Genomic DNA, 69,983 nt, shown 5'->3' on the forward strand with positions numbered 1-69,983 from the left:
CGTGATTGAGCCTGTAAGAGTAGGATTCTTCAAAGTCTGGCAGTCTATAGCTAGCTAGGTTTATTAATAAAAATAAGTGTCTAGCGAGTGGTTTTTGTGTTGCTTTTGGAACTTTGATTGTACGCTTTTTAATGAGTGCATGTATGAATAGTACGCAATATTCTGTTGAAGGCAAATGCCTATGCCTATGCTTTCGACGAAGCAAGATGAATAAATTAATGCTTGATCTTTATTTTGTGTGTTCCAAATGGGATAAAGACTTATCCAACAAGCTCTCAGATAATAGGTGGTAAATTCTACAGAAGGAGACCATCAATTCATCATTTATATATGTGGAATTGCATTTTAAATTATCCACCATCAAATTCGATAACCTTATCAACTATTTTGTGTGGTATAAAGTTCTTGATGGGTCACGTGTGCCAAGACTAGAGTCATTCTCTTGTACCTTTTTATTTAGAGTTGAGCAGAGACAAAAGCCTATCACGATTAATTTAATCACATTGTCACAACCCAATCTACTCTAAACTCTTTCAAGGTATCCCCATTAGGAGCATGTCGACATCAACAGACAACCCAACTGGTCCACATGAATAAAGTCAGTGGCAGCTCCACACCTAAGCTTCACCACCTGACTTGCAAAAAAATCTATATTTATATTTGCTAAAAAATTAAATTAAATGCTAAACTAATTTATTGTGATCACCCTAATAAAAATGTTAAATATCTTGACTTGAAAATCAAAAGAATTTGGGTTAAATAAAAATAAGAGTAATATTACTTCCACAACAATTTTACAATAATTTCACAAGAAATCATATGTAATAAGTTGTTACTAATTCTAATTTAGGCTCAATATTAACATCACTTTTACAATAATTTCACAAGAAATACTATGTAATAAGTTGTTACTAATTCAATAACATCACTTTTAAATCTACCAATAATAACTTGTTGCATAAGATTTGTTGGGAAAATGTAACATTACTTCAAAAATAATTCTAGCCTCCCAAACATAATCCTTAACCCCTTAAAAAAAACTTAACTAATAACAACAAAAATTAACCAAAATAACAACAAAAATAACCCAAACAAAAACAAGACTAAACTAAATAACAAGTGTACAATTATTCAACAAAAAACCTATTAAGAAACTTGTAGGGACTAGGGCCCAAAATAGTGTATTGGGTCTTAGATCTTGTCCGAGGATATTGATAAGTCCGAGGAGGAGCAAGTAATTGTTAAACGTTCCCAATTAAAGTCTTAAAGATGGGGAACAAGTGGGAGGTAATCCGAGGAGGAAATCCTCCTCGGATATGATGAAAATAGTTCACAATATATACTCCATCTGTCAGCCTAATCCTCTAGAAAGCTCCAATAAAAGAGACATATTTCATGAACATACGAGAAGGAAGGAAACCCAAAAATATCCAAAGGGAAAGTTGCCACCACCGCATTAAATGCACTATAGCTACTTTTCTGGACGCATTTATGTAGAGAAAACCTCTGAACAGTACTATCTTGGCTACCACAACTCACAAAAAACTAGAGAGTGTGTCTGATAGGATAGTTACTCAAGTAAGGGTTCGGATGATCAACAAGTGGAGGGTGAAGATGAACGAAAGGAGGATATATAAGGTGAAAGACTCTTCATGGAGGGAGATAGAAAAAAGAAAAACAGAACACTGTAGTAATCAAAATTGTCTTTGTATTTAATTGTGATCAATATACATGATTATAGCCTCCTCGGGCCAAAAGTCTGTTGATGTCAATACATTTCGTTTGTGCCTAATTGTCATTTAATTTCATATTAGCAGTTGTTCAATTTATTAGGGCCTAGTTCTTTGACTCACTCTCTACAAATTTATTGTATTAGGCTCATTGGGCCGAAATCCCCTATACTTTGGGTTTGGGCCACAAATCGAGACCCCCACAATTGGCGTCGTCTATGGGAAAGAACTTGTGCGATAGAGAAAGTAACGGTCAACTATGGCAAATTTAGGCTCACATCAGGCAGAATCCATAGCATCTCAACATGAAAATCCTTTCACCAACCTTGAGCGTATGGGAGACCGGGAGGGCAGCGTGCATGTTACGCACACAAGCAAAAGCCATTCTCAAGTTGGGAGCCACGTCTCTCAAGAACAACACAATAAAGCCATGCAAAGGGAAATCGGCCAGCTGAAGAGGAAGTTACGCCATGCACAATGAAAACGAACTCCTACCCCGTCTAATTCCTCCTCCGATGATGAGAAAGATAGCGGCTATCGACGTAGATCAAGGACTCCTCCTAGCGAATCCTTTTCATATGAAGAGGAGAATCGTAGTGAACGCCAATGCAAAAGCCCCATACACAAAGGACTAGGAAATGATGTGATGAGCAAAGCTTTGAACCAGATTGCCAAGTTGTCATTACTCGCAGGATTGAGAGGGTAGCTCTTCCTCGGCGTTTCCACCAGCCAACATTCACCATCTACAATGGGCAAACAGACCCGATGGAGCATGTGAGCCATTTCAATCAGAGAATGGCAGTCTATTTCAAAGAGGAAGCCTTGATGTGCAAGGTGTTCTCATCCAGCTTAGGACCCGTAGGGATGAGATGGTTTGACGGCTTGAGGATGGGTTCAATAAATTCCTTCAAGGAACTTACTCAGGCGTTCAACTCTTGCTTTATCACGTGTACCAGGATCCCTCGGCCCTTAAACTCTCTACTCTCTCTGTCCATGTGAGAAGGGGAGACCTTGAAAACGTATTCAGACTGATATTGGGAGATATACAATGAGATAAAGGGTGACTTTGAGGACATCACCATCAGTTCCTTCAAGAATGGCCTCCCAGCCAAGCATAGTTTAAGGAAGTCCCTGACAGGAAAACCAGTCACCAGCCTGTACCAGCTTATGGATCGTATTGACAAGTATAAAAGGGTTAAGAAAGATCAACAACTGGGTAAAGGAAAGACTAAAGTTATCCCTCATGTGAGGTGAGATTTCAGGTCGGACTGATTCAATAACAACTAGCCTTGAAGAGATTATGCTGGCCAATCAGGGTCTACCAACACCCAGACCGTTAATGTAGTATTTCAAGAACCGGTGCATCAGGTCCTAGAGAAGATTAAGAATGAGCCATTCTTCAAATGGCCGAACAAGATGGCCGGAAACCCTTTAAGACGCAACCAGAGCCTTTATTGCCAATATCATCAAGACCAGGGACATATTATGGAAGACTGTAGGAATCTGTGGGACCATTTGGACCAACTGGTCCGAGAAGGGAAATTGAAGCAGCTGCTGCACCATTCTAGTGGCCAAGTGGGGCAGATTGGTTCGATCCACGAAGGGATTCTTCTTCAAGACCTCCTCTGAGAACGATCAATGTCATCTTCGCTGCCCCCGGTAGGACTGGTTCCTGCCTTTCCAGAGTGATGTTTGTGGCTTGGTTACCGACAGAAGACAGCAATTCAGAACCAAAAAGAGCCAGACTAGAGGCTCCACTAATCTTGGGCTTCTCGACCGATGATAAGATCGGAACCATCCAACCCCATGACAATGCTTTGGTGGTCACACTTAGGATAGGCGGTTACGATGTGAAAAGACTGTTGGTAGATCAGGGAAGCGCTGTCGAGATAATGTACCCTGACATGTGCAAGGGAATGAATTTGAAACCCAAGGACCTAACAGCAAATGATTCCCACTAGTAAGCTTTGAGGGGAAGACAGTTACTCCAAGAGGTTAGGTTATTGCCCATACAAACCGGTTCCGATGTGGTGGAAGTGGACTTCATCGTGGTGGATGCTTATTCACCTTATACGGCTATTGTGGCCAGGCCTTGGCTTCATGCTTTAGAAGCCATTTCTTCTACCCTTCACCAGAAGGTGAAGTATCCATCGAACGGTCAAGTTAAAGAGATTGTAGGGAATCAATCTATGGCTAGGCAGTGCATGGTGGCTGCCATCTTGCATAGGCCCAGTGCGGAGTCCTCGGCCCCTGCTGAAACGAATTCATAGCAATCAAGAACCCCGGTGCTATCCAACATTGAAACAACTGAGGAAGCGAAATGCGAAGATTTGGAAAAGGTTGTTGGTAGTGATTCAGAGAAATTCTTTCAAGTTGGCTCTTAGCTTCCTCCCCAAGAGAGACAAAAGCTAATCGAATTCCTGAGAAAAAACGTAGATGTATTCATGTGGGATGCTTATGAAGCCCCAGGGGTGGACCCAAGTTTCATTTATCATCATTTGAATGTCAATCCATCTGTTACCCCCAAAAAGCAACCCCCTTAGCGCTCATCTAGAGAACATTCTGATGCTGTCAAAGATGAGGAGACAAAGCTTAAACAAGCGGGGGCTATCAAAGAGGTTTTCTATCTTGAATGGCTAGCCAATACTGTGGTAGTAAGGAAAAAGAGCAGAAAATGATGAGTATGTGTGGATTTCACGGATTTAAACATGGCTTGTCTGAAAGATCCCTTTCCTATGCCTCAGATAGACCAACTGGTGGATACTACGGTAGGCCATCCTTGGATGAGTTTTTTAGATGCATTTCAAGGATACCATCAGATATTGCTAGCGCTAGAGGACTAAGAAAAAACAATTTTTGTTACTCCCACTAGAAAATACTACTACAAGGTAATGCCCTTCGACCTAAAAAATGCAGGATCCACCTATCAAAGGATGATGACTAAGATGTTTGAACCTCAGTTGGGCAAGAATATTGAAGTCTATATAGACGACATGGTAGTGAAGAACAAAGTGGTGTCCGAGCATGTGGGAGACCTCGGAAGCATTTTTGAAATTCCTAGAAGACGCGCCTTAATGCATCCAAATGTTCTTTTAGTGTGGGATCAGGAAAATTCTTGAGCTACATGGTAACCCACTGTGGGATTGATGTTAATCCCGATCAGATTAAGGTGATAAACTAATTACAACCACCTCGAAATCCTAAAGAAGTTTAGAAATTAACTGGAATGACTGCTGCTTTAAACCAGTTTATTTCTTGATCCGTCGATAGACGCAGACCTTTCTTCCTATTTATGAATAAATGGAAAGGATTTGAGTGGACCGAAGAATGTGCTTTGGCATTTCAGCAACTTAAACAATACCTATCTCAGCCGCCTATTATATCCAGTCCTAAGACGGACGAAGTTTTGTTTTCTTATATCACGGTGGCCCCCCACGCTGTGAGTTTGGTATTGATACGGGTCGATAATGAAGTACAACGACCATTTTATTATGTGAGCAGATCGCTGCATAAGGCCAAAATTCGCTATCTACCGCTAGAGAAGGCCATCTTGGCAGTGGTTTACGGTACAAGAAAACTTCCCCATTATTTCCAAACACATATAGTCGTCATCCTAACTCAATTTCCACTCAAGGCCATACTTTGAAGTGTTGATTACATGGGGAGGATTGCAAAGTAAGGCACAGTTCTAGGGGCCTTTGATATTAAATACATGCCCTGTACATCTGTCAAGGGTCAGGTACTAGCAGACCTCGTGGCCGAGTTCACTAAACCCCCATTGGAAGAAATATCAACAACACAGAACATGGATGGAAAATCGATTGGCACAGTGTCCCTGCAAGAACCTTCATGCTGAAAGGTATATGTTGATGGAACGGCAAACCAAAGGGGCTTTGGAGTGGGGCTAGTTTTGATCTCGCCCGAGATGCTCACCATAGAAAAGTCACTAAGATTGGGATTCTCGGCCACGAATAATGAAGCTGAATACGAAGCCTTGCTGGAGGGGGAAGATTGGAGGGAACTTAGAACTTAGGGGCTACCTTCGATGTTGACTCCTTGCCCCTGGCAACCATGAGCTCCCTTAAACTCTTATTGCCCTTGTTCAAAGCCATACTATCCTCCTTTTCGTCGGAGGAGTTGTTCGGGCGGGCGATTACAAGAATAGGAGTTCGAACACCGAAATTCCTATTTGACTCACCCTCGGCATCTGAGATGTTGATTAAAGGAGCCCTCAGATTATTTTCGTCTTTGAAATGGAATTTGTCTATCTCCTCCTCTAATGATAGATGAGATGAGGCAATCTCCTCTTTAGGAAATGCTGCTACTTCAGGAAGATTTTGTGGAAGCGATGGTGCAGTTGGTTGAAGGTTTTGTGGAATTGGCAAGGCAACTGGGGGAAGATCCCTTCGAGCCAAAAATCCTGACTTGGAAACGTCAATCCGAGCTAACCTTGAACTTCCGGCCCTTATTGCTTGGCCTATGTCTTGGAAGATGCGGGACAGGGGCTCTAATCCAAGATTAGGTGGGCGGCTCGCAATTGTCCGTTCTCGCTCACAAAAATCTTTGACCTCAGAAGGTAATTGAAAGCCTGAACATTAGTAAAACTGAGCCTTGAAGCAACATGATTTTTATCTGCAAAAAACATCCAAGAAGAAGATCATGGTCAAATCGCCAAAAAAGAATATTTTTCACCAAAAGAAGATAAAGTGTCAAGTAAAAAGAGTAAAGCTAAAAAGGCTAAGTCCCCTTCCAAGGGGACTGATCCTAAAGGTACCACACCTGGATCTCCTGCCCAAGTTGGACAATGAAGACCATCATTCCACTTCCCTAAGACAATCAAGTAGTCATCCTTCATACCTTTATTGGACTTAGGGAGACAGGATATCAGCCTGACGACCTCGGACTGGGATTTGAGGTAGTATCCCGCATCGGCGAGCTTGTGGCACTTGTATATATGAACCACATCGTGTCACGTGAGACCTAAGCCCAGCTGCTTGTTCAGGACATCTACGCAGCCCAATACCCTAAATAGGTTAGGGGTGCACAAGTTGGGGGTCAATCTATGGTTAATCAAATAGTCTCTAGTTATCCTACCCATGAGAAGCGTCATTCCTCCCTTTATGAAAGCAATCATGGGAATGACGACTTGACCCACGTCCCTATCAATCAGTACTCAGTCTGAGGGACAATATTCTAAAACCACCCCCTGTGAGATACGGTACCTAGCCCTAAAACCCTCCATACCGGCCGGTGTGTCTATTAAGTGCTTAAACCTACCCATCTAGATAAACTGAGAGGCCGAGGAGAAAGGTTGAGAGGAAAAAGGGCAATATAAAGAAATAAAGGCTTACGGGAACTTGTATGTTAAACTCTAAAACTTTCATAGATTTTTCGAAAACTTTTTATAGGAAATAGCTATGGAGACTTAAGAGTTTAGTACGTTTTGTGGAGATTGGGCGCTGGAATTCTCTGAAGTTCTTGAAGATTTGTGAAGAAAAGAGGAAAAGGGGTTCCCTCAAGGCTTTATATAGAAGGAGAAGATGGGTGGGAGTACTCCCGCTCAAAATATTAGGAGAAATGTCAGCCATTGGATTGGCATTTCACCGTTGGTTGCGGGGGACATAAAGCCACTTGGAGTAATTAATAATGCCTCGTAGATTACGAAGTGTTAGTAACAATTATGAGTTATGTAAAACCGCATTCTCACACGTGTAAATCAAAAAATCAATTGATCTTATCTCTTAAAAATCAAAATCCCACTTTTTCTCCTCGGATGAGAGGGAAAAAATCGGAGTTTTGAGGTGCTATTGAAGGGACTAGGACCCAAAATTATGTATTGAGCCTTGAGCCTTGTCCGAGAATATTGATAAGTTCGAGGAGGAGCAAGTAATTGTTAAACATTCCCAATTAAAGTCTTAAAGATGGGGAACAAGTGGGAGGTAATCCGAGGAGGAAATCCTCCTCGATTATGATGAAAATAGTTCACAATATGTACTCCATCTGTCAGCCTAATCCTCCATAAAGCTCCAATAAAAGAGACATATTTCATGAACATACAAGAAGGAAGGAAACCCAAAAATATATCCAAAGGGAAAGCTGCTACCACTGCATTAAATGCACTACAGCTAATTTTCTGGATCCATTTATGTGGAGAAGACTTCTAAACAATACTATCTTGGCTACCATAATTCACAGAAAACCAGAGAGGGTGTCTAATGGGACAAGTACTTAAGTAAGGGTTCGAATGATCAACAAGTGGAGGGTGAAGATGATCCAAAAAAGGATATATAAGGTGAAAGACTCTTCATGGAGGGGAGATCGAAAAAAGAAAAACAGAACACTGTAGTAATCAAAATTGTCTCTGTATTTAACTGTGATCAATATACATGATTATAGCCTCCTTGGACCAAAAGTCTGTTGATGTCAATACATTTCGTTTGCACCTGATTGTCATTTAATTCCATATTAGCTATTGTTCAATTCATTAGAGCTTAGTTCTTTGACCTACTTTCTACAAATTTATTGTATTGGGCTCATTGGGCTGAGATCCCCTATACTTTGGATTTAGGCCACAAATCGGGACCCCACAAAACCAAAAAAAAAAACTTTAATCATTCAAATTTGTAATTCATTCAACTCATTACATAAATTAAAAAAAAAAAATCTCTAATTTCATTGTTTTTTTCCTTAAAAAATGGTACCAAGAGAAATAATGCCCCTACAACAAACAAGACCTATGGTGACGAATACTTTTCATCATTAAATACCCTTATTTCGTCACCTACAACATATGGTGATGAAATGTAATTCGTCACGTAATCTCGGTCACAGAAAGTCGTGGTGACGAAAATTTTTGTCACTAAATTGTTTTAATTTTTTTAATAAAAAGAATTATAGGTGACAAAAAAAATTGCCACCTAATATTTTCCTCACTAAACATTATATTTAGAGACAAAATAAGTTCGTCACAAATTATTTTTAATTTTTAATTCTTTTTATTTCACCACTAATTGTATTTTTGTATTTTTTATTTTCCAGTTTTAATGGATTTGGTGACGACTTATTTCTTCACCAATTTTTGTGCATACTCAGAGTTCAACTTGTTAGTGACAAAACTTCTTGTCACCAATTACATTAACCTGTTCTTTCCATTAAATTGCCATTACATTATACATTAACCTATTTATTTCCAATCACATTCATAAAGAACTCATTCATACAATCTTTTCCAATCACATTCAGAAACAAATCATCCATACAGTCTAAAAAGTAAATAAAAAAAAGCGTTATACTATTAAACCCATTAAAGTAAGTAGTTTACAAAATAATTACAACAATATATATAAATGAGATATGTCTCCCATACGTTACAAAAACAAAAATGGGTTCAAGTAGCACCACAAAAAAATGTATTCTTGCCACCAATCTTTATTTGCGCAAATATGAAGCACATAACTGGAAGTTGAAGAGTCGTGTCGGGTTGTTAGTTTCGCGAGTGTCTTGCGGGTAAGGCCTTCCTGCGAGTTAGTTGAGAAACATTCTGCCTAGAGGATTTTTAAGTGTGACTTTCTTACCCTTCACCCATATTATATATACCCTCATTACCTATAGAAATGGTAAGAAGGCCATTCAGTGAGAAAAACCCTAGATAAGTTTTCAACAACACACACCCATCTTTTAGAGAGAAAGCTACTCATCCTTAGTGAGAAATTATTCTAACCTCTTCTCCTTCCTCTCCCATTGTCATACCTTGAGAGGAGATTTGTACCCAAACATAACTCACACCTATTCAGAGTGTAGAGAGTATTTTGGAGCTTGGGAAGCTTTGGGGATTTGCCAAAAGAAGCTGGTGAGGCTTGGTGGATGCGATTGGGCGTATTGCAAGATCCAAAAAGTTAGACAAGACACAGTTCCTAGAAGTCTTGTTGGAGTAGGAGCTTGGAGGGCTTAGGTATATTGGGTAGATTAGGCTTGAAGGGTCTCTTGCTATTCGTGTATCCCAACTTATTGTCTAGTGGATCGATTTACTGCTTGGAGGGCGGTGGAGAGGTTTTTCGTCGAGTTCTTTGGTTTCCTCTTCGATAACACATCAATGATTTATCTTGTGTTTGCATTTTTCTTCCCTTGCTCTTGTGCTTTACTTTTATTAGTTGTTGTTCACGTTTATGCACTAGAGTAGTATTGGTTCATTGTGCACATTTACTTTTATTTCTGCACTTTGATTAAGTAAGAGTAAAAGCAATCTAGCCGTAGTTTTAATTGGGAGTCTAAAAAAGATCTTGTGTTTTAACACATAATCGAGCTTTCATTGTTGTGGCTATTTTCTGCCTAGTTCAACCTTTTTATTGTGCTTAGGTTTTTTTTTTTTTTTGGTAATATTATTATTTTTAGTTTTGTGAGCCTTCACGTGACTAGCCTGACTAGTATTTGAAAGCAAAGCTTTAATTTAGCTTTTTATGTTGACTTGTTAGCCCCCCGCTCTCCTCCACTCCACATTGTCATCTAGCTTTTTATAAAAATAAATTTCAGCTTTTATTTTTTATCTTTCATTATTTATATACATTTTATTTTATAATATTCTAAAAAATTGTTAACATTAGTTTATCTAGGAAGCTGAAAAAGGGAAAAACTAAAAAAGTAGTCAATAGGAAGCTTCTTGGAAGCTCACTTGTGGACAATTACCCAAAATGTGAGTTTTATTCACAAAAAAAAAAAAAAAACCATAAATAAATATCTTTTCAAAATAATAATCCCACTTTTTTTAATAGAAAACTATATTAAATTCATTATTTTATATAATAGTAATAATAATATATAAATATAAATAAATAAATATATATATTTTAGCTGTAATTCCGAAATGGTTTCAGAAATTGATTGATACCGAAATATTTCATTCCAAAGAACAAACCAAAACGGGTTCCAAAATGGTATTCATAATATTGGTATTTTCTAAATATGGAGACTGAGAGAATAAGCATAAAATGAGTAATGGTGTAGTAAGTGTATGGAATGGTGTCTCTTAGGTTTTAGCTTGATCCTCTTTATATAGAGTCAAGTCTGAAATTAAATCAGTTCAGCTGAAGGAAAGACCAACAAAAAATGAAAGGATTTTAGCAAGAAAAATATAGTTTCTTTGGTTGGTTTTGGTTTTTAGCCAAATAAGGAAATTCTATAATGTTAAGGCTATTGACTCAACTGTCACATTTGTTCTGAAATAGCTGTCACAACTGTCATAAGATAGTTGTTGCTTGGAATTGAAGTAGATGAGGTTAGTTGGATGATGTTAGGTTGCTGGAGAGAATATTCAAAATTTTTTTCTTGGATTTAGCTGAAAATGGTAAGATCTCTTTTAAGGATATCTTGATGTTTTGGGTATAGCAGCTGGCTATTGGTATGAGCATTAAGGCTTTGTTTGAGAGTTCATAAGGGAATGAAATGGTGGGTATAGCAGCTGGCTATTGGTATTGAGCATTAAGGCTTTGTTTGAGAGTTCATAAGGGAATGAAATGGAATTGGATGTAATGATCATAAGGGAATGAAAAGAAATGAAATGTATTTAAGCAAGGGAAATGAATGGAATAGAATTAAGTAACCTTAATTAGATGTTTTAAAATAAAAGAATGGAAATGATGGAAATGAAAAAAAATGAATGAAACCTTATTCTTTTTATTTCATTGAATTCCCTCATGGCAAGGGAATATTTGGTATGATTATGGTAGATGGCAGCTGGATATTAAAGATATTATGAATATTTTATATTTCAAGATTAAAGATAGCCAATCAAATTTAACCATGTGTTTGAGTTGGATTTTAGCTGAAGATAGTATTATAGTTTATGTTGAATAATATGATTAGGTTTCCAAATCCGTATAGTAATAGCTAGAGATAAAAAATGAATAGTTATTTTGTCAGCATTTATATGGCTGGAGTTTTTGAGTATTTGTTATATGAAGAGTATTACATTTTAGTCAAAGAGCAATGAGGAGTTTTATCATTTTAAGGTTTTATGTGATAAGAGAGGCTTACCAAATGTTACTTGTTACACACTGACTCGTTAGAGTTTAAGGAGTTGGAGAAGACATGCTAAGTAGCATGTTTTTTTTATCAACTTTAAATTACTAGAGCTTTACTAAACACACTTCTTGGCCTTCTAAACCACGACTCCTAAAGTTTTCCCAAAGAGACTTATGAATTTGGATCATGAGTTGAATATGAGATGATGTACCTTGGGCTATGTTGTTATTTTGTGTAAATCTGGGTTTTTGTTGGAGAAACTGCCTTCCATGAATATGAGAGAGGTAATATGGGCTATGAGCTTTGATTTATTGTTTGAGCTCGATCCATATGTTGATGTTGATGATGTCGTGGGTTACGATCCCAATTGATGAAGAGAAAATGTAGACCACGAATTCACCTCCTGAAGTAAGGATTTTGTGGGCCATGTGAGCCCAATCCATGTAGTTGGATAAGATATAAGCTTATTTTAGGCTTTAAAGGAGATTTACCCAAAATTCAATAATACGTTGATGTGGTGTGAGTTGCCAATGAAGTAATGTCATGTGGCGTGAAAAAAGAGTCCTCAACAGTTGTTTAATGATATGGCATAAGAAATTCGCGTGGTGTTATTGTATTTACCAACCATAAACATATGGCAAGCTAATATGTCACTTAACAGACACATTATCATATTTTTAGCGGTGGGGCTAACAATGTAAACAAAATATAATTTTAGAGGGTAAAATTTAAATTCTGAAACTTTTAGTTATAAAATTCAAAGACTCAAACTTTAAGGGTACAATTTGCATTTTAGTCATTATTTTTAGAGAAATACTATGTTCATAATATTTTCACAACAAATCCTAAATGGTAGGTTGTTTTTAGTTGTTATGAGTAGGTAAAAAATAATTTAAATTATTGATTAAAATTAGAACCAATAATTACTTAAACACTTATGATTTGTTTTGAAATTGTTGTGTAAATGTTATGAATGTAGCACCTCTTTTTTTTATAGAATATTTTTAATTTTTTTTATCTACTACTACTATTCTTAATTTTTTTTTTTGAGAAGACTACTACTACTATTTGATTGCGAAGAGCCGATATAAAAAGGCAAAGTTGTAAAATTCAAACCAAAACCAAAGAAAAATTCAAAATTAATACAAAAAAGTTATCAGCGTCCCGCGCTGAGCCCAGCTAGCGTAACAGCGGGTACCGCCTAATTTCCCATAGGCGCTTACCACGTCACAATCCATCTGGATCTCACCTATAATAATATGTAAAATAGAACATCCTCATTTTGTGTGCCTCCATCAAGTCAGAGAAGAAAGAGCTCTGTGATTGTTCTAGGGTTTAACAAAAAGAGACAAAGGCCATTGGCGCTCATTCTATGGTTTTACTTTTACAAACGCCTCTGTTGGACTTGGAGCTCTGATTCTATACCAAAACTATGGCTTTCTGGGGTAAGTTCCCCAAAAAAAGGAACTCTCTTTTTTAGAAAATCATTTGGTTAATAGTCTGGAAAGTTAACTACTTGTCACTTTTTGCAATTTATTCTCAATCCACATGTGTTATGTATATATATTTTCAGGAGTTGAAGTAAAACCCGGGAATCCTTTCAAACATGAACATGATGACACGAAAGGACGCCTTCACTTATCAATGGTACTGTTCACAAGGCTGAGCTTGCCAATTTCTATTTAATCCTATGAATTGGTTTTGTATTCTGAATAGATTTTGAGGAAAAAGCTCCGGTTTTGATGTTTTTTTTGTTGGTATTGGCTGCTTTCTGTAAAGAGTTTGAGTTTTATTTGAACTGGGTTTTGAAAATTTTGTTCATTTCGATTCATAAAAAAGGTATGGGATGTGTTTGATTTAAATCTTCTGTGCCGTGTGAGTTTTGAAGAGATTTTGAGGTTTCCTGAACTGGGTTTTGACTGTTATTGTGAATGATGATGTTTATTTGGGTTTACTCAGGCAACACTGGGGCTTGGTACTGCCGAAGGAAGAAGTATACTTCAGTGCAATATAGGAAACAAGAGTCCTGTTTTTCTTTGCACTTTATATCCTGTGAATTCTGAGTCGCTGCAAGTGAATTTGGAATTCGAGGAGGCTGATGATGTCGTTTTCTCAGTGCTTGGTCCTCGGAGTATTTTCCTTTCTGGTTATTATGTGAGCACTAGCCAGCAGTATCCTTTTTTTGGTTAGGACTTTGGTATTGATTATGACGAGACATTATGCTATTTTAACTTTTGTTATTAGTTAAAAAGTCTATGCACTTAATACCTGTTTGGTCATTGGGGAAAAGTAGGGAAAAAAAAGAATTTAGAATTACGGTTTGCTGTTTTATCCCCTAATTTGGAGCTGTTCATTTAATTATGCTTGGTAAGTTTGGATCAGTTTAGATGAGCTTTCCATCTTTTGGAGATAAAATCAACATAAAACATTAGGCTTGAAATCTGTGATTGAAACCCCACTTCCCACTTCCCTCTTCTCCACTATCTACTCATCTCCAAAAAAAAAAAAAGTTACATAAATTCTCACCTTACTAGCAACCAATTTGGTGGTAGAAAGAGTTTATCGACTAATTGCTTGAGAATTTGGTTTAGGGGTTTCCTTTACTTTTCCTTTACTGAAATGGCAAGAGAACCCTGTGGAGAAGATATTGCTGACACAGAAACAGATTTATCCGAGAATAGTGATGAAGACGAGTACGAGAATAGTTTTATTGACGATGATGAGCCAGAAGTCTATCCACCTTCTCCCATTTCCAATGATGAAAGTATGTTAAAAAAACACTTTCTGAGGTTCATTTTTTTTCCTCATGAGTTTTTCTTGTACGATGTTAAAATTTAGCCTATAACATTAGTTCTAATTTTTTGTCATTGGTGTAGATCACACCAGATGGAGGGGACTATGTATGTGTCATCTTTGATGTGGTATTTTCTACATTATCATTTTGATTGAAGTACTCATATCCCAAGTGCGAACAATTATTTGTTCTGCTAATACATGCATTGTGCATTTGTGCTGCATGAGAGAATTGGTTTTATAGTGGACTTCGGTTAGTTCCAATATTGAACCTTTTTCTTTAATGGTAGTTACAAACTTACAATTATCAAACTTGTTTGTGAATGGAATTTGATCATAGTCAAAGTTAACAATAAATATGATAGTGTGGTTGGACTGGTCATGTTGATAAGAGCTGCGTACTTTGCAACCATCAGATTATTGAATCACTTCTGATCAATTATTACTAAATCAAATAATATATATATATATATATATATCAACCTAATCTCCTCACATTCCTTGTTGTTCTCATGCATATGCTCTACTTATGTTCTTCAACATTTTCCATATATTCGAATTCAGGGTTATGCTGCTCATTTCCTTGTTTAGCTAACCTCATCGTTCTCTTTCTGTTCCTGCTGAATACCTGTCTCATGTGTTTCCATTGTCCAGTTAAGATATACCCACTCAGTAGTACATGTTTGTAAATATTTATGGAATATATGCTCTGAATTTTTGCTCTATGTTTTTTGGTGCTTACAGAGGAAATGTTGTATAATGAGAAACCCAAGAATGGGAAGGGCAGCTGTAGATGGCTTAGGAAGAGCTACCAAATGAGTGACTCTGATGATGGGGGATGTTCTCAACCAAAAAATATAGTCAATGGTAGTAGCGGTGAGCCAGTATTACAAAGTGAAGATAAGGACAGCTTCCCCATTGTAGTTCTCTACAAGAGCAAAACCACCACAAAGAAATCTACTGAGGAAGTAAAAAGCAAAGCTGACAAGGGAACAGGTGGAACCAGTGACAAGAAGACAGAAGATGATGTTAATCATGCCATTGAACCAAAAATAATAGCTGACAATGTGATTGTAGATGCTCAGCCAAAAATGTGAGTACTGCATGGCTGGTGTGGCAATTTATCTTGTTTAGAGTCTACTTGGTTTATAATTTTTTTTTGGTCACACCAAAACAATCAGATGTGTTTTCTCAAATGTTTAAGTTTAAGAAAGGTTTCTTTTATTCCTTTACTGCTTATGTCGATGGTAATTGTGTTGAGCAACATTGGGGAAAGTGTTCATTCTGTTTTCCATGCTTGGTGCAGGCAATCTGACCCGCCAATCAATTCAATGCCATCTGCTTCTGAAGTAAGCCCCGAAAATGGTGCAAAGCCAAAGAGGAAAAGAAAAGAGCGGTTTAAGGAGGAGAAACCTCTCAAGGCTGATAATGCTAACTGTAGTAATATTCTTAAAGAGGATAAAGCCCCTAAAGATGAGGCAAGGGTTGATAATATGGGGCAAGATATGTGTATGAAAAATGGACAGGAGTGGGAGGCAGCCAATGGCAAGTTAGTGATTTTGTGATCTGTGGTTTGAATTTTTAATGTCGGTTAAATTGCATATATGGTCCTCAGCCTTTGACCTTTCTTTCAAAATCTTTCTGATGCTTTAAATTGTTTCAAAAAGGTCCTTATTCTTATTTGAGCGATGGAGAATGTTGACGTAGCTAATGGAATTTATGAAATAAAGGTCACTTTGAGGATGTGGCATGAATTCTATTTGCCATGTCAGAATTTTCTATCCATCAGATGATGATAAGGAAATATTTAAAACAATTTTGAAATTGTAGTGACTAACGTAAAACATTTTAGATTATAAGGATGATTTTGAAACAAAGGTTAAAGGTTGATGACCAAATATGCTAGAATTCTTAATTCTTATCAGTGTGCAACTGTGCATACATATAAAATTCTTAATCAGAAGGTTTTTACTGACAACTCTGTTTGTCGATCCTTGTGCTTATGTGAATTTACTTGTGCAGGGGAGTTGAACTGCCAGATACTGTTTCACTGCCTTCCACTGAAGTGAGCCCTGAAGATGTTGAAAGGCCAAAGAAGAGAAAGAAAAGTCTAACAAAGGAAGGGAAGAAATATGAAGCTGAGCATAAGCATAGCACTGTTGTTGAAGACAATAACACCCAACAAAATGACAAGTGAGTATTTCTGTGATTTGAGATTCAAATATATAAAAAGAAGAATATATATAACATACTCATATACATACATTCAAGTTAGAGGCATTAGCCACATCTATGCTATACCCCAAAAGGACTAGTCTAGTTACAATTGAGTCTCCTTGTAAACACAAAGCCTAGATCAACCTAGAACATGCCTGATGTGGAACTCAGTTTTTAACTACACAATACAGTAACTTATTCAATATCAATCTGGGGCATCACAATCTGCTCCATTGAAATCTCTGATGTCCTTGTTGGGGCCCTCATTGTGGGGCAGTGTCTCCGAGAGATACACGGGGTTACTTGGTTGGCACTAATACCAAGAAAAAGTGTTAGTCACATCTGCACCCTACCTCAAAAGGACTACTTTAGTCACAATTAAGATTTATTATAGTTGTTTATAAAACCCAAATCAACCTGGTACATGCCCGATGTGGAATTCACTCAGTTCACACTCGCCTAACACACACTCAACTAATTGGGACATCACATATTCCTCTTATTGAGAGTTTTTACAAAGGCTTTAGTTTGTTCATACTTTGTCTTATTTTTACTTGAGTAGGGAAGCTGAACTGCCTGAAAATCTTTTGCTGCCTTCCGCTGAAGTTGGCTCTGAACCTGGTGAAAGGCTTAAAAAGAAAAGCAAACAACGTGCAAGGGATGTGAAAGCTTCTAAATCTGACAGTAATCATGAAAATGTTGTCAGAGAGGATGGAGCTCAGCAAAACAGGGCAAAGGCTGAAGACATTGTCCTTGGTCTGCCTGTGACATTCAAACAAAATCCAAATCCAGCCAATTGCAAGTTAGTATTCTTTTAGATTCAATTCTACAAATAATAGAAACACATATAAAAGTTGCATGAACTCCCTGTCCCCCTCCCTTCCAACCTAGTCCAAATACAGGAGAGAGAGAGAGAGAGAGTCAAAATCACTAAGGCACATGCTTAATTCATTCTCATTTTATTGTTCGCTTGTGAGAAGGATGCAATTATGTAGATAATGCTCTTGGCCATCTAGATCTTCTGAATGCTAAGCTGAGTGCAAGGCGAATTGTTCTTTGGGTGACGCTTTCAGTCTTTGTTTGCTGTATGCTTTATGCTTTCTGTTTATATCATTCTTCTATTTGTACAGGAGTCTTGACAGCAATTCTCATGTATTTGCTGATGAAAATCATTCTTCGGGCAAAAATATTAAGAAGAAGAAAAAGAATAAAACCCAGGAGAATGGGAAAGATTTGAACATGAATACATCCCTTCTGTCAGTGGACAAGAAAGCTGATGACAAGTCATCTCAAGTTTGGACCTTGTCTAATGGATTAATCCTTGAGGTGCTAGAAATGGGGAAACCAGACAGCAAAGTAGCTGTGTCAGGGAAAAAGGCAAGTCACTTCAAATGATATTAATTAAAGGCTTCTTTGTTGCATGCAATCTTTGATCCAAATAATGAAAAGATAGAGTAATTTGATTTATTCTTCTTCTGGGTCATCTGAGCTTGAGGGGTAGCTTACCAAAAATGATATTCTCATCTTGTACATGTTCTACTAGAGCAAACCAAAGACATGTATGTTAGAAAAATGCTGATATGAATTTTGTTTGGTTCCAGATCAGTGTCAATTACAATGGAAAGTTGAAAAATAATGGAGAATCAGTTGACTCGAATGATGGTGATGCTCCCTTTAAGTTTCGCCTAGGTATTACCATACTATATAGAATCATGGTTTTGCCAAATAAGATTTATTAGTTTAATATGATGTTTAACATATATGGCTTCTTGCAGGTGTGGGAAAAGTTATGGAGGGTTGGGACATTGGTATTAATGGTAATGACTGAGATATTTGTCCTGACTGAACTTTTATTGCACGTTAGTTATTGTTTAGTATTCATTGGCTGATATTTATGCATGATTCTTAGGTATGCGAGTTGGTGAAAAGAGAAGACTTATCATCCCACCATCAATGGGGTATGTGATTGAATTCTGACTGTATATTGCAGCACATTTCTTTTTGCTTCTTTCTTTGGGTTCTTAGCTGAAGTATCATGTTTGTGTTGCAGATACGGGAGTAAAGGGCATGGTGAAAATGTACCACCGGATTCATGGCTGGTGTATGATGTTGAATTGGTTAAAGTACACTGATTGACTTGCTTCATTGCTTGTGGTGCTGTCTGATCTCTCAGTTTATTTTACTTTGATAATGTTGTTTTTTGTTAAAAGTACAAAAATATGGGGGTACCTAAACAAATTGCTTGCTGGCGTTTTGTTTTCTGTTCATAGCTTTTTAGGATGAAATTAGCCAGCTGTTGTATCTCCTTTATAGTTGCTCTAGCATGACCAATTTTGTACATGGTACTTTAACTTCGTGACCTATTGGAAAAAAGTTGCTTGGTCATGGTTTGCAAAAGAAACGAAGGCTTGATATTGGTGCAGCCAAGTCCAAAATAAATTATGACAAACATTTCAACTTTCTTATTGCATTTACAAAGTCTCTTAAGACTCATTAATAGCCCAATATGATTGTAAAATATCGAAACAATCCAGCTTATGGAAGGATTTGGGGAAGTGACCGGGCATAATGTCCAAATTTAACTAGATTTGTTGATGTGTTCTAGAGTATGGAGAAATTCGTTGCAATAGAGGAGGGGGCTCTCTCATGAGACTATGCTTTGATAGCATGTGTTATGTTACTTATCTAACAAAGAGAATATCAAAACATTTCTATCCTTCCTTTGGATAGGAAATCAACAAAAGTTGGAAGAGCATATCATAGCATGTGTTGAGTCTGGTTGATGTATAATTCATGGCTTGCTAGGAATACCTAAAAAAAAAAAAAAAAAAAAAAAAAAAAGGTGGATATGCATTTTTTGTCTTTACATTTTGGCTTGATTCTCATTTTGGTCTTTATATTTTATTTTTACCATATTTAGTTCTTATTTAGAAAAATGCCATCCGTTTTAGTTTTTACCGTCAGTGTCCTAATAAAATATCATGTGGCAAACGACGGATTTAAATATTATTTTCTCTCCCTTACGTGTCACTACTTGTTGACATCCCATTTTGCAACTCGTATTTAACCTTACATAGAGGGTAAAAGGGTAATTTCACCTTGAGCATATGCATCTTGATTCTAGTCATTAGATCCTTAATTCCATTTCACCAAAATGATCTTGATGTTGTAACGATCAAATTGACTGGTCATAAGCCCTAATCGGACCATCAGATTGAAAGTTATCATCAAATAAAGTTCTAATGGCCGAGATGCATTATCACAAATTGAGTCCGATTATATGTGATTATGAACAATTGATTTCAATTGGTTATAAGTATAATCAATTTGATAACGATGATGTGTCATAATTTGATTGGTTATGACTACATTTTATAGTAGGGTTGCACACACTTAATTAACTAGATAGTTAAATATTAATTATTCAATGAGTAATTTGTGCAATTATCTTTTAATTAGGATAAATTTGGAGCCAATTAAATCTGAAATGGGAGTGATTGGAGCCATTTAATGTTAATTGGGAGCTAATTCGGGACTTATTAATGTTAATTGTGTTGAAACCATTTTCTAACAAATGATCTCTGTTCACCATTTCATCGATATCTCTCAGAATATTTTGAATCTGTGAATGAGGTTAATTTTTTAGAAACTAGACATCCATGGCTTCAATTTGAGCACAAGAATGAGACAATTCCGATCAGAATTGAGTCAGATATGATTTTTCAAAGTTGGCTCTACAGGCTGTTACAGTAGATACGGGAAAACCGAACTTTACTTGCTCCTCACTCTCATTAATTTAATGCACCAAATTTCCCCAAAGGCTAAAATGAGGTCTAGGTTCATGATTCTTTGTAAACCCTCATTAAATGACATTCCATTCATATTTCCTCCACCACTACTATATAAACCCCTCATCTCCTTCATTTCAAAAGACACAAAAAACCTCCTCTCTTCCCCTCTCTTGAGTTCTAGTGAAGTTGAGTAGTCTTGTCATATTTTGGTCTTCTTGAGACTCAAAGTATTGAGTGATACTTACTCTTCCTCTCTTAACTCTTCTTTTCCTTTTTCTTAGGAGCTCTACCAAGAGTCTCCTCCTCTACCATATGGATCTTGCATGAAGGTATAATCCATTTCCCTAACTTGTTTTTTGTATTGTCATGATGAGAACTTAGGATTAAAGTATGATAGTAACTATTTAAATTCTCTTGAATATGTTTGAATGTTTTTAAATGTTTTTATGTGTTCTTAGTTGTTCATCACATGTTCATGCATAACACTAATTTCGATCTTAAATCCACATCAAAAAACATGAAAAAGATTTTTGTTTAATAATTCTTTTAAATTCTTGAATCTAGGATATCACCATCCACACACATTCACTAGAGTTTATTTTTCAATCCAGATGTCATACTTAATAAATTGAATTAGAGTTTATCACATGCACACACATTAAATTCAACATGCAAATTGATTGATGACATATTGGATGATATGATATGAATGTTGGCTACCATAGTCTAGAAGAGCGGTTTTACCGGGCAAGGTAGGTGCTTAACACCTTCCCACCTTGTAACATAGCTTTTGAACTTAGATCAAGGGTTAGTAGATCAAATACTTATCCATGTAATTTTTGATTTTTAGATTGTAACTAGGAAATAAAGTCATGTACTTTATCTTAGATTGTATCTAGGACCAAAACCATGTAATTTCCTATGATCAATGTAAATTCAATTTCAAATAAATAAAATGAGGAATTTTTCAATTTTGGTTTTCTTATTTATTCTAATAATTAAATAAGTGGCGACTCTATTATAAAACCCTTAATCTAGAGGGGAAAATATAATTAGTCGAACCTCCATTTTGAGAGGCAATAACACGACTCCACCCATTCACTTGGATTTGGCCCAACATCCTATAAAAGGGGCCGGGGGCACGGTCTCTCATACTACTCTTGCCAAATCACCTTCCTGCCTTAATTTCTTGCATGTGAGCCTCATGTGACACACTCACGTGTCTGTCACTCCCTTCCTTTTAAACCACCACCTCCAACAAAATAATAATCCCTAAATTCCATTTTTCACGATCTAAGCTCCTTTGACCTAAATTTGTTGCTCATCTCCTTTCATACATCTGAGCTCTTCTGCTTCTGCCCTTACCTCGAAATCACATACCATGGAATCAAGCTCTATATCAACTGGTGGAAGCTTGAGGAGAAGAGGTCCAACGAGATGCTTCTATGGCGAGAAACCAGTGGTAGTGGTGTTGTGGATAGCGAATAACCCTGGTAGAAGGTTTTACGGTTGTCCAAATTAATGGGTAATGTCTAATATTAAAGAAATTTTAATTTTTCCTAGTATTTTGCTGCGATTTTGGTAAGCATACATATGGGTTCAATCTTTGATTTCAATTTTAGGTTAGATGCAAGTGTAGATTTTTCGAATGGCGTGATGATGAAATATGTCAACGTGCAAAGTGCTTATCCTAGAGCAGAGGCAAAGAATTATCACACTTGAGGCTTAGATTGCAAGCTGCAAGAGGAGAGAAAAGTCTCTGGTAGGAATGTTGGCATTGTCTTTGGCGATTTGTGGGATTTGCCTGTGTGTGATTATGTCTTTGGTTGGTTAGATAGGTGGGTGGCCTCCAGGTTAGATAAGTCCTTTTAGTTATGGAAGGTTTGTAGTTTGATTAGATAGGTGGGGTTAGTTTTTGCAATTTGGTTAGTGAAACTTTTTGGTTGTTGTTGGGAGTTTTTGTGATATTAAGCTTCAAATCAGCAATTTCCCACCTGTTGCTCTACTTGTAATTGGAAATAGTTATCAATGGAACAAAAAAATTTCATTAATTTGGATAGATGCTTGGTGTATTTGGACAGATGCTTGAACATATGCTTGGTGTATTTGATGTTATGATATTCAATTGTCAAGGCAGATGCTTGGTGTAATTAGGCCTTGCTCTTATGTCTAATATACTGATATAATGAAATGGCATGACCTAATATGGTATGCTACTTCTCATACTTCCTAAACTATCACAAAATGGCAACAAGGAAAATTGTCAATTTGCAATTGAAATTCAAATACCTACTTCTCAATATACAAAATGCTATTGAAAAATTGTTAATACATAATGCTACTTCTCATACTTCCCAAACTATCACAAAATGGCAACAAGTAAATTACAACATTGTCAATTTGCTATTTCAATTCAGATATACACTGCTGTTGCAAATAAAGTTTTGGTGTACCAAAATAATTACCAAAAAGAGGCCATTGTTTAGCCATTAAATTATTATACCAAAATAAGGCCAATTGTTTAGCCAGTACAATAAGAAAGCCAAAAAGGCTTGAACATAACAACAAAAAAACAACATCTTGAGTCAAAAGCCATTGTCAAGTTGCTTATCTTCTTAGACCATGCACATAAAATTGGCTCTCAGCAAACCTCATTGCCTCCATGTACCTTGATGCATTACCAATTGCATTGAGAGTCTCAAATGTGACTGTCCTACTCTTCTTCTGCCTTTTCTGGCTTGAATTGGATGTGGTATCACTTGAGTGTGGAGGTGCACTTCTGAGATTAGAAGTGTTGGAGATTTTTGATGTTGGAGGTTGGAGGTTGGAGGTGCACTTTTGTTGTTGGCCTACAAACAATCTGAGGTTAGTACAATTATCATAAAAAATATAAATATTCTACTTCTGTTAAAAGGCAAGAGTTTAAACATTTTACCTGCTTAGTCCTCCTGTTGGTTTGCTTGACATTCCCTGGTAGGGAAGAGTTTCCCCCAACTTCTCCCTTGTAGCTTCTTCTATTGTGCCCTAGTGTGCCACAAGACTTGCACTACTTGGAGAAGCCTACTCCCCTTCGTTTCCTTCCACTTCTTGGTTCATCAGGCTCCTTAGCTCTTTTCTTCTTAAGCCTACTAGAAGGTTTTCTCTTGATAGGAGGCTGTACAGGTGGAAGGCCATTGCGTCTTCTCATATTATGCACATTAATTGGATTTATAAGTGGTTCATAGCAAGCCTGGTAAGTAGTCACTTTGTAACAGTCATGCACATACTTTTTAGCCTCCTTTTTGTTGAAAAATATGCAGGAAATTGCATGGGCACATGGTATACCTGTTATGTCTCATTTCCTACAGCTACACTTGGATTCAGCCAGGTCCATAGTGAAACTTTCTAACATATTTTTTACTTCAAACTTGATTTGACCAACCCAACATGCTAGCCACCTACTGCTGTCCATCTTCTCTTTATATAATCTCTTCCTAATCTTAGGACACAATACTGACTTTACCTTCAAAATCATCTCCCTATTTGCTTGAAATCTTCCCATTAAATACAACTTAATGCACTCAAGTTGCAAGCACATACAAATAGACAATGAATGTATCATTCAAAACACATATAACTACGGAAATAAAAACACATACAAATATAACTCATACCATGCTGATTATTGGCTTGCTTCTAAACTTAAGAATCTTGTTGTTGAAGCTTTCACACATGTTGTTAAGCACTGTGTCACTTTGTCCATCCCTACTGAACATATGCCTAGCCTAGATAGTTGTTGAATAGGCATTAAGCCAATTATATGCATCTTCATCAACTTCTTTCAGTTCATTCATTGTCCTCTTAAACTCTTGTTTATATGTTGCCTTGGCTGCTTTTCATAACAAGTCTCTAATGAGCACACCAGGATGATTCTTTCTCAAATTATTGTATAGATGCATGCAACAAATCTTGTGCTCATATTGTGGCCAATTGTCAACAAAGGCTTGGACCAATCCCCGCCAAGAACAACTCATTACAGTGAATATAGAGCATATTCATATCATATTTTGAAAACTAAGTAGTTCACATTCAATACATACCTTTTACTGTTCTGAAATGAAACTCCATCTTTTGCCATCACCTATGTCAGCAAGCAACAAATTCAGAAACCTAATCCAGGAATCCTTTCTTTCAACCTCTACCACTGCAAAAGCAAAAGGGAAGCACTCATCATTGGGGTTTCTACCAATTGCACTAACCAATTGGCCTCCTTTCTTTGTCTTCAAATGGCATGCATCCAGTGTAATGATTGGCCTGCATCCAGCCAAAAAACCCCTCTTGCAACCCTCTAGGCATATATATAATCTTTCAAAATAGGGCACAACAACTGTCAAGCCCATCTTAGCTACTAAATCACCCTCATTAAAGTAATGGACCTCTATCAACACTGTGCTGCTAGGATTGCACCTCCTCAACTCTTCACAATACTTCCACAACTGGTTATATTGTTGTATATAAGCCCCATCAACACAATCTTGAGCCTTCTTTCTAGCCCTGCTTGCTTTGCCTACACTTATATTCACTATGTATTTCTTATGGACAGCATCTTGAATATCTTTCAATTTAATGTCTGGCTGCCTCCTAACCTTCTTTAGCAACTTTTTTCCAATATATGTAGAAGTACACCTTGGATTTTTATAACTTTTGGTGCATGTGTGTTTAGGTATCAGTGTTTTTAATTGATGGCTCCTTTCCCTTGTCACCTTTGTCAGGAATGCTTCAAATTTGCATCCAGGTTGGCAACAAGCTCTAACTCTCTGTAGGTCATTTTTTACAAACCTTACACGCCAACCTCCATTAACTGCATAATTAGTAATAGCATCCTTAAATTGCCTAGGTGAAGTAAAAATCATATCCTTCTTAAACATAATATGCTCAGCCTTATCTACTGGCTTAAACATTGGAAACTTCCTTCTCCTGACAGAGTTGTTTACCTCATCAGTAGCAGGATGGTTATCATCACTGTCATCCTCACCCTAAGTAGTGTTAGATGATGATTCATCAAGACTATGCAGCTCCTCACTCTCATAATCTAAATTCATTACCCTAGCACCCATTTGGACTAGTTCATCATGAACATTTTCCCTGTTGTCCTAACTATCACTACTGTTATCATCAAAACTCCTTCTAGTAGGTGTAAGTCTGGCTCCTCTTCTAGGCCACTTTCCCTAGTGTCAGCACTATCCTCTACAGCTTCATTAACTAGCTCCTCTTATTGCTCCTCAATGATTGGTTCTTTACCAACCCTCCTAGAATAGAATTGTTCAGCATCTACCTCAATAGGATCATCATGGTTATCATTGTCATACTCCTTATAATCATGCCAAACAAACTTACCACTATCATGTCTATAGTCATTATTTTGGCCATACTAATTATTATTATCATGAAAATCAAAATTATAATGATAATCATCTTCTTAAGTAGCTTGATTATAATAATGATCACTAACATCACATTCAGAATCAACCTCATCTTCATAATAGCTAGCACGATCATTATAATCTACTAAGTCATCAACTTTAACAACTTTAGGGTCTACAACTTCTAATGCCTGATCATTTCTAACTTTTGCTCCTAAGGGCTCAACACTAGGTTCTTCACCAGGTTGTAATACCTCTAATGGCTCAATATCCTCAACTTCTAACTCCTTAGGCTCATCTACTAGATGATCAACGTATATGTGAATCTCTTCATGACCTTGTACTAAGTCTATCATGAATATTGCAGCATCATCATTAACAACCTGGTGAAAATTTGCATGCTCTGGGTTCACACCAGGCATTTAAAACCATAGAGTACTTATTGCATTGTGCCCAAAATCCCTACATATACCCTCAATCTCTACCTTTGACCACCTATCAAGATCACAATTATCCACAACACTAACTGTCACTCCCACATACTGTTGGGGGTCCTAAGTAAAATGCCCACCATGGTGAACATAAAGAGTAAATAACTCATCCATCCTACATATAATATATAACCAAACACTTTTCAACTGATAAACTAATGTTTAAATTAATAAACTAATATAACCAACCACGAGAACAGGAGAACACATGGGAGCAAGGGAAGGGAACATATGGGAATAGGGGAACACATGGACCACGGAAAGGAATCATCAGAAACACAAAAAGCAACAAACAAAAAAGACAAACAATATTATATAAATTCCAAAACAAAACAGTCAAACTTATTTTATCATTGTGGTCCACTTACAGCTATAAATAGATCGAGAGAGAGAACATACCTTTAGGATAAAGGGTCTTTTTTCACGTTTGTCTTTAGATTAATGTGGGTATTTCGCTTCTTTTGGGTATTTTGCTTCAATGTGGGTCGATATGGGTTTTCAGAGGAACAATTTCTTTATCAATGTAAGGTTCGATCTAAGGTTTCATCAAATTTGAGTAAGGAGTGTGGCTGAGGATGACAGTGATAGTGAGTGTATTTTATGAAATTAGGATTTAACACTAGAACATTTGGGGTTTTGTTTGTCACACGCGTGGGTTGCATGTGTGATTGTGTCACGTGAGGCTCACATGCAAGAAATTAAGGCAGGAAGGTGATTTGGCAGGAGGAGTAGTGACATGTAAGAGAGAGAAATAATATTTTAATCCGCCATTTGCCACATATGATATTTCCATTAGGGCACTGACTGTTGGGACTTAAACAGATGACGTTTTTCTAAATAGGGACTAAATGTGGTAAACATAAAATGTCAGGACAAAAATGGGAATCGGGCCAAAATGTAGGGACGAAAAGCGCACACTACAACAAAATGTATTTTTAGTGACGAAAAAATTCCCTAAATTTTTTCTGCAAAAAAAAAAAAAAAAATGAAGTAAAATATTATTTATGTTCCTAAATTTTTTCATCACTAAATTTTAAAAAAGTTTATTTTTTGTGCCTAAATTATTGAAAAGTTTATTTTTAGTTCCTAAACTATTCAAATGTTTTACTCCATGTGCTTAAGATTTATTAAAAGTTATTTTTTAGTACTTTCATCTTTAAACTACTAAAAAAGGTTCTTTTTTTAATCCTTAATTTTGTTTATAAATTATTTAATTTTTTTTTTACAAATTTTAAGGATGAAAAAAGAATTTTTTTAAAATTTAGAGAGGTAAAACAAATATTTGATAAACTTTAAGATCAAAATAGTATTTATAAAAAAAAAAAAAAGGAAAAAAAAATTGTAGCTTTTTTGTGCCTCTGTCAGTAATAATATAATAAATTAATCTCATACATGTGCAGGGACAATTTACTCGTATAAGCTTGAATAAATTAATCTCATACATGTGCGATGACAATTTCGGAGTTTCCTCGTACAAGTAACTAGCTTAAATACTAGCATGAAGTAGCATCGTAGGTGTATTGTCTTAAGCCTTAATACCAGCAGCCTGTCAACTTGTTGACTTTTTCTTCTTCTTCAATCTTCATCAGATCCATTCAGTTTCCGGTTATGGATTCTACAGGCGCCGAACCAACCACTGTCCTCCACGTGGTGGCGATGCCTTTCCCATGCCAAGGCCACATCAACGCCCTGATGAGCTTGTGCAAGTTATTATCTTCAAGAAAACACGACCTTCTCATCACCTTCGTTGTCACTGAAGAGTGGCTACGCTGCATCGGCTCCGAGCCTAAGCCAGACAACATCCGCTTCGCTTCTATCCCTACAGTCATCGAGCGTGCAAAAACTGTTGACTTTGGTGGCTTCAACGAAGTTGTCAAGACCAAGATGGAAGCTCCCTTTGAGCAGCTCCTTGATCGGCTTGAGCCGCCGGTGGCTAGAATCATTGCTGACTTTGAGCTGCAGTGGTCATTCGGGGTCGGAATTCGAAGGAATATTCCGTTGGCCTCGCTTTGGACCATGTCCGCTTCTTTTTTCTCGTCCCTACATCATTATCATGTTTTCGCACAAGCTCAACCACAACTTTTGCCACTTCACTTAACAGGTTTGCGCACTAGTACTAGTGTTGCTTGCTATGCTATAATTTTCATGCTAACATATTTATGTCTTTTTCTCATAAAATAATTATTAATGTTGAATTAGTAGAAGTTAGGAGACAATTTTTGTATCAAAATTTTTATCTTAATTCTGATGTGGTCAATTAAAAATAATGGAGAAAAAGTATTAAGAATTAAGATTATATGAAAGTGATAGTCTATTACATACAATTGCCCTATTTAATAATTTATGACATCCACCTTTTCTGTCCAAAAAAAAAAAAAAAAATTTTATGACAAAAGTTGTTGCAATTGTGATCGTATATAGAATATTTTTTTATAAAAAAAAAAAATAAAAACAAAAGAAAGCATAAAGGATAGAGTTGTTGACTTTCCTAAGAGCAAGGAATAAACTGAGGCATCATAAGTTGAGTCTTAAGAATAATCAACTGGTAAAGTATTTGATGGTTGTATAAGAGATCTGGGGTTCAATCTCCGCCTATACTAAAAACTGATTGGTGTCTTGGTCTGATGATAAAGAGCTATCATCAGGAGCGAACGCAATAAGTTGAAACTATCTCAAAAAAAAAAAAAAAAAAATTTCATTTAATACTCACATGATAATGATATACTATAAATACATATGACTACTCGAAAATGATTAAAATTCAATGTGAACTATATTAAATTACTAACGGTAGAATAGATCTACACCTTATTGAATATATTATTATTATTATTATTTTTATATACAACTGAATATATTATTAATGCTTCTGTTACAATGACATTTGAGCTTGTCTTATCTTTTTGTTTTTGGTGTTCTTCTTTATTTGGATATTTTTTTTATATGTTCTTTGAATATCAAATTTGTTCCTAGACACGATTTGACAGCCTCATGGTCTGCTACGTGTAATATATATCTATGGAACCTTCCTCATCTGTCCATCCTTCCCTCTTTGGTTCTGTTTGTGGTGGAAATGGAACCTCGTTACAAAACTAAAAAACCAAAAACAAAATGCAAAACAAATAAATTTTAATTCATCAGTGTGCAATGGAATTCTCTCACAATTTAATTTAGTACCAAATGCCCCTAAAATTGAAGGTGGGTGATGAAGTGCAGATTCGTCAGTCATTGTAAGTGCGTCCAAATGGAGCCGAGTCTTCGTTTGTGTCATCGTGAAAATGGTAAGATAGCTCCCTTAAGGTGGTCACCGGTATGATGCTTGCCACAACGTCTCCGATGCCAAAGTTAGTATAAAAAAGCTTTTAGGAAATAACAGAGTGTTAGAATAACTAGTAGTGCTTTTAGGTGTGTTTATGTACCTTGTATTGCTGCTATGAGGGCTTTATATATGTTTCCACAGCCCCTAGCCGTTGTGGTTGTTAATGTGGTTTTAATGTCTCTCTTGGTAACGCCTCATTCTCAATAATGTGGGCCTTAATAAGGCTTCCAACGGTCTATATAGCTGGTCTTGTAACCGCTCGGGACATTATTGGCTGCATTGAATGGCTTCGTTACTCTCATCAGAGATATGGACATGTGGTTAGCTTGTCTCAGAGGATGGCCTCATTGGTCTTGATGAGATCGTTCAGTTGAGTTCGTTAGTCCCATCAGCTGCCCCTAAAATTCTGTGGTCGTCGTGACGTGTCATGACGATCATAGAAGATGAAAGGTCCTTGGGCTGTACATGACTCTTGGGATTTCGTTCCGCATTAAATGCGTAGTGGCGGTGCCACACGTGTTGTGGCCACGTGGCATGTTTTGATCAGTGGAGTTAATGCTCCAATTTGTATGACTCTTGGATTTCCCGCTAAATTTCAGTTTTTTGAGCCTTGGTTTTTAAACTTCTCATTTTCTCACTTTCCCTTTCACTTTTCCCAAACTCCCAATCATTGCTCTAAGTATATTCTTCTCCAACCTTTCTCTGCAATTCTTCTCCAAGCTGGTGCGTGGCGTGGTTGAGCTTCCTACATTTCCCTTTTAGAGGTACGCTTTTCTCCCTCTTTCTTGCTTCTTTTCTTTTCTGTTGTGATAAACTTTTGATTTTTTCTTTCTCTTCTTTTTTGGCGTTTGTTCTTGGTTTTTTGGGGATTTAGCATTCATCTCTTTCCCTCTTTGTGTTTTTTCTGGTTTTCATGGTTAGTAGTTCTGAGGTTAGGGTAGTGTGCCCCTCAGTTTCCTTTTTGTTTGCTTGTTTGGGGTCTTCCTTAGATACTTCCCGTGCTTTTCTACCTTCGGTTGGGAATTTTGTTTTTGAGGGTTGTGGGTTAGGTGTTGTATTGGGTGAGTTGTTCCTTGTGCTTAGCCAATCAAGTCAATTGGTTTGGGGGTTTGGTAGTAGAGGAGAAGAAGAGAATGTTTGAAGTAAGATCTAGTGAGCTCGAGACTGGGTTGTCTTCTAATGATGACCCAGTGGGGGGAGATACCGTTGTCTCTACACCTTGAGAGGTTAGGGCTTTTCACGCCCTTGAGGAGGTGTTTGGGCTAGACGGTGAGACACTTGGTAGGTTTAAGGCTAGGTTCTAGTTCTTGGATAGGGTTAGGGTTCGTCTACCCAGTGAGGAGGAATGGGCTTGCCATTTCTTTCCTGAGGAGGTATGCTTTTACGAGGCTGCCTTCTTATGTGGGTTGAGGTTCCCTGTCCATCCATTTCTTATGGAGTTGTTAGATCGCTTTGGTATTGCTCCTGGGCAACTTATGCCCTATTCATGGAGGATAGTGGTCAGTTGTATGGGGATATGGCTGGTCGCTACAGATGGGGACATGATTAAGGTAGATGAGCTCATCTACTTATACCGTTTGAAGGAGTCCAAGGAGCACGGGTATTATGAGTTGGTGCCTTGGGAGAGGAGGACTAGGATCGTCAGAGGTCTACCTTCGTCCTTTAGGTATTGGAAGTCTCGGTTCTTTTTTGTATCCGGGGATTACTTTGAGACCCCCTCCAACAAGGTTTGGGGTGATCTCCTAAGGTTGCTCCGTTGGTGGGGAACCCCATGCTTAGGTGTGTCATTATTTCTTTTCGTCCATTGATTTTTGTTGTGTTTATTTTATCGTCACTAACTCTTTTGCTCATTGTTTTGCGCAGTTAAGAGAAGACCTAAGCTTAAAAGCAGGCACAAGGAATGCGTTGAGAAGGCAATTGAATACGCAAAGATGATTGAGGATTGGGACGATCTTGTGGACCCACGGACTCTAGCCTTCTATTGCCTCGGTCCCAACCCGTCTGCCTTCGTTCTACGTAACATTGAGATTGAGGAGAAAAAGAGTAAGTGCTAAGCTCGTCTGTGTTGATCTTCTTGCATACACACACACACACACACACACACACACACACACATATATATATATATATATATTACAAGTGTTCTCCTCTTACAGGAATGACGACTAAGTTTAACTGAGACATGTACGCGAAAATGAGGACGAAAAAGAATGAGCCACTGTCCACTCTCGGGAAGAGGACAGTGCGCGTTACAGGGAAGGGCCCCGTTGCTCCAGGTGTCTAAATGGCTCTAATTGTCCTTGGTACTGAGACGGTGAGGACAGCCTCTCTAGCCACTTCGGTTGAAGAGATTCCTACTCCTATCTCTAAGAGGCCATGCATGGCTGACAAAAAGAAGGAGAAGGCTAGTTCCCGTTCGTCCAGTGTTTGGGATGATGTTGAACTTGTAGTGGAAAGGGCGCACGAGGTCGTCACTACTGAGGACCTGAAGATTTTCTCGGGTGTGCCTTCTAATGAGGTTGTGACTCGGCATGTCCACAAACTCGTTTAGGTAACATGCTTGTGCAACTTTAGTCTTTTCTTTTTCTTTTCTTTGTCATGAAGGCTTCAATTTTCTTTTCAGGTGCTGGGGGAGAGTCTTCACATCATTGTGGAGTACCTCACTCAGGAAGCCAAGGTCGCGTCTCTGATGTCCAGGATGGAGGCTTTGGAGGCGAAGAACTCCAAGCTGAAGAAGGACCTGATTGTTGCTATGGACGAGGCCAACACCTCTAAGGAAAAAGCCAAGACCTTAAGCAACAACCTCAGAGCCGAGCGGCAGCTAACTCTGGAAAAAGATGAACAACTTTTGGCTGCTAAGGCCATTGAGGCTTTCTAGTAGACTGACGAGTACAACAAAGTGCTTTTCAGTTGGTATTTCAAGGGTTTGAGCTTCTGAGAAGGTACTTCGACAAGCATCCTATTGGGGTAGATCTATAAAATTTGGATTTGGAAGAGGTGGATAAAGAGATGGCAATTGACAAAGCCTCCCAGTCCTCGGCTCCTAAGGATGATGCTCCTGAGAGTGCTCCTATCGGTGGTGACACTACTGCCAATACCTAAACCTGTTATTTTTCCTTTGTAATCTTTCTTTCTCTTTTTTTTAGTGCCCAGTGTGTTTTGGGCTTTTTAATTCTATTTTGAGAACAATATTCTAATTTGAGAACAACCTCACCTAGTGTTTATGGGTTTATAATGATAACACAATGCTGGTTGCCCGTTGTCTTTAGGCCTTTACTTACGTTTGTGATTCTTCATTCACTTGTTTACATTCTCGTCTCTGTTTTCTTTGCTTCTTCTTCGTTGGTAGTTTGCACTGTTGGTACTTGGTTAAAATTTTTGTTGAGGCTTGTACTCGTCGAAGGAATATCGTCTCGTTGGTAACTCACATTTGTTTGGGTGGAGTTTTACTTAGCCAATTTTATGACTTACACCCATTCGTCATTTTTGGCTGTGTCAGTAACTTACATCCATCTATGTGGAATCTTATTACTTAGCCAATTTTATGTTTGACTTGCACTCATTTAAGGGATCTTGTCATTTTTTGGCTTCGTCAGTAACTTACATCCGCTTGGGTGAGATCTTGTTACTTAGCTAATTTTATGTTTGACTTGCACCCATTTAATGGATCTTGTCATTTTTGGCTTTGTCAGTAACTTACATTTGTCTAGGCGGAATCTTGTCACCTAGCCAATATTATGTTTGACTTACACCCATTTAAGGGATCTTGTCATTTTTGGCTTCGTCAGTAACTTACATCCGTCTAGGCGAAATCTTGTTACTTAGCCAATTTTATGTTTGACTTACACCCATTTAAGGGATCTTGTCATTTTTGGTTTCATCAGTAACTTACATTCGTCAAGGCGGAATCTTGTCACTTAGCCAATTTTATATTTGTTCGCATTAAAACATAGGTTGAATAGTTCTTTTATTGCTTTCAAGAATGAGTACAATCGTCTGTTACATCTATTAGTGGTACTTCTTCAAGTGCTCAATGTTCCATGGTCATGGAAGTCTCTATTCGTCTATGGTCTCTAGGTGATAGCTGCTTTGCCGGGAGTAATGGACGACCCGGTAGGGTCCTTCCCATGTGGGGTCGAGTTTTCCTTAGGCAGGGTTCTTGGTTGCTGGGGTGACTTTGCGCAGGACGAGATCCCCTATGTCGAGTTGTCTGAGCTTCACCCTCTTGTTGTAGTACTCGGCCATCTTCTGCTGGTATTTTGTCGTCTTGTTAGAAGCTTTCTCTTTGACTTCGTCCAGACAGTCTAGGTTTATTCGTAGCTGATTGTTGTTACTCTCCTTGTGGAACATCTCTTGCCTGATGCTGGTTATTTCCACCTCGACCGGGATTACTGCCTCAGTGCCATAGGTGAGTCTGAAGGGGGTTTCTCTCGTTGGGGTTCTTGTCGTAGTCTTGTATGCCCACAAGACATTGGGCAATTCTTCTAGCCAGGTCCCTTTTGCGTCGTCCAATTTGGCTTTAATAATCTTGAGTAGCATCCGGTTAGTCACCTACATTTGTCCGTTTGCCTGTGGATGTCTCGGGGATGAGAACTAGTTTTTGATCTCTAGACTTGAACAGAAGTCCCTGAAGATTTAGCTGTCGAACTGCCGCCCATTATCTGATATGATCGTCCGTGGGATCCAGAACCTGTAAATTATGTTCTTCCACACGAAGCTCTGGATTCTTACTTCGGTGATGGTTGCTAGTGCCTTTGCTTTGACCTATTTTATGAAGTAGTCAATAGCTACTAGCAGGAACTTTACCTGTCCTTTTCCTTAGGGCAATGGGTCGACGATGTCGATTCCCCATTGTGCAAACGGCCAAGGGGAGGCTATCGTCGTCAAACTCTCGGTCGGAAGGCGTTGGACATTCCCAAATCTCTGGCACTTGTCACACCTCTTGATGAGTTCCATTGTGTCCACCTGCATGGTAGGCCAAAAGTAACCTGTTTTGATAACCTTACTTACCAAGGATCTGGGGCCTGCATGGTTATCACAAACCCCTTCATGGATCTCTTCTAGGATATACTTGGCTTCCTCTACGTCGATGCATTTCAAGTAAGGCATGGAAAAGCCTCTCTTGTACAGGGTGTCATTTAGGATCGTGAATCTGGCTATTCTCTTCCTAACCTTCCTGGCCTCCTCGACGTCCTGTGGAAGGCGTCCGTCTTGAAGGAAGGATATGATCGGTGTCATCCAGCTATTTGTGCTCTGGATTGCAAATGTAGAGACTTCCTCGATGCTAGGGTGTTTCTGGATTTCCATGTCTAAGCCCATACTCGTTGATCTTTCTTCTAACGAGGCTAGTTTTGCGATCTTGTCTACTATCATGTTCTGGCTTATTGGGATCTTCTCAAACTCCACCCTATCGAACCCTTATGTTAAGTACTTCGTCAGCCTGAGGTATTTTTGCATTCTTTCCTCTTTCGCTTCATATTCCTCCTTTATTTGCCCTATTACCAACTTCGAATAACTCTGGAGGAGCAGGTTTTTAGCTCCCAGTGCTTTCCCAACTCTTAGCCTCGTCAGTATTCCTTCGTACTCGGCCTCATTATTAGTGGTCGGGAATTTTAGTTAAACTCTGTATTTAAGCATTTCTCCATCTAGGATGGTGATGATGACCCCTACTCCCTTTCTTTTTTGGGTTGACGAACCATCGGTCTGTATCGTCCTCTATTCCATCTCGTCAGTGAGGCTATCTTCGTCTGGAAGGGTGAACTCTGCGATGAAGTCCGCCAGAGCCTGTGCCTTAATGGCAGTCCTGGGGTGGCACTCGATGTCGAATTGGCTAAGCTCGATTGCCCATTGGACCATTCTTCCAGCTGCCTCGGGCTTGTTCATGGACTTCTTGGTGGGTTGGTCCGTCATTACCAGGATGGGGTTCACCTGAAAGTACGGTTGTAGCTTGCGCGAAGCTACTATTAGTGGAAATGCAATCTTTTCGATCCTGGGATACCTGGCTTCTATTCCTTGGAAAGCTTGACTAACGTAGTAAACTGGGAGTTGTTTCTTGTCCTCTTTTTGAAACAAGGCTGCACTCATGGCTGTGGCTGATACTACCAGATACAAATATAGGTTTTCTCCTTCCTTGGACAGACTTAAGAGGGGTGGATTGCTTAGGTAGCGCTTGAGTTCTTGAAACGCTGCCTCGCATTCGTCAGTCCAGGCAAAAGCTTGCTTTAGTGTCTTGAAGAAGGGCAAGCATTTGTCCGTTACTTTAGAGACGAACCTGTTGAGTGCTACTATCCTTCCTGTGAGCTTTTGGACTTCTTTGATGGTTTTGGGTGATGCCATATCGAGTATGGCTCGTATCTTCTTCGGGTTTGCTTCTATCCCCCCTTTGGGAGACCATGAATCCTAGGAACTTCCTCGAGGCTACTCCAAAGGCGCACTTGCTAGGGTTTAACTTCATCTAGTACTATCTGAGTGTGGCAAATGTTTCGTTGAGGTCGTCTAGATGGGCAGACTCCTCCTTGCTCTAGATGAGCATGTCATCCATGTACACTTCCATATTTCTCCCGATCTGCTTGCTGAACATTTTGTTCACTAACCTCTGGTAGGTTGCTCCTGCATTTTTTAGTCCGAAGGGCATTACCTTATAGCAATAGAGCTTCTGACTCGTGATGAAAGCGGTTTTCTCCTAATCCTTTTTAGCCATTTTAATCTGTTTGTATCTTGAAAAGGCATCCATGAACGTCACTAACCTATGCTCGGCTATAGAATCCACCAGTTGGTCTATCATTGGCAGAGGGAAACTATCTTTTGGGCAAGCTTTGTTTAGGTCCGTGAAGTCCACGCATATTCTCCATTTCCCATCTGCGTTCTTCACTAGGACCACGTTAGCAAGCCAATTTGGATAGTAAACCTCCCGAATAAAGCCTACCGATAACAACTTGTTAACCTTGTCCGTGACTGCTTGGTTTCGTTTTGGAGTGAAGACTCGTCGTTTTTGCTGGACAGGCTTCATCTCTGGGTCCACACTTAGCTTATGTTGGATGACTTTTGGGGATATACCCGGCATGTCCTCGTGACTCCATGCAAAGACGTCCAAGTTCTCTTTAAGGAACTGGACGAGTCTCGTCCTCATCTTGGGACTTAGTGTCGTCCTTATTCTGGTCATCTTTGCTATCTCACCTTCGACCAGCTTCACTGTCTCCAGGGCTTCCATTTTATCTTCCTCCTTCTCCTCAATCATCCATGTATGGTTTTCTTTTGCAGCTAACACGGCCTGGTAGCATTCCCTGGCCAGGACTTGATCTCCTCTTACTTCGCCAACATCATTCTCCGTTGGGAATTTTACCTTCAGGCAATAAGTGGACGTGGCTGATTTCCAATAGTTGAGTGTGGGCCTCCCGATAATCACATTGTAAGACGAGGGGCAGTCTACTACCAAGAAGTCTAACTAATAGGTTAGTTGCCTCGGGTAAGTTCCTACTGTTACCGTCAATGTCACTATGCCCTTGGGATATACCCTGTCTCCACTGAAGCTGACGAGGGGGGAGTTAAATGGTCGCAGCCTTCTCGGATCTAGCTTTAACTACTAGAAAGCAGACAGGTAGATGATGTCTGCGAAGCTGCCATTGTCTATGAGGATTCTTCTGGTATTGAATCCTTCTATTGTGAGCATTATGATTAGGGGGTCGTCATGAGGCTGCTTTACTTCTCTAGCATCTTCTTTTGAGAAATACATGTCTCGGTCTGTCTATCTTTGCTTAAATGGGGGCATCCTGTGGACATTGTTTACCTGTCTCTGGCACGCCTTCCTAAGGGACTTGAACAACCCACCTGTGGATGGGCCACCTGCGATCGTCTTTATCTCCCCGATCACACTTGACAGACGTTGTGATGTGTGATCCTTGTCCCTAGGCGAAGATTCGCATTGGTTCTTGTTGTCGTCCCTAAATCTATTGGATTCCCCTGTTTTCACATATTTTTGCAGTTTCCCCTTTTGTGTAAGTTCCTCTATCTGCTCCTTTAGGTCCCTGCAATCCTCGATATTGTGGCCGTGATCTTTGTGAAATCGGTAGTATTTCTTTTTGTCATGCATGTGTGGTGACAAATGTAATGGCCTTGGCCATTTGAGGTAGTGCTCATCCTTGATCTACGCTAAAATTTTGTCAACAGGCATAAATAATGGAGTGAACCTTACCGTTCGTGGTGTTTTTTCGTCTTTCCTTTTACTCCTGTCACTAGTCTGACAATCTGGACGCTAACTTTTTCGTCCTCTACGATCGTCCTCCCTCTTTCCCTTGTCTCCTGTCTTCTCCGCGTCTTTTATGGCGGCTAGTGCATCCTCAGCATTCATGTACTTTTATGCTTTTAGGAGCATTTTTGCCATCGTCTTAGGAGGATTCTTTGCAAGTGAAACCACGAACTCTCTGGATTTCAATCCAGCTTTAAAGGTCGTTAACTGTACCTTATCGTCAGCTTCGTCTACCTCTAGAGTTTCCCGAGTGAAGCGTTTCCCGAGTGAAGCATTTCACGTACAACTTCAGGGTTTCTTTCTCCCCTTGCTTGATGGTGAGCAGGTAGTCTGTTGGTCTCTTCGGGCGTTGTCCTCCGACGAAGTGGTGCAGAAAGGCGTTACTCAACTGCTCGAAGCTGTTGATGGATGATGTGGGTAACTTCGTGGGCCTTAATGAGGCTTCCAACGGTTTGTACAGCTGGTCTTGTAACCGCTCGGGACATTATTAGCTGGATTGAATGGCTTCGTTACTCTCGTCAAAGATATGGACATGTGGTTAGCTTGTCTCAAAGGACGGCCTCGTTGGTCTTGATGAGATCGTTTAGTTGAGTTCATCAGTCCCATCAGTGGGGGATATTGACTTGATGAGATCGTTCAGTTGAGTTCATTAGTCCCATCAGTGGGGGATATTGAATGCAGTTCTATAATCTATTATACGCATGTGAAAATGGAAGTACTAAAAATATGTATCCTTCGAATTTCATTTGTTGGTAAAATAAAGCCTTGAAAGTATAACTATCAAAAATCAGGGTTCGCTACTAGACTAACAGTAAGCTAGTTTACACCCTCCATTGAGTTATTAAATTGATTTTACCAGCACTCTATAAACATACAAACATTTGGTAAATTAGAATATATGTATAATGTAGATTAGCAAAAAAAAAAAAAAAAAAAAAAAAAAAGAATATATGTATAATGTATATATTGTTGAGCACAGTCCTGTGTATGTGAAGAAGAAGCCCAAGCCCACTGTGTCTGTGTGAAGAAGAAGCCCAAACATGAAGAAGAAGAATAGTAAACGCGCCGTTTCATTTATCCAAACGCAACGTTTTGGTTTATTGAGGCTTGTTTTTGTTTTAAGTAAAACGGTGCGTTTGGTTCTGTTTAAAGGGATGTTAGATTAGGCGCAATTTTCTAGATTCATCTTTTCTCTCTCTTCTTCTTCATTTGACTTTCTGTCCCTTTCTCACGCTTTCTCTCAGTTTCTTAGATATTTTCTTTTCCGTGTGTTGCCGTGATTGTTGACTTGTATTCAATGTTACTCAGTCTTGTGTAGCCGTGATTGTTGACTTGTATTCACTATTACTCAGTCTGTGATACTGAGTTTTTCGTCATATATAAATATGCAATTGGGAGCAACCTCAATTCTATTTCAAGTTTTTGTGACTAACCACTCTTTGTTTTTTCACTAAGCCAACCTATATATATGAAGTGCAAACAATTGATTTGCTATTGGTGCATATTTGCTTAATTTGGTGTGATAGATCAAGGAGAAGAGCATGTGGATAACATTTTGGGAATTTCTTCAAACCATCTAGAAGACTTACGAACAGTGTTTCATGAAAACGACCCACGGGGAATGGAAATGGTCATGGAATCAATTTCAAAGGGGTCCGAAGCACAGTATCTTCTAATCAATTCTGTTTATGAGCTTGAACCTCAAGCCTTCGACACTTTGAAAGCAATATTTCATTTCCCTGTGTACCCTATTGGCCCTGCCATACGTTACATGGAATTTGAACTTGAACATGGTTCCCTTATAACTACAACTAGTGACAACAACCGTGACTATCTAAAATGGTTGGATTCCCAGTCTGCAGGCTCTATCTTGTATATTTCATTGGGAAGTTTCTTTGTGCTCACAGACACCCAAATGGATGAATTTGCAGCTGCGCTTCGTAATAGTGGTGTTCGGTTCTTCTGGGTGGCTCGTGGAGAAGCTTCTCGGCTGAAAGAGAGTTGTGGTGATACAGGGTTAGTAGTGCCTTGGTGTGACCAATTGAGAGTGTTGTGCCATCCTTCTATAGGGGGGTTTTGGTCCCATTGCGGATGGAATTCTACTCAAGAAGCTGTTTATGCAGGCATTCCTATACTTTCTTTCCCCTTATTTTTGGATCAAGTTCCTAACAGTAGGCAAATTGTGGAAGACTGGAAGATTGGGTGGAGGGTGAAGAGAGCACAGGTGGGAAGTGAAATATTGGTGACAAAAGAAGATATATTAGAACTCGTACAAAGGTTTATGGAGCTTGAAAACTGCGAGAGAAAAAAGACTTCGAAAAGAGCAAGAGAACTAAAAAATATGTGCCATCAAGCGATTACTGAAGGTGGATCTTCTCATTCTCACTTGGATGCATTTGTTAGTGACTTTTTAGAAGTCAAAAACCATTAAGAAGTTTGTTCTGAATGACTAGGCAAATTGTAGCCACTGAACACTTTTTCTTAACTTAATTATAATAATTTGGCCACTTGAACATTTGGACTTTGATTTTTGCTATTTGAACAATGGATTAGAATGCATATTTATAAAACCATGTAAATTTAATTAATGTGTCGAAAGGTTTGTTTGTTGATCCAGTCAATTTAATGTAATTGATGACCTTAAGTTGCTTAATTAAGGTGACCAATAGCATCATCATAGCAGGAGAACTAAAAGATATTTGTCATCAAGTGATTACTGAAGGTAGATCATTTGATTCTCACTTGGATTTATTTGTTAACGACTTTTTAGAAGACAATAACCATTTAAAAGTTTCCTTATTTGTTGTCAGTAACTAGACTGAGTTGTAGTCATTGAACAATTGTTCTTAAATGATGTTCATTAATGTCAGTTTGAAAATTCGAAAAAAAAAAAAATTATGAAATTTTTGCTACTTGAATAAGTGGATTTATTTTATTTTATTTTTTAAAGTGAAGTTGAAGCTATGGGAATTTAATCAATATATGTGTAGAAAAATTTGTTGCAAGTCGTTGAACCAGTCAATTTAATGCATTGATGACCCTATGTTGGTTAAGTAGATCAATGGCATCATCATAATTTTGTAATTTTAAGCTTCTTATAGATGGAGACGAATGTGAGATGAGACATAGAAAGCCACATCCTGTTTGCAAGGCTTGAACGTGTTAGACAAGTAGATAGAAAATTTCTCACTCTCCTCATTCAGTCAATATCTGTTGGAAAATCCACATAGTCGCCTCCTTGATTGATGATGCTTATTCCTTTAGAGCAACTGTATCAGTCTAACCAAAATTTTCCATTTATTTTACAATAAGAACTTATTTTTTCTATTTTACACTACCACTTTTTCAAAGCACTCACATTAATTCATCTATTTTACAATCTATTCTATTTAAATAATAATATTTATTATTTTTTGTTTCTATCTCTTTATCTTTGTCTTTGTCTTTGTCTTTATCTCTCTCAGACCAATATGTTGTCCCTCCTCTTCTTATTTTTCTTCTTCTTCCTTTCACGGTCACGGTCAGATCACCTCCCTTCCACAAGCATTTTCTTCTTCTTCTTCTTCTTCTTCTTCTTTCTCTCACAGTCAGATCAGCTCTCCACCACAAGCACCACAAGAACCAAAACCCACAAGCATTGATCTCCGTCGACCCACAAGCACTGACTCCGTCAACCCACAAGCATCGATCTCCACCACCAGCACCAATCCATAAGCATTAAAACCCATTTCTGTCGACCCACAAGCACCAATCTCCGCCACCAGCACCGATCCACAAGCATCTAGACCCATTTCTGTCAACCCACAAACTCTAATCTCTGCCACTAGCACCGATCCACTGATCCACAAGCAGCCAACACCAACATCGATCTCTCTCTCTCTCTCTATTGGTTTGTTCGTGTGGGTGTGTTTGTGTATCTTTGTGTTGATTTGTCTGTGTGGATGTATTTGTGTGGGTGTGTTTGTGCATATTTGAGGAAAAAGAAGATGAGGGTCTTTTTGCACTCAGAGAAGAGAGAGGAAAAAATGAGCGAAATTAATAAAATAAGAGTATACACAGTTACAATAACTGTGTATATATGAACAGTTACTATAGCAAATGTGTAAATATACATAGTTTTAGAAGGACTGACATGGGAAGTTTTGTAACTTAAATGTGTAAAATTCATCTCTTTTCCTATTATACAAGAGCTAGTGCGGATGCTCTCTATACTTGCCAATTTACAAACCTAAATCTCAAAGCTTAGGGTCTATTTGGTTAGCTGAAAAAAAGTAGTGTTTTTTGTTTTCATTTTCAGTTTTCAGTAGGACCTACCAAAAAAAAAAAAACTTGTTTTTTTTGGTTTAAGAATTCGTACTCAATTTTCATTTTTAGTATTCTAAAAGTTGGATTTAAATACAAAAAATGAAAACACATTTTCAACATTTTCAATTTCATAGAAAGTGAATATAGTGGCAATTTCGTAAATATTGTGAAAACGCAAAGGGCCCATACAAAATGAAAATAGTTGCAATTTCATAAATATTATAAAAATACAAAGTGCCCCACTTGATTGATGTGAGTATGTGTAAGTGAAAAAAGTAACTTAAAAAGAAAAGAAAAGAAAAGAAAAGAAAACAATGTCAAGCCGTGTATGATGAATTTTATACCAAAATTATGTATTCAAAATAACTTACTAAACATCCTCACATATAAAAATAAATCATCTATATATATAAAACCGAAACTTATGAACCTCTTAAAATTTTCCACATAAGCACAATATTAAAAAAACATATATAATAAAACTTTTCTAAAATCCGAATCCAATGCTTTGCCTTTTCTTTCTCCAAAATGCATGCCCTGCCTTCTCTCCTTCTACCAGCTCCCCCAACCCAACGCTCCTCTATGCTCCTCCTTTACTAGCTCCCCCAATGATCAGACCCACAACAAACTAACAGTAAAGCATCTAAAGACACCATACCCACCATACCCACAAACCAATAGACATCTTATTCCTTAGAACAGAGGTCGATCTCCTTCCTCAGACCGAGCAAATTGAAGCCGTGGTAGGAAGCATGAAGGTTCAGAAGAAACAGAGAATTGAAAGAGATGATGACAAAGACGAAGACGACATGATAAGCAGTCAACCTTCCAATACAAGACTCTGTTGGAAAAACTATTTCTTACTATTTCTTCACCTGATACTTTTTCTAAAAAACTCTCCACCAATCTCCTTCTCCTTTCCAAAAAAAAAGGGTAAATTACAACTTACCCACTTGTAGTTTGACCAAAATTTAAGTTGCCTACCTGTGGTTTGAAATTTGACACTTCACCCACCTGAGGTTTAATTGAAATTTAAATTGCCTATTTGGAGTTTGAAATTTCATGATGCAAGTGTTCCGTTGGATTCTTTTTGAACTTATATAATCTTGTCTTTTTATATATATATATTTTTTTTGTGTTTTTGGAGGAGAGAAACATAAAAGTGGAGTTAAATTGCATATTTAGTCATATTTTTAACAGAAGTGGATTATAAAACTTTAACTGAGCTAATCTCGGGTGGGTAAAATGTCAAATTTCAAACCACATGTAGGCAACTTAAATTTTGGCCAATCTACGAGTGGTTAAGTTGTAATTTGTCCAAAAAAAAAAAAAAAAAAAACTGATCAACTCTTTCTCTTCCTTTCATCCCCATCTCCCTCTGTATCATGAGCCCATAAATCGCCAAAACCAAAATAATCCCATCTCTCTCTTCGTCATCTTCCTCCTCATCCCATAAATTTCTCCAAACATAGTACACAACCAGCACAAACCAAACCCATAAATCACAAACAAAAGCCAAATCCACAAATCGCAACTGTAGGGGACAGATTTTGAGGCCCAAGCCCAGCAAGCGAGCGATTCTAGCCCAAAAGACCCTCAACAATGAATTTGTAGAGAGTAGGTCGTAGAACTAGGTCTTGACAGAGTAAACGTAATTGTTAGTAAGCCATGCAACCATTTGAACGTGGGAATACTTCATTAAGTTTCCTGGGATAACAGTTCGTGGGGCTGTACCCCAAAGTTTCGTTTACAGAATTCCTTTCTTTCTCTCTCTTCCTTTCCTTACTTTTTGCTCTCCAGCTTCCGATCCTCTGATCATGGGGGTTTTCTTCTCTTATATAGCATCCTTCGAATGATAATGAACCTACACTTGTTGATCATCTGGGCCTCTACTTGAGTGCCTGTCCCACAGGACATCCTCCTCATTTTCTGTGAGTTGCATTGTTCAAGATAATACTGTTCTCCTGTCCTCTCCACATTAATGCGGCTGGAAAAGTAGCTTCCTTGCATTTAATGCGGCAGTTGTGGTTGCCCCCTGAACATCTAGCATTTTCCTTTGATTTTAGATGACCTTTCACCATGTAAAGGGTGTGAATTGGACTCCCGTTTGGTGCGTCCGAGGAGGCACTCCTCCTCGGACGCCCCTTAAACAAGCCCGGCCCAACATGGTTGGATTGGGGGTCCTCTGTCCATGTTTTCGCTTCCTATTATGGTTGGGCTTTGTACGAGTACCATGGCCCACAGTGTATTGGCGAACTTTACCCCCACAATAGCCCCTCAAAATTCCAACTCTTCCTTCTTGATCCGAGGAGGAGAGGCGGGATTTTGATGCCTACTGGACAGTTCGTTGTGGATTCCTGCTTTACACGTGCGGGGGCGTGCCCTCACCTGCCTTATTAATGCTACAGGCATTTATTGACCCTGGGGGAAGTAATTGCAGCTTTTGGAGTTTTACGCTCTCTCAATCCAACGGTTGGAGACCGGATCAACGGTGGACAATGTTTCATTTGCTCTAGGCGGGAGTGTGTCTGTCCAACTCCCTCTAAGTATATAAGGTTTTGAAGGTGTTCATTCCTCGCTTTTGACGAACACTCCAGTATTCAGAACATCTCAGAGCCTTCTCCTTCAGCACGTTCTTACCTTCACCGCCGTTCTCTTGAAGATTCTGTCGAGTTTCTTACCCGTAAGTGCGCGCTTCTTCTTCGTTACTCTTCATTAGACAAACTGCCTTCACGTTGTCTAGGATTAGAGGGGATGGGTAGGCTTGAAAAAATGGTAGACTCTCCGGCCGGTATGGCAGGCTTCAGGGCGAAGTATCGTATTCCTACCGGAGGTAGGTTTAGAGTATTGCCACCAGGAGGAAATTTTGTTCAAGAGAAGAACGGGGGAAGTCGCAATTCCAATGATAGCCTTTGTGGAAGGAGGAATGACGATTCCAATGGGGAGAATAACTAGGGACTACCTACGTGGTCATAGATTAGCCCCCCACCAGTGCACCGCGAACCTGTTCCGGATCCTGGGGTGTGCCGACGCCTTAAATGACCAGATGAACCTTGGCCTTTCATGGCACGACGTGGTTCATCTTTATGAATGCCATAAGCTCGGCGACTCATACTACTTAAAGTCCAGGACTGACGAAGTGAGGTTGATATCCTGCCTTCCCAAGTCCAGCAAAGGTTTGAAGGACGATCATTTGATCGTCTCCGGACCATGGCATGACGGCATTCACTGTCCGACTAGGGCGGGAACGCCAGGTGGGGTGGCATAGAATTAGATTCCGTAGGGAGGACCTTAGTTTTGAGCCCTCCCCCCCCCCCCTTTTTCTTTCTTTCTTTCTTTTTCTTTTTATTTTAAACTTGTTGGTTTGGTTGCATGCCTCCTCGGACTAACATAAACCCTTTAACGGCCTTTGCAGACAAGGAGTGAACATCCCCTCGGCTGAGCTTGGTCAACGTCCCGGCTCTAAATTACCTCCTGAGATTTGAGATTTTCGTAAGCGAGGACGGACAATTACGGTCGGCTCCCTTGATTTTGGACTACGTTCCCCTCACTCGATCCTTGGTAGACGCCGGCCAAGCTATAAGGGCTGGCAGTCCAAGATTGGCACGTATTGACGTATCCATACCAGGGTTCCTTGCTTCAACAGACTTACCTCCTGTTCAGCTGCCTCCCCAACGCGCTTTTCCTGCAGTGGTTATCCTAGAGGAGGAGGCTGGTTCTTCGCATTAATCCTTAGAGGAACAAATAGACCAGTTCCAATTTACTGAGGAAGGAGAGGTGTCAACCGAGGTAGTAGAGCTCTCGGACTCCTACGCCGATTTAGACCGTGCCTCTGCGGCTCCTGATACTGGTTTAGTCATCGCATAAGTTGATATCAGCGAAGAGACTGAAGAAGAAAGAATGGATTTGAAGCCAAGGACTGGCCTCAGGGGCCTTCTATCTAACAGGAGCAAGGGGCAGTCCTCTAAGGATGTCTCGAAGGAACAAACTGCCCCTAAGGCTCTTGCTCCTCCTCTTCCTCCCTCGTCGGACGCGGCACTGTAGCCTATGCCTAACTTAAGGCAAAAAAGGCCTATAGAAGAAACGGAGGAGGGAGAGATTGGCCGTGAAAAGGCCAGGCCTCAGAAGAAAGGCAAGGAGACGAAAGAGCCCCGAGAGAAGAGGACTAGGTCCACTGACAGCCGAGACGAGGCAGCCATTCGTAGGGAACAACGAACATGGTCGCCGCGGATCGAATTAGACGGCGCCCCGATCCCCTAGGATGCGACCCTATGGGAATCCCAACGGGAGCAGGCATCATTCTTAGCCGAGGCCCTACAGCAGCCTCTTCTCTTGCCTCGTGATATGGAGGGGCTCAGAAAGACTCGTCAGCCAGAACTTTTCATGTCCTTGAAGAGGGACATGGCCATGGTAAGTGGAATCTTCTATCTCGTCTCTATATTGTGTACCCTCTTATCGTCATGTTTTCATAAGGTTTTTATTTACTTCCGAGCGCAGGTCACTCAACAAATTTTTGTTGCGGAGGAATGGGCCATTAAGGCTCTTGAGGACTTGCATAGGGAGGCTCAGTCCCGCTTTGCAGCCAAGAAGGCCGCTGGCGATCTCAAACAGGATTCTGATCGTCAGAATAATGAAATAAAGGAGGTGAAGAAGGCTCATGCGAGCGCGGAAGCTGGCCTTAAGAATGCCGAAAAGCAAGCTGACGATTTGCGCATAAAGCTCCGCCAATCTGAGGAGAAACTTACGGCGGAGCAGCAGGCAGTCTCAACGCTCAAGGCTGAGCTTGCAAGGATCAAGGAGGAGGCCTTCTTGGCCAGGGAAGCTGCCGAGAAGGCTGTGGCGGCCTCATATGAACATGGAGTCCATGATACTGAGGCTAGGCTGGCCGAGGAAGTTGCCATTGTCTGCAGGGAATACATCACCACGTCCTGGGGTGTAGCCCTGGATCGGGCAGCTGTCCCAGTAGATTCTAATCTCAGGAAGGCTGAGAACATCTTTTTCCCGGAGGACGTACGCGAGATTCCTGACGAGGTTGCCTCGAAAAAGCCTCTTCTAACAGACTCCTCTATTCCCGAGGCTGGGGGCACGGAGCAGGCCGAGCAGGGCAAGTCACCCGAGGACAACCTTCGTATTAGCTCTCCTTGCACAGGCCAAAGAGATTGCCCCGGAGACCGAAGCAGCAGATAATCAGCCCGCTTCGACTCAGGGCTCTTAGGAAAGTAGTGTAGGATTTCATTTGTTTTACTTTTCGTGTTTTGTTCTGTTTTGCGTTGTTAATGTTTGTGAACAGAACCGCTTTTGGGTTTAAATGATAGAGGTTATTTCCTTTCAGATATCATTGTTTTATTTTCTTCTGTTTTCATCATGAATGCATATCTGTTCTGTCACTTACTGCTGAAAGTTAAGTATAAACGATTGAATACGTGAAAATAATGATAGTTCATAATTAGACAAAAATGCAGGACTTGGGTTCTGTTGAACAATTAGTGAGAATCGTATCACGATTAATTTCCCCCAAGACTGTGGCCGAGAAGCCATGCAGGACTTGGGTTCTGTTTAACATTTAGTGAGAATCGCTTCGCGGTTAATTTCCCCCAAGTCTATGGCCGAGAAGCCATGCAGGACTTGGGTTCTGTTTAACACTTGGTGAGAATAGTATCGCGGTTAATTTCCCCCAAGTCTGTGGCCGAGGGGCCATGCAGGACTTGGGTTCTGTTTAACACTTAGTGAGAATCATTTCGCGATTAATTTCCCCCAAGTTTGTGGCTGAGGAGCCATGCAGGATTTGGGTTCTGTTTAACACTTAGTGAGAATCATTTCGCGGTTAATTTCCCCCAAGTCTGTGGCCGAGGAGCCATGCAGGACTTGGGTTCTGTTTAACACTTGGTGAGAATAGTATCGCGGTTAATTTCCCCCAAGTCTGTGGCCGAGGGGCCATGCAGGACTTGGGTTCTGTTTAACACTTATATAAGTAACTGCACAGTAATACGGCATTTAAAAATTATATCTTTCATTAATAACAGTACCTTTTCAGGTTGTTTACATTCCAAGGGCGTGGCACTACACATTCGTCTAAGTCTTCCAAAAAGTAGGCTCCTATGCTGGCTACAGAAGTGATGCGGTACGGTCCCTCCCAATTTGGTCCGAGCTTTCCCCATGCGGGGTTCCTTGCAGTGCCTAAGACCTTCCTCAGTACTAGATCCCCAGGCGCTAATGGTCTGGACTTCACCTTGGCGTCGTAACCTTGCTTGAGCTTCTGCTGATAGTTAGCTAGGTGGACCATCGCGCCCTCCCTTCTTTCGTCGATGAGGTCCAAGCTCTTCTCCAGAAGTTTGTTATTGGTAGAGGGGCAGAAGGTGGTGGTCCTCTGGGTTGGGAAGTTCACCTCCAGTGGAATGACAGCCTCGGCCCCATAGGTCATTGAAAAAGGGGTTTCCCCTGTGGACCTACGAGGCGTGGTACGGTATGTCCACAAGACATGGGCTAACTCCTCTACCCATCTTCCTTTCGCGTCATCTAGTCTCTTTTTCAGTCCGTTCATTATGGTTTTATTGACGGCTTCCGCTTGTCCATTACTCTGGGGGTAAGCTGGAGTGGAGTACCGGTTAACAATTCCTAACTCACTGCAGTACCTTCTGAAGGCTTTGCTGTCAAACTGGAGCCCGTTGTCCGACACCAGGGTGTGCGGGGTGCCGAACCTGGTGACTATATTTTTCCAGAGAAACTTCTTGACATCGACGTCCCTAATGTTTGCCAGCGCCTCAGCCTCCACCCATTTGGTGAAGTAGTCGGTGCCGACGAGAAGAAATTTTATGTTCCCTGTTGCCTTAGGGAATGGACCAAGTATATCTAGGCCCCATTGCGCAAATGGCCAGGGACTGGACAAGGGGTTTAGCTCTCCACCAGGCTGGTGTATGCTCGGAGCGAATCTCTGGCATTGGTCGCACTTCTTCACATAATCTAGGGCTTCCTTATGCATGCTCGGCCACCAATAACCCAGCGTTAAGGCTCTGTGAGACAGAGACCTACCCCCCTGTGACTTCTGCAAATTCCTTCGTATAACTCTTCCAGGATGAGTTCTGCAGCCTCTGGGTGCACACACACCAAATACGGCCCTGAGAACGAGCGTCTGTAAAGCTTGGAGTCCTCCAACAACCAGAATCGAGTAGCTTTTCTCTTGATTTTGCCAGCCTCAACCTTATCACCTGGCAAGGTGTCATGCTTTAAGTACAGAACGATAGGGTCCATCCAGCTCGGCCCTGCCCTGATGTTATGTATTCCAATCCCATTGGCCTTCTCTGTTAGTGGACGGAGGATCTCTTCTACCAGAATGACTCGAGGTAGGGGTTGAGTCGAGGAGGTAGCCAACGTCGCGAGAGAATCAGTATGAGTGTTCCCACTTCTGGGTATGTGCGTCAAGCGGAAGTGATGAAATTGGGTCTGCAGGTGCTTAACCCGAACTAGATACTCTTGCATTCTTTCATTCTTTGCCTCCATGTCTCCATTTACCTGCCCCACAATAAGTCTTGAATCCGAGAACATGTTTACGGATTTCCCCCCCATTTTCCGGATCATTCCCATTCCCTCCAATAGCGCCTCATATTCGGCTTCGTTATTCGTGGCTGAAAAACCGAGTCTCAATGACTTCTCTATGGTTATCCCTTCAGGTGAAAGCAGGACAAGTCCTAACCCTGAGCCCCTTTGGTTCGATGCGCCATCAATGTATGCTTTCCACCAAGTGAGTCCACGCGGGGAAACTGTGCTGCTCACCCGCTCACCAGCCCCCAGTAAGACCGACACTTCCTTTCCTTCCGTTGCAGGCTCCGCAAATTCTGCCACTAGGTCGGCGAGGACCTGGCCCTTTACAGCGGTGCGAGGCATGTATTTAATGTCAAAGGTGCCCAAAATTGTTCCCCATTTTGCAATTCTACTTGTGTAATCGGCGCTGTATAGGATGGACTTTAAAGGGAGTTGAGTTAACACCACAACAGTGTGTGCTTGAAAGTAGTGGGGCAGCTTTCTTGTGGCTTGTACGATGGCCAAGATAGCCTTTTTGAGGGGAAGGTAACGGGTTTCTGCCTCCTGAAGGGATTTGCTTACGTAATAGACTGGTCGCTGTGTGCCGTTGTCTTCTCGGATTAGCACCAAGCTTATTGCATGCGGGGCCACCGCTATGTAGGCAAACAAAACCTCGTCGGCCTCGGGGCTGGACATAATCGGTGGTTGGGCGAGGTATTCCTTTAGCTGTTGGAAAGCTATAGCGCATTCCTCATTCCACTCAAATCCTTTCCACTTGTGTAATAGGAGAAAAAATGGCCTGCATCTATCTGCTGAGCGCGAGATGAAACGGTTTAAAGCTGCTATCATACCAGTAAGCTTCTGGACTTCTTTAGGGTTCCGAGGAGGCTGCAAGTTATGGATGACTTTTATTTGGTCAGGGTTAGCCTCAATGCCTCTGTGAGTCACCATATAGCCCAAGAATTTTCCAGATCCCACTCCAAATGAACATTTGGTTGCGTTCAGCCGTAGTTTATACTTTCTTAGTATTTGAAAAACGTTGCCGAGATCATCAATATGGTCGGGAGCCAACTTACTTTTAACCACCATGTCGTCTATGTACACTTCAATGTTTTTACCCATCTGCTGTTCAAACATCCTGGTCATCATCCTTTGATAGGTTGACTCGGCATTTTTTAGGCCGAAGGGCATCACTTTATAATGATAATTCCCAACTGGGGTGACAAAAGCAGTCTTCTCCTGGTCTTCGGCGGCCAAGGGTATCTGGTGGTAGCCCTGAAAAGCGTCTAGAAAACTCATTCTAGGATGTCCGACAATCGAATCTACCAACTGGTCTATCCAGGGCATAGGGAAGGGATCCTTTAGGCACGCCTTGTTTAGGTCGGTGAAGTCTACGCAGACCCGCCATTTCCCACTCTTCTTCCTTACCACTACCGTGTTGGCTAACCACTCGGGATAGAAGACCTCTTTGATAGCCCCTGCTTTCTTCAATCTTGTGACCTCTTCTCTCACGGCGTCGGTATGTTCTTTTGACGGTCGTCGAGGAGCCTGCCTCTTAGGTGTTATGGCCGGGTTCACATTAAGGCGGTGGCAGATGAAATCTGGGTCGAGCCCGGGGGCCTCATAGGGGTCCCAAGCAAACACGTCTAAATTCTGTCGGAGGAAAGCAGTCAGTGCCGACTTTTCTTGGGGCGGCAATTCCGAACCAATTTGAAAAAACCTCTCAGGGTCAGATCTGACAAGTACTTTTTCCAACTCCTCACGGTTCACCTCCATGGCTGGTCCTCCACTGCCCGCAGTTGGGACCGTAGTCATTAATTGCTATAAGCCGTTCTCGGCCGAAGTGGAAGTTATGCAATCCTACTGCCGCAAGATTGCCGACACCATGCATTGCCTAGCTACTCCCTGGTTCCCTATTATCTCTTTGACCTGACCTCCTGACGGATATTTCACCTTTTGGTGCAAGGTTGACGACACAGCCCCTAGTGCATGAAGCCATGGCCGGGCCACGATGGCTGTGTAAGGGGAGTATGCATCTACGACAATGAAGTTCACTTCTATCACATCTGAGTCTGTTTGCACAGGCAACCTAATCATGCCTCTCAGGATGACGACCTTTTCTTCAAAGCTAACCAGGGGAGAATCGTATGGCGACAGGTCTTCCTGCTTCAAGTTCAGTCCCTTATACAAATCAGGGTACATTATCTCCACTGCGCTGCCTTGATCAACTAACACCCTTTTCACTTTATAACCTCCTATTCTGAGCGTAACGACTAAGGCATCATCGTGGGGTTGGATAGTTCCTTGTTTGTCTTCCTCCGTGAACCCGATTAATGGCATGGCGCTCGTTCTAGCCCTCTTGGATTCCCTGTCGTCTGGCTTAGTCGGGAAATTGCTCACTGACATTACCCTGAAGGGGACAGAGCCTGTCCTTCCAGGTGCGGCGAGAATGACATTAATTGTGCCAATGGGTGGCCTCAATGTACTTTGTCTGGTTTCATTGTTTGATGGTTCTTGCCATCCTTCAGGGCGATGCAACAGATGTCTCAGCTTCCCTTCTCGGACGAGCCGGTCTAAATAGTTCTTCAGGTTCCTGCAATCATCAGTAGTGTGACCTGGCTCCTGATGGTACGCACAATACAGGTTCTGATTACGCTTCAAAGGGTCGCCAGCCATCTTGTTCGGCCACTGAAAGAAAGGCTCATACTTCACCTTCTCTAGGATTTTGTGTAGAAGTTATCGGAACACAGCATGGACTGCCTGAGCCCCAGTAGATCCGGACTACTCTACATAGTCCCTTCTCGGCCTGTTACTGTTGTTAAATCGTTCCGACCTGAAGTCCCTCCTCTCCTGAGGAAACGACCTTCGCTTTACCCTTCCCCATCTGCTAGTCCTCCTCGACCCTTTTGTACTTGTCAATTCGGTCCATGAGTTGGCGCACGCTGGTGACTGGCTTTCCAGTGAGGGACTTTCTTAAGCCATGTTCTGTCGGCAAGCCCCTTTTGAACGTACTGATGGCGACGTCATCATATTTCCCTTCGATCTCGTTATACATTTCCCAGTATCTATCCGAGTAGGCCTTCAGCGTCTCTCCTTCCCGCATGGACAAGGATAGGAGGGAATCAAGGGGCCGAGGGACTCTAATGCTGGTGATGAAACGGGAACCAAAAGCCTGCGTCAGCTGTTTAAAGGAATCTATGGAATTCGGCTAGAAGGAATCGAACCATCTCATCACCATGGGTCCCAAGCTAGATGGGAATATCCTACACATTAACGCCTCATCCCTAGTGTGGACGGCCATCCTCTGATTGAATTGGCTCACATACTCCACTGGGTCGGTCCGACCATTGTATATAGCAAACGTTGGTTGATGGAACCGCCGAGGAAGCACTGCCCTCTCTATTCTACGTGTAAACGGCGACTGGGAGATGCGATCCAGGGCCTTACTCATGGCATCGTTGGCCAGGCCTTGGTAAGATGGGCTTTTGTGGCTGCGTTTACGAGACCTCTCTTCCTCATAGGAAAAGGTCTCGCTTGGAGGGGTTTTTGATCTTCGCCGATATTCGTTATCCTCGTCATTGCTAGAGCCTGAGCCGGGTGAAGGACGTTTCTGCTATGCTCGGCGTAGCTTTTTCTTCAAATCATCAATCTCTTTTCGTAAAGCCTTTCGATCGTTTTGCTCATGGGATGTATGATCCTTCCCCTTTGAACGGCTTTTACTCGTGTAAGAGGTGTTCACGCTTCCCTCTCCTTGGTTATCTTGGTTGTTCCTTCGTTCGACATTTAAAAAATTGTCCTGCCGTTGAGAATCTGCACCTCCGGTTTGGCGCGGGCCTGATCCTTCCATTTCTTACTGTTCACTTGTCGAGACACAAATTCTCCCCACAGACGGCGCCAATTGTAGGGGACAGATTTTGAGGCCCAAGCCCAGCAAGCGAGCGATTCTAGCCCAAAAGACCCTCAACAATGAATTTGTAGAGAGTGGGTCGTAGAACTAGGTCTTGACAGAGTAAACGTAATTGTTAGTAAGCCATGCAACCATTTGAACGTGGGAATACTTCATTAAGTTTCCTGGGATAACAGTTCGTGGGGCTGTACCCCAAAGTTTCGTTTACAGAATTCCTTTCTTTCTCTCTCTTCCTTTCCTTACTTTTTGCTCTCCAGCTTCCGATCCTCTGATCATGGGGGTTTTCTTCTCTTATATAGCATCCTTCGAATGATAATGAACCTACACTTGTTGATCATCTGGGCCTCTACTTGAGTGCCTATCCCACAGGACATCCTCCTCATTTTCTGTGAGTTGCACTGGCCAAGATAATACTGTTCTCCTGTCCTCTCCATATTAATGCGGCTGGAAAAGTAGCTTCCTTGCATTTAATGTGGCAGTTGTGGTTGCCCCCTGAACGTCTAGCATTTTCCTTTGATTTTAGATGACCTTTCACCATGTAAAGGGTGTGAATTGGACTCCCGTTTGGTGCGTCCGAGGAGGCACTCCTCCTCGGATGCCCCTTAAACAAGCTCGGCCCAACATGGTTGGGCTGGGGGTCCTCTGTCCGTGTTTTCGCTTCCTATTATGGTTGGGCTTTGTACGAGTACTATGGCCCACAGTTTACTGGCGAACTTTACCGCCACAGCAACCATTACCATTACAACACCCTCCTTTGCCGTGAGAGGATGAAGAGAGAGATAGATGAGGTGAGAAGTCAATTTTTTTTAGACTCCACCCATGATTAAGTAGAGGAAGAAGAATGCTTGAAATAACCAGATCTAAAGTCACAGCTCCACCATAGACTTCGTTCTTCATTGTTTTAGCTTCACCGTGGACTAGGTGATACTTTACCTTGTGATTTTGGTCAGAGATAGTGAGTTCTGCAAAACATGGGCCATTTGTTTACGAGAAAGAGGTGAGGGTATGAATTTTTGGTTTTATCCTAACATGGTTACTGTACTGACCATTGGTCTTAAAAGCCACAGTCAAAATGGTTTACAGCTAAGCTATTTAGATTTTTTTTAAATTTTTTATTTATTTGTAGTCGTACTTATCATAGTAATAAAGAGTTCAAATATTTTAATGGCATAAAGTCATACTCATATTCAATTTTAAATATATTTTTATATTGACTATTGCACTAAAAAATATTTTGAATGATAAATATTTAATTAAAGTCTATAATAAATTGCTAGAAATATCATTTTGTTTTTAAGCCACCTTTATACTTGAATATCTTCGGATATTTTAAATTTTAAATCAAGATCATTAATTTGTAGTATATATTTATATTATTTATTTCATATTAATTAATTACTAAATTAGTTATATATGACATTATTGTGGTTCGACTTCGGTCAAACCCAGATTTGACCTTAAAAACCTTGAACCTCTTTCTTTACCAAGTCTGAAAACCAAACCACATTTCATTTCAATTTTGAGACCCTCCATTCCACCATGTAATATGTATGTCATGTTTCTCAATTCTTTTTTTGTCAACCTATTCTTCTTCTTTTTCATTTTTTTTAGGTTCATATTATAATTGTAATATTCTAGAAAATGTAGTTGTTATTATTATTGGGTAAAGATTTGGGTTTGGTATTGATATTGTGGGGCACAAGAATTCAGATAAGGTACTTGTGCCATGTGTTGTATCCATGGTCGAGGAGCCCATTATCGTGCCGAGGAGGCCACACGCTTGGACAGTAAGACCATGTCATTGGCACATTGCAAGAGGAGGTCCTGCTACTGAGAAAAAGCTTTGGAGAGGGGGTTAGTCTTGACATGACTAGCAAGATGGTGGCTGCCTTCACATTTAATGCATCCCACCAAACCTCCTACCTGCATTTATGTGGAGAAGACCCTTGAACAGTACTGCATTGACCGCCGCAACTCACAAGGGGTTTGGGAAGGTGTCTGATGGGACAAGCACTCGAGTGGTGGGCTGGACAATCAACAAATAGAGGGCTAAGATCGCCTGATGGGAGCTATATAATGTGATAGACTCTCCAAAGGGCAGGGGACATAAAATCTGTAGAGAAAATATTGTAGTATTAAGAAAGGTAACTGTAATAAAAGCTAAAAGAAATATATTCAAGAACTACTCTCCTTGAACATTACCGAGGAAGAATTTCTATACATCACATTTGTCTATTTATTGTTTTTCCTTACTCTCTTACCATCCTTAGCCCATTAAGGAAATCGTCCACTTCGTTGAGACCTAGTTTTTTAGCCCACTATCTACAAATTTATTGTACTGGGCTCTTTGAGCCTTAGCCCATTCATATTTTGGACATAAGAGCTAAAGCCTGCCCCTACAAATATATTAGTTAAAACATCTTAAAAAAATTATAAGAATTTTAACCAATAATATATAAAGAAATATATGTCTCTATATTAAATTGGACTATTTTAATTAATTTTTTGATTTGTACTAATTTAATATATTTATTTATATTTTGAATTGGACTATTATTATTTTGAAACCTTTTAAATTGGACTAGTTTAGTTAATTTTTTTTATTTATACTAATTTAATATATTTTATCATGAAAGGCTTTCTCTCTTTGTGAACAAATTTCAAATCCATTCCATGAGTTTGTCTTAGATTTTTAAAGCTGTTTAGCACTGTCAACAACATTGCATAAGTGATAACTTAAATTATTCATTCATTGTTGGATTTTTTTTATAATCAATAATTTTCCCGTGCATCATATGAGTTAGTGACTAGTTTTTTCTATATTCAATTTTAGAATTTGAATACAGAAAAGATAAAATAAAAATTGAATATATCACTTTTTAGGGGCCTTAGTCATTCATTAATGGTTTTTCAGCCTTCTATAATAGAAAGACAAATTAATAATTTAAAAAATAAAAATTCTTATTGATGGAGATAAATGTGATATGAGACGTAACAAATCCATATCCGGTTTGAAAAAAGTAGGGGTGGCAAAATAAGCCTAAGCCCAAACCCATTTGCCCAGCCAAACCAACCCATTCTAATTAAACCCAAACCCACCCAATTATTAGTCGAGTTAAATAGGCACCAACCCAATTAGACCTAATAATTATTGGGTTTTAACTAAAAGCCCATTGAATCCCATTTAACCCAAAAACAATATACCCAAAATCAACCCAGCCCTTTCCACCCAAAAAGAAAAAAAAGAAAAAAAAAACCCAGCCTTAGACGTTTTAGGGTTTCAAACTTTCAATCATGTTGGTCAGTTTCCAGGACTTTCCCTGTTCATCCCCAGAACTTTCCCTCATTTTCTCGGCCTCCAATCAAAGTCACGCCAAACGGAGCTGAAAGACCTCTTCTGCAAAATCAAAATCCTCCGACCAATCATCATTTTCTCAGAAATCCAACAACTTCAGCGTTGAAATTTTCTCAAAACTCAAATCCCAATTTCTTCGCCCCCTAGCTTTTCGTAAACCCTAACTCTCTCTCTCTCAAATTCTCGTCCTCGATGATCGATTCGCCACTTTGAACTACAATTTCCAGTACCAATGTTTTCTAATTATTAGGTTTTTCAAGTTTTGAAATTTTCCCTTGTTTTCTTTGCTCCCAAACAGAGTCACAACACTTTTAATGTCTCTTTAGCGTGTTACTTTGGCTAAGCACGTTGTTTATATTGCAAGCAAATTTGTATTAAATCTCTGAATACAAATTTTCTTCATTTTCTTCGCCCCTAAAATAGAGTTATGCCAGCTTTGCTCTCTCTCTCTGCAATCAACTCAGCAATCGATCTTGATTTTCTCGAGGTCTGGTGAGTTTTTTTTTTTTTTTGAAAGTTTCAATTTTGATGTCATTTTTGGATTACCTAGAAGAATTTTATGCTCAGAATTATGTTGTTCTTTGTAATTGTGGAAATGGGTCACCTCAGAATTTTATGGGTTTGGCTTCTTTGATCAAATTTGATTACTTTTGCTCAATTTTTATATCATTTCTGGATTAGCCAGAAGAACTATGCTCAGAATTGTGTTGTTCTTTGTAATTGTAGAACTGGGTCACCTCAAAACTTAATGGGTTTTGCTTCTTTGATCAATTAATTACTTCTGCTCATTTGATTGCTAGGTCTTACATGGTTGGATCATGGAATTCTAAGACAATTTTTCTTTTTCTTTTTGCTTATTGTTATTATTATTGTTATTATTGTTATTAAAACTTTTACAATTCTGATATGCCTTTGAAAGTGCATTTTACCTTGGATGATTTGTCTGGGTGCTGGATAATTTGGCTTTATTCAATGTTGATGACTTGGGGGAGTTGCTATATTTGTACTTAAATTTTTTGTGGTATTAGATTTCTCCTCCTTTTATGTTACAATGCTCAAAAAACAACCGAGGTTACCTTGTCTCATGGTGCTCTTACTTTATCAAGTTGTCATACATTTTTAATAATTGGCATAAATTTCGGACACTCTGTTATAAATCCTATATTTAGTAATTCTATGAATGAAGATGCACAAACAGGATCTCTAAGACATCTTAGAAGAGTGTTTATTTGAATGGTCAGGTTTTAGAATGGTTCAAAATGCTGAGGGTTTTTTTTTTTTTTTTTTTTTTCCTTTCCTTTACATTTTAGATATGGATTCAATGAATGAAGAAAATGATGAGGATGGTAATACTGTTTCAAGTGCTCCAAAAAGAATGAGATGTAGGACTTCTTTTGTATGGTCGGATTTTGAAATATTACCTAAAGGTTCTGATGGGAAAGAGAGAGCAAAGTGTAAAAAATGTCAAAATTCTTTTGTTGCCGGTTCTAATGGCACTACTTCTTTGTTGTGTCATAGAGCAAAATGCCTTGAGGTTGACAATCAAATTGTGTCTCGTCAGCCTTTAGATCAAGCTACGTATAGGGAAATGGTTGCATTGGCAATCATTAGGCACAACTATCCATTCTCATTTGCAGAACATGAGAACAATAAGTTGCTTCATTGTTATTTGAATCCTGATGTTAAGACTATATGTAGGAACATCGCAAAATCGGATGTGATAAAAATATACAGGAGAGAAAAGGAAAATTTGAAACATGATTTAAAGTCAATTACAAGGAGGTTTTGCTTAACATCAGATTTATGGTCTTCACCTAACACTGATGAGTACATGGTTTCTTACAACACATTATGTTGATGAACACCGGGTGTTGCAAAAGAAAGTTTTGAGTTTTTGTCATGTGCCACCTCCACATGGTGGTGTTATATTGGCAGAGAGGTTGTTAGGTTTGCTAAAAGAGTGGGGCATTGAGAAGAGGGTATTCACCATTACTTTAGATAATGTTTCATATAATGATACTTTGGTGAGTCATTTAAAGAGACACCGTTCTTTTGGACCTTGTTTACCTTTTGGTGGTGAGTTCTTTCACGTGCGTTGTGATGCACATATATTAAACCTTATCGTACAAGATGGATTAAAAGTCATAAATGAGGTTGTGTATAATTTACGTGAAAGTGTTAAATATGTGAGAGGTTCAGATCATAGGAAGTTGAGGTTTGCTCAATGTCTTTCAGAGCTTCCTTTTTTGACAAGTAAGAAAGTACGCCAAGATGTCCCAACAAGATGGAACTCAACATACTTGATGATTGAGACTTGTCTTAAGTATCGAGATGCATTTTCTCACTTGAGTAGGATTGATAAATACTTTCTCAATTGCCCTTCAGAGGAGGAATGGGAAAGGGTGGAGAAGATAGCAGGGGTTTTGGAACCATTTTATGATATCACCAAGCTTTTCTCTGGGACAAATTATCCCACAGCCAACTTGTATTTCCATTTGTGTTTGGAAGATTCAGTTGCGTATTATGGAACATTTGGAAGATGATGATGCGATAATTAGAGCAATGGCAAAAGAAATGAAAGAAAAGTTTGATAAATATTGGGATTATTACAGTCCTGTGCTATCATTTGCTGTCATTTTGGATCCTAGATACAAGTTGCAATGTGTAGAATTTTGTTATAGCAAGTTGTATAAGCAGGAAGCAATATCTATAGCAGCGAATCTTCGTGATACATTGTATGGCATCTTTGAGGAATATAAGAATTCTACTAGTGATATCTGTAATATGGTTGAAGTAGCATCCAGTAGTGGTGGTGGAGTGCATGGTCATTATGTTAGGCATGATAATTCCTCTGGTTTTGAGACATATAAGAGTCAACTTATTGGTTCAGATTCAAGCAAGTCACAATTGGATATATACTTGGAAGAGACTCGACTTGACCATAGGTTGCATGAGGATTTGAATGTTATGGGGTATTGGAAGTCTCACAGTAATCATTTCCCAGAACTTTCCTTGATGGCACGTATTATTTTGAGCATTCCCATTACTACTGTTGCCTCAGAGTCTGCATTCAGTATTGGTGGCTGCATTCTTGATAAATTTCGTAGTTCTCTTTTGCCACAAACTGCAGAAGCTTTGTTATGTGCTCGTGATTCGCTATATGGAGTACCAGGTATATCATATTTTTTATCACTTATGTGCTCGCAATATTCATTAATCTGTATTTGATGTACTAATAAATGCTTTGCTTTCCTTTTTCAGCTGTACATGATTTTGAGGAAGAAAGCCTTGTGGAGGATTTTGGCAACTTGTGCCTATCTCAATCTAGTTCATATGTTGATGAGGATTAAGTGAAAGGAAGCTATTTTAAGGTTAATTTTTCTGTTGTTTTGGTAATTTTTCTACATGGAGGATATATGTGAATATTTTGGCTTATTGTACTGTCTCTTATGCAACATTCTACTTTTTATTTAGTAGAAGCTAATTATTGAAATGTAATATTCATGGTTCCTAGGCCATTGCAAAACTAGGTGGCAACACCTCGTTATGTCCACATGCTCCATGACTCTCTTCCTCAGTTTGGTCATTCCTTTAGGGAGTATCCCCCACATAGCCACTGCATATTTCAAGATCTCATCCTCAACATCCCATATCCCTTGAACTTCCACCGCATTAACTTCCATGGTCTCTATTAATTTCGAACAATCCCATTCGATCTTATCTATTTGCACCCAATTTTGATATGAAGGAAGAGCTCTATAGTAATCAAGCAAGGGGTTCTTCCTAATGCTAGGCTTGGTGATGATGTTGGGATTTGGGAGAGTTCTGTTGTCTATGAGGTCTTGTATTTCATGCTTGAGGCGGAAACAATTATCGGTTTAATGGCCATAGTTTTGGTGGAAGTAGCAATATTCATTGAGGTTCCAAGTGGGAGGTCCGCAGTTAGGCATAGGTGTGGGATCTAGAGGTTTGCTGAATCATTTGGAGGCCAAATTTTCATATGCTTGGGTGAGGGTCATTCCTAGGTTGGAAAATTCACGGCTTGCTTTCTTGGTGTAGCTTGGGTAGGCCAAGGTTTGTTGAGGCATGATAGCACTTACATTCACGGGATTGGGTGCTTTAGAGGTAGCCACTCCTCCCCCATATGTCTTCTTAATTATAGGTTTGCTATCGCCTTTCTCCAATTGCCCATTATTGATAGCATCTTCAATCCTAGTTCCATAATTACATAACTCCCCAAAAGTACTAATAGGCAATGACAAAAGCTAACTATTATATGCTGGAAGAAAATTCTTGATAATCATGTTGATTTGGTCTTTCTTATTTTGCCTATTGACCATCCATGATGCCTTTCCCTTCCACCTAGTCGTATATTCGGAGAATTTCTCCCTCACCCCATGTTTAGTGGTCGCCAAGTCTCTTAAAGTTACATCAATCATGGTGTTAAAGATGAATTGATCCACAAACAACTTCACTAGCTCATTCCACACCTTAGTCTTGCTTGGATCTAAGCTATAGTATCATCTTGATGCACCTCCTGTAAGTGAGAGGGAAAATGCATGTAAAGTTTGCTTCTCATCCAATCCTTTCATCTCAGCAATGCTTAGATACCTCCTAACATGTTGGTTAGGATCTCTAGTCCCATCAAACTTTTCTGCATTGGAAATCTTAAACTTTGGAGATAATGCAATGAGAGTTTTTGAACTTATGCTCCCCATGCTATAGAGACAATCATCCATCCCTTGGGCCTTGCGATAGGCTAGTTGCATTTTTTCCATCTTTTCTTTCATGGCCACGGTTTCCATGATAGGCTTCTCAAATTGCTTTTTCCTTTCATAATCAGCCTTAACTCTTTCATCCCTTCCTTCCTCTTCTTCATCATCATGAATCTCCGCATCTGTGGTCTTTATGAGCTTGGCTTCTTCTAGCTTGGTGAGACGACCCTCCATCTTCTTGAGAACATTGCCTTGTTCCTCTATTGCCTTGAATATCTTTTGTGCGGCTCATCATCAATTGGAGCGGCCATTTTTGCTTAAGACAATTCTCCTTCTTGAAACACTTCTTTTTGATGTGTGTCCTCAATCTTGACCAAACGCCTTCCGTGCTTTTCTCAGACCCAAATTGGAGTGGGGACGTGTTTACTTGACCTTGGTGGTGCAATGGTGCCTAAAAAGAAGTCCCATCTTTATTATGTCTATGTGCCAACTTAAAGGTTCTTTTTAACTTTAGATGTTCTTAGAGAGTCCTTAAATCCATTTTAATGAAGGCTCAATCACAAAGTCACTGCCTTTCCTCTCATAAACCTTGCCTTTTATTTTATTTGGGCTTTGGTCCATTCACAATAATGCTCTCATCTTACTCTCATGGGCTTTCATTAAAGTGTGTTTAGAGATTTTTCACCATTTGCCTCAAATATCGGCTTACAATGTATTCATCACTTTTAGGCTCTTATTTTTCATTTTATTATCATAATTGTTTTTTGAAGTAGCCTTCTAGCTAGAATATATTGTAGCCTTTCTCTCAAAGTCCATGAATTTCTCATCATTTTGGACCTAGGCATACAACAAAGAGGCCCAATATTAGGAAATTTCATTTTGGCTTTGTAGGATGTTGGATGCTAAGTCCATAGCATACTTGTTACCTAAAGCCCAAGGTCCTCTTTTTCAAAATGCCTTTTGGTTTGGGCTTATAATAGTAATTAGGCTATGGCCTTATGAACCTTTTAAATTAAGATATACCTTTAGATTTTAGGATAAGCCTCTTACATATGAGAACTTCTTTTCTTTTATCTCAAAACATCTTAGGGCATGCCATAACCTTTGGGTCATCCTCCAATTTTACATCTTTTATTTGTCCTTTAGAATTAGGTGAACACAAGATATATGGTTGAACAAACAAGAGATATAAAGTGTATCCTCTTTTGATAGGATCTAGGATCTCTCTAAGTGTGGGTAAGTTCCTTAAAGCTAAAGGGATAGATAAGCAGGTCACTCACAACTAGGTGGGCCATGGTTCCATCCGAGGGTCTAAATGGACATTTGTAGATTGGTGGCAAACTGTTAACGTACTCAAAGCCCATCATAGGCAATAGCACACATTGTGAGTTGGTGGGATAAATTTCGAAAGATTTTGGCTTGAATGGAGCATACTCATCTTCCCATTTATCACCAAACGAGGCAAAGGGACAAAAGAACCAAGTGGTGTGTGCAAACAAATATTGAACAAGCCTTTATTAAGATTAAGAAATAGGACACATTGGAATCAAACTCTTTATCCCCAGTAGAGTCGCCATTGTGGGCGTAACGGGGGAGTATGCCTCGGCTGAGTGGACCGGGGTAGAGAAAACAAGGAGTCGCCACCTAGTTTTATGGTCTAGGAACCATAAATATAGTGCCCTTACGTGGAAGGACTAGTCTTACTACCAGAGTATGGGTTCGAAGTTTAGGTACGGTCTTGGGAAGGTGTTATGCACCCAAAACCGCCCGACCTGTGGATCGGCTTCCACTCATTGTGTCCTACATCTTAATCCTATTAAATGCACATTCAACATTGCATTCTAAATCACACACACACACTAGCATACATCTAAGCATACAACATGACATTTCATCCCAAACCTAACATACATCTATCATGCTTATCAACCATCACAAACCCTAGCATACATCTATCCATACATGTCAAATTATCCAATCCAAGGTAGCAAACAAAACATGGCAGCAAGGTAGGGTCGCCATTGTGGGCGTAACGGGGGAGTATGCCTCGGCTGAGTGGACCGGGGTAGAGAAAACAAGGAGTCGCCACCTAGTTTTATGGCCTAGGAACCATAAATATAGTGCCCTTACGTGGAAGGACTAGTCTTACTACCAGAGTATGGGTTTGAAGTTTAGGTACGGTCTTGGGAAGGTGTTATGCACCCAAAACCGCCCGACCTGTGGATCGGCTTCCACTCATTGTGTCCTACGTCTTAATCCTATTAAAGGCACATTCAACATTGCATTCTAAATCACACACACACACTAGCATACATCTAAGCATACAACATGGCATTTCATCCCAAACCTAACATACATCTATCATGCTTATCAACCATCACAAACCCTAGCATACATCTATCCATACATGTCAAATTATCCAATCCAAGGTAGCAAACAAAACATGGCAGAAAGGTAGGCATGACAAAAAAGCTTCAATCATCAAAAGTGACCCAATCATATAAGCAAAGTGTCCAAACAACAACCTACATGTTCATCATAAAAAATGCATGTTCATATGAATGCATGACTTACCTTAATTACCTTACTGCATCACAGCACCTATGGCATCAATGCATGAACATGTGAATGTATATTCATGGCATTAAAGCAAGAAGTATAAGAAACCCTAATCTAGCATGTTAAAGCCAATAAGTATACAAACAAAGAAATAGAGAACAGAGACTTAGAAAGCATAAAAAGAAATCAAACAGAGGCATATTACATTAAAGGAACAAAGAAACAGAAGCAGCAAAATCTCGCATAGGGTTTCTGGGCTTAAGTATGTGTGCGCATACATAGACCTACGTATGCAGGCCAATTGTATGCGTACGCATACTTCGAGCTTGCGTATGCATGCAGAAGCATGTGAATGCAAACACGCCCTAAACCCTAACCTAGCAACATAGAAATGCAAAAAATAGAGCAGAACATAAATCTAACAACCTAACATGCATACAATCATAAAGTAAAGAAACCCTAGGCTAAACAAACATGTTATGATACAAAGAAGCAAAGGAAACAAGGCAAACAAAGAGATTAAAGCAAGAAAAAGTAAAGAATAGCTTAGAACTCAATACCTCAAACAAGAAGTTTTTCGAGCTCGATTTTGACTGTTCCCCTCAGTCAATCTATTCACAATCAAATATAAAAGTGATTCACATCAATATATATATATATATATATATATATATAAGTGATTAGTAATCTTAAACTCGAAAGATCAAGATCAAAAAAGGTCCCAATCAAATAAAATTAACTTGAGGATGTTTTGTGAAAAACTCCCTCTTTGATTTACTATTTCTAGTGAATCTTAGGATTTCCCTTAGGATTTTCTATGTGTTTTGAAAATGTGTCATGTATGGCTTTATATAGTGAGAAAAATAGGGGTTTGGAATGGCTCCTAGACGATGTAGGATTCATTCTAAACCTCCACATTAATATAGAAAACTTGACTTTCATAGTTTTTGAAACCCTAGCTGCATGCGCAGGTCTATGCCTGCATACGCATGCATAAGACTCGCGTACATAGGTGCTGGCTTGTGTATGCAGGCAGAGGGTTTCCTTGGTTTTTTTTTTTTTTTTTTTTCAAAAATAGATTTATTTGCTCATAAAAAGTTATATTCTTCATTTTAACATCTCTCAAGTTAATTTGTAATCTGATTAGACCTTAAACCAACCTTAGGCCTTATAATTTTGGCATCATTGGAAAACGGGGGCCTAAGTTGTAAGGAGTACAAAATGTGGTATCTACACCGTATCCAATGTAAATATAATTAGACATCATAGAAGCTTAATTTCTTTTGCCCCAAAGGGCCCAAACAAGGTACACATCTCCTCTCTTGATCTCTCATTCCTAAAAGTTCGTATATTATGTATTTGAATACAAGCGTGAATAGGCATGTGCAGCAATTGGTTTCGTCCAAGTATGCAATGAAGACAATTGGCCAAACCACTGCTTAGGTCCATTATTGATGGGTAAACTTGGGTCAAAATAATTGAAACAACTTGGAAATGTCCTTGACTGTGTCTCTAACTTTAACATGGTTAGACAGAAACAGGGATGGACTCGGTTGGCCTAAGGGGGCCCAGCCACCCTAGCCCAAAAATAAAAATAAAATAAAATAAAAAATTTGGGGCCCCTGGCCCAAAGAAAAAATGAATTTTTTTATTGGGTATTTTAAAAAAAAAAATCTAAAGTTGTGCATCCCTATTCAAAAAGCTTAGACCTCCTCCCTTTTAATTAACCTAGTTTAATTCGCAATTACCAAACGCAAAAACTTAACAAAAACAAAACTTTAAAATAAAAAATAAAAATCTTAGTCAACCTAATATTATAGTACTAGCATTTGGTGTTCTAAATGCTAAATATTTAATATTTAGAACACCAAATACCAAAACACTATTGAAGAGATATTTCAAATGCTATATTAAATAGCAAAAGTAAGTTTTGGTTTGTGATTTTTTTTTTTTTTTTTGGTTACAGCTGATGCTCTTAAGAAACAATATTATTTTGTATTTTTTTTGTCGTTGTTGGTAGATTTTTTCATCTTAATGTATTAAGAAATAATGATCTTGTGTATTTATCTTAGTTGATAATTTGTTAATACTATATGGATACCTATTTAGTTTTTTTTTTTTTTTTTTTTTTTTTGCCCTAGCTTGAAATCCTAACTCCACAGCTAACAGAAAGTAACCTTGTGAACACTGAACAGTAGTTTAAACTTCAAAAGCTAACCCTTGCCTCCACTTTGTAGGCTATGGTTTAGTCCAAGTACGCGGACAAAATTGCCTTATGCCCTTTTCACCCAAATTATATAGCCTTTTGCTCCTCTTCCCAAACTAATTAGAGAAATGCCCCGCTTTTGAAACTCAACTTTTTCAAAATCGAGTTAAGCTAGTGACGTTTTAAAAACGTCACTATAGGTCCTTAAAAACGTCACTATAGGGCCCCAGATTTTTTTTTTTTTTTTTTAAACTCGATTTTGAGAAAATCGAGTTACATAAGAGGGGTATTTTCCTAATTAGTTTGGGAAGAGGGGTATAAGGCTATATAATTTGGATGAAAAGGGCAAAAGGCCATTTTGCCCCCAAGTACGCTATCCTTGGGATTAAATAATTTAGTCATAGTATTGCTAGGGATGGTAATTCAAAAACTTCAGGTTGATTAGTTTAGGGGTTTAGCCCTCCGGGCTTTTTTTGATGCTCTTAATCATGATGTAGCCATATTCCATCAGTCTTTACATTTGGCAGATTGAAATATCAACTAGTATTACCTAAATAAAATAACTGAGTAGTAAGTATATATTTTAGAGTAATATTACAAACATAATATTTTTTGCAACTTAGTAAATTGGCAAGTTATGTATGGTCAAAAAGCCACAATGGTCACATAAAGGAGAGAAACAAGACAAATGGAGTCAAACGAGAACAATTTGAAATAGAGTCTCTAGGAGGGGGCCAATGGCGACTCTAGGAATTTTTTTTTTTTAAGTGGTTACTAAGAAATTAAAATTATATAAAATCTAATAAAATGCTAACTTGACTATATTAACATCATAAAAAATGCAAAAATACATTATCATAATTTTTTTCCTACTAATAAAGCGAAAAGGAAAAAAAAAGGGATTGATAACAGATAAAGTGAGAATTGATATTAATGCTGAGATGAGAGTAATAAATTAAGTGATAAAGTCTGAAATGATAATAAAGAAGAGAAAAATAGAGAGAGGGATATATATATATATATATATATATATATATATATATATATATATATAGAACTGCAAGTTGAGTCGCTAAAGGAGTAAAATTGTTGTGATTGTGAAGCCAAAAAAAGTATAATTGTCATCACCATCATGGGGAACTCACAACTATAATATTTTTCTTGATACCATTTTTTAAGGGAAAAATGAAATTAGGGATTATTTTCATTGAATAGGTTCAACGAATTACAAATTTAAATGATTAGTGGTTTTTATCTTTTTGTTCACTTGTTGTTTGGTCTTGCCTTGTTTTTTATTTGGTTTATGTTTGTTGTTATTTGGACTAATATTTATTGTTGTTATTTAAGCCATTTTTTTTATAGGGATTAAGGATTATGTTTTGGGTAGAATTAATTTTGGAGTAATGCTATGTTCACAACATTTTTACAATAACTAATGCAAAAAACTGTAATTGGTGGGTAAAAAATTAATATCAAATTATTATTGGGCCTAAATTAGAATCAGAAACAGCTTGCTACATTGGGTTTGTTATGAAATTATTATGAAAATGTTGTGAATCATTACTCTTATTTTTGTTGAAACCAAATTTTTGTAATTCTCAAGTCAGGGTGTTCAGCATTTTTATTAGGATGATCACAATAAATTATTTTAGCATACAATTTTTTTTGGCAAGTGTATATATATATATATATATATATACATATATATACATTTTTTTTCCTGCCTCGCATGTGGAGCCACCAATGTGAGGTCAAAAGATCCAACATGATATTACCTAGGTAGTATGCTTTGATGAGAGTAAACTTATCCAAAATTGGGATATTCATTTGATGTAATTCCCACCAATTGTGTCCAATACTAGCATCAGGGAAGATGGTTGTATCATTATGAATATCATTTCTCTAATGGCTCGAGAAATTTTTTCTAAGGTAATTGTGGGGATGAGGATCCCAAATCTGATTTAAATGGGCAGTCAAGGTAATTTCAGAGGATGCATCTCAAATCTTAGGGGCGAGCACTAGTTATGTGAGGTGCATAAAGTTAAAACATCAAAAAGAAAAGAAAGTAGACTTGGCACGAAATACGAGAAGGATGAAGAAAGAAGGGTATAGAAGCCATCCCCTCCACATAAAATACAAGACAATCACTCCTCTGGCCACATTAATGAGGATATAACCATGAATAGTGGTGGCATAGCTAGGATTACAGGGTAAATCTTGCTAGTATGTTCTAGATGGGACAAGAGTACTAGGAGTACAATCTCAGCCCTCCAAGTGTAAGATTCAGATGAGTTGTAGTTGGGGATAAAAGAAAAAGGAAGATCCAAATGCCAGGGAAGAGAAAAAAGGGGAGAGAGAAAAAGAGAGAGAGAGAGAGAGAGAGAAGAAAGAGTCTATCTGTCTGTAACCACAACCTTGGACTACACCCAAGAACCAGCATTTGTATTTTTTCTTAACTAGTTCTTAAACTGTGAATTAAGAGAAGAGGCATCCTTTCTTATTCAATTCTATGACGTAAACCTTCTTTGTTCGTGCATTGGATATCATAATTAGATTTGACTTCCCATCTCTAAACAAATTCATTGTGATAGCAAATAGTAAAATCTTCATTTATTTCCACAAGTTGATGAACTGCATTTTTCGTTGTTACAATTGGCACCATCTGTGGAGAATCTTTAAATATCCTTGTGCAACTTCATAATTATGGCTGGTCATGGGCGAAGTGGATCGCAAGAGTCTATTGGCTCCCAACGCTGGGACCATTTTGTCAATTTGGAACGGAAAAGAGATCACCATGAGATTCATACGCATAGTCAGGGAGCATCTTTTTCTTCAAGATGAACGGGGCAGTAAGAGGCCAGCTATCAATCACTAGATGATGAAGTGTATGATTTAGAGAGAAAGTTAGAGCGGTTACATAGAAGTCTTTGATGTAGGATGCATGGGAGAGGTGATAGGACTCATTCTTCAGGCCAGTACTCGAGATCTAGCAGTGATGAAAGTTATAGGCCCAGGAGCAAGACTCCACCCAGTGAGTCATTTACATCATCTTCCAAGAATACTTCAGGACGTAAACACTATCGTAAGAAATCTGTCACCCCACCAAGGAGGGGCCAAGGTTATGACGCCATGGGCAAAGCCTTCCTTCAAATATCCCATTCTCTTTTTTCTCAATGTATTGAGTAGGCTGAGCTCCCTCGTCGTTTCAACCAGCCTACTTTCACCATTTACAATGGTAGGACCGACCCCATTGAGCATGTGAGTCATTTTAACTAAAGGATGGCTATTCACTCCAAGAATAAGGCATTGATGTGTAAGGTCTTCCCCTCAAGCCTTAGACTGGCAGAAGGATCGATACATTCTTTAGAGGCGTTGACCAGGGCTTTTGGGGCAAGATTCCTGATTTGTAGCCG

The 69,983-nt window shown here is 39.2% G+C and overlaps 4 protein-coding genes across 8 annotated transcripts in view; 3 read left to right on the top strand and 1 right to left on the bottom strand.

Moving 5' to 3' along the window:
• LOC115990098 (auxin-binding protein ABP19a-like) overlaps positions 1-232 on the top strand; it is a 1,008-nt gene extending 776 nt beyond the window's left edge. Inside the window, exon 1 of the mRNA XM_031113963.1 lies at positions 1-232. This exon is cut by the window's left edge and continues 776 nt beyond it. The gene's annotated coding sequence lies outside the window, so the exon portion shown is untranslated.
• A 12,785-nt stretch (positions 233-13,017) lies between these two features.
• Positions 13,018-19,217, top strand: LOC115990109 (peptidyl-prolyl cis-trans isomerase FKBP43-like). Of its 2 annotated transcripts, XM_031113972.1 has the most exons (13): positions 13,018-13,192; positions 13,321-13,394; positions 13,707-13,918; positions 14,375-14,511; positions 15,285-15,633; positions 15,847-16,089; positions 16,563-16,733; positions 17,320-17,559; positions 17,888-18,134; positions 18,359-18,446; positions 18,533-18,574; positions 18,667-18,715; positions 18,808-19,217. In XM_031113972.1, exons 1-13 carry the CDS (start codon positions 13,180-13,182, stop codon positions 18,887-18,889), a joined length of 1,947 nt encoding a protein of 648 aa, XP_030969832.1. In that variant the 5' UTR covers positions 13,018-13,179; the 3' UTR covers positions 18,890-19,217. The 2 variants fall into 2 exon arrangements, with proteins under 2 accessions (XP_030969832.1, XP_030969835.1); XM_031113975.1 differs by lacking the exons at positions 13,018-13,192; positions 13,321-13,394 and having other exon boundaries at positions 13,839-13,918; positions 14,365-14,511.
• An 8,604-nt stretch (positions 19,218-27,821) lies between these two features.
• Positions 27,822-40,522, top strand: LOC115990124 (UDP-glycosyltransferase 87A1-like). 4 transcript variants are annotated; one of them, XM_031113987.1, is made up of 4 exons: positions 29,122-30,524; positions 30,635-31,539; positions 31,624-31,803; positions 39,532-40,522. In XM_031113987.1, the coding sequence occupies exons 2-4, from the start codon at positions 31,194-31,196 to the stop codon at positions 40,434-40,436; spliced, it is 1,431 nt and encodes a 476-aa protein (XP_030969847.1). In that variant the 5' UTR covers positions 29,122-30,524; positions 30,635-31,193; the 3' UTR covers positions 40,437-40,522. The 4 variants fall into 4 exon arrangements, with proteins under 4 accessions (XP_030969842.1, XP_030969857.1, XP_030969847.1 ...); XM_031113982.1 differs by lacking the exons at positions 29,122-30,524; positions 30,635-31,539 and adding an exon at positions 27,822-28,542; XM_031113992.1 differs by lacking the exon at positions 29,122-30,524 and having other exon boundaries at positions 30,570-31,539.
• Positions 40,523-49,312: 8,790 nt separating this feature from the next.
• Positions 49,313-50,779, bottom strand: LOC115953836. The gene has a single exon (XM_031071647.1). The coding sequence runs from the start codon at positions 50,777-50,779 to the stop codon at positions 49,313-49,315; it is 1,467 nt and encodes a 488-aa protein (XP_030927507.1).
• Positions 50,780-69,983: the final 19,204 nt, after the last annotated feature.

The sequence above is a fragment of the Quercus lobata genome, chromosome 1 (assembly GCF_001633185.2).
Source record: "Quercus lobata isolate SW786 chromosome 1, ValleyOak3.0 Primary Assembly, whole genome shotgun sequence".
NCBI lineage: Eukaryota > Viridiplantae > Streptophyta > Magnoliopsida > Fagales > Fagaceae > Quercus > Quercus lobata.

Coding starts and splice junctions, on each gene's coding strand:
- LOC115990109 (XM_031113972.1), top strand. Junction 13,395..13,706: donor GACGCCTTCACTTATCAATG/GTACTGTTCACA, acceptor GGGTTTACTCAG/GCAACACTGGGGCTTGGTAC. Junction 14,512..15,284: donor TCCCATTTCCAATGATGAAA/GTATGTTAAAAA, acceptor TGGTGCTTACAG/AGGAAATGTTGTATAATGAG.
- LOC115990124 (XM_031113982.1), top strand. CDS start 28,050: ATGGATTCTACAGGCGCCGAACCAACCACTGTCCTCCACGTGGTGGCG. Junction 28,543..31,623: donor TTTGCCACTTCACTTAACAG/GTTTGCGCACTA, acceptor TGTTTTGCGCAG/TTAAGAGAAGACCTAAGCTT. Junction 31,804..39,531: donor TGAGATTGAGGAGAAAAAGA/GTAAGTGCTAAG, acceptor TTGGTGTGATAG/ATCAAGGAGAAGAGCATGTG.
- LOC115953836 (XM_031071647.1), bottom strand. CDS start 50,779: ATGGTGACTCACAGAGGCATTGAGGCTAACCCTGACCAAATAAAAGTC.